Below are 71832 nucleotides of genomic sequence, written 5' to 3' on the forward strand. Positions count from 1 at the left end.
AAAGAGGTAATGAGAAAAAGGCGCCAAGACTTATCAAAGTCCAAGTTCTTCGCGCGCAACCGTTGGAGCTCAGTCGATTCCTTCCGACCAGCCGGATCCTGTCGACTCACGGCTCGGGATCAGCCGGAGTGATCGACCGGAGCCTCTCCGCATGTCATGGTCCGGATCGGGGTCCGTTTAAATTGAGTTTGTTTATGTTACGATGCAGACCGTTGATTCAATGTTTTCCCGTGTCCTCGACTTTGCTGATTAGAGGCAATTAACACTCGGCTGAACCGGTGGTTTATAGTCTCCGGCTTTCAGCCGTTCGGTGCGGGACGCGTGCAAAGTCACGGCGCGCCAATGTTATCTGGCCGGAGCAAGTCTAGTCTCTGCCGAAGCGAGTGCCGGTAATTCGGCCTTCCTCACCGGAGCAACCCAGTCCAGTTACCCCGCCGAAGCGAGCCTGCAAAGTTTCCTCACTGAGGTGGGTCCGTCAGTTAACCCGCCGGAGGGAATCCAGAATCGCTGTCTTCTGTTCCCGGGTCGAGTCGAGAGCTCGGCACAACCCGGAGGTACCAAACACCATGTCTTGTCCTTGCCTTCGTGGGGTAAGTCCGGCCGTCTTGCCGTTGCCCCGCGGGGAGTCATGTTCTGCCTTGCCTTGTCCATGCCTCCCTGGGGTAAGTCAGGCCGTCTTGACTTTGTCCCGCGGAGGGTCATGAGCCCCGGCCCTATGTCCTGTACCCAAGGAGGGGTCCCGGCTTTCTGTTCTGTGTATGCATCCATGGTTTCATGTACCTGCTCTCCCGAGACCGAGGGTCTGTGTTCCGTGTTCCTCCTCTCCCTAGCCCATGTCATGTCCTTGCCTGGTTCTGGGGTCCGAGCCCGAGGCAAGACCCAGGTACTGGGTCCTTGCCCAGTCTCTGGCTCGGAGTCCATACCCAAGCCTCTTCATGTCCCCTGTAGTTCTGGGAGCCGATTCTGAATCCAAGCCCAGACCCTTGGTCCCAGTCTGGTCGTAGTCCTGAGTCCGTGTCCAGTTCAGTACTCCTGCCCCTGCCTAGCTCTCCTGGTATCGTACAATTATCTAAACGTAAGTAACCTCTCAAGATGTGTATTGCATTTGGGTCTACCCTTGCTCCCAATGCCCCGACATTGTGACACCGCACGTCCGCCGCCCTCCCCGTCTCTCCTCCGACTCCCCGCCAAACACCCCGTCACCGGCCATATGAGACAGCATTTTCAGCCGAAACACAACGATACATGAACACCCATTGACTAATAGCACCGTGCTGTCTGTATTAATCCAAGCAAATGTTGAGCTAGAGACTTTATCAGCATTTAACATAATAAAGAAGCATTCCCTAGTATAACATAACAAAGAAGCCATTTTAAATTTAACATACGAAAAAGGAAGACGCCGTGAATGCTTATATTGTAAAGGGTTCAAAGGAGGTTCACTGAAATGATTCCAGGATTTAATAGCTTGGCAGATGAAGACGGTTTGAGGACTCTGGACCTGTACTCGCTGCAATTCAAAATGATGAGGGGTGACCTTATTGAAAGTTTCCGAATAGTGAAAGGTCATGTCAGATTTGGTGCGGAGAGAATGTTTCCTAATTTAGGCGAGTCTAAGATCAGAATACATAGCCTTGGAATGGAGAGTTCTCACTCAGAAAGGCGATGAGGAGGAATTTTCTTACCCGGAGCTTGGTAAACCTGCGGAATTCAAACACGCAGGCAGCCGTAGACGACCAGGCATTCCGTATATTTAAGGCATAGTTTGATTTTCTTTTTTCATTATTCCAGGCATGAATGTATACCGTGAGATGGTGGGAGATTGGAGCTGAGAGGACAATGGAACAGATAAAATGGCCAGCGGACTTGATTACCTGATTCTACTCCAATGTCGTATGGTTTTAATTGAAGTTCATCGGTTACTGGGTGACAGCAGCTCAGTGGATCTATAGTGGCCCAACATGTTCATGCAAACACAAAGAAGGTGCCATGTGCCCGACTGAACAGGACAGGCGTCCACGTTTCCGCACGTCCATTTCCCGGAGTACGGTTAACTGTCACTTTTCTTCTCCGATTCAGAGATATAATTGTTCAATGCCACATTCCTTCATGGAAAGTCTATCGTTAAAGGACTCCAGCCGAACACTCAGTGCTCTACCGTAAGAGTTCCGTCTCCAGCTCTACTGCTTGTGATGTCGTCTTTGGTTTGGGATCGTGACGTCTTGTTTGCTTGGAGTCTGAGTCTGAATTAAGTACAGACCTTCTCTGCATTTGGGTTCAACACCATCCATAGCTGTCTCGATACAGAGGAGTCACAGCTTTAGGAGTTTGGGGGGATGTGCTGTCTCAATGAAGATGAGGAAAATTCTACGGATGTTCGGTGGAGAACTTTCTGACTAGCCGCATCGCCGCCTGGAGTGGATGCTGTAACGCACAGAATAGTAACAGGATACAGAGGGTTCCAGCCTCAGCCACCACTCTGATGGGCACATCCCTCCCCACTATCGAGGACATTTTCAAGAGGCGATGCCTTGAGAAGGCGGCCTCCATCACTGAGGACCCTCCCCACTCGGGGAAACTCTCTGCTCGTTACTACCATCAGGGAGGAGTCGCATGAGTCTAAACACCCACACACAACGATTCAGGAACCAGCTTCTGCCCCTGCGCCATCCCATCTTTGAACGCTCGGACACTAACTCGACATATTTGCGGTGTTTATTAATATTTGCAATTGACATTAATTGTACATCTTTGTGGGATACTGATGCTGCAAAAGAACATATTCCAGGCTGTAAATGTTTCAGATAATAAATCAAATAGCGATGCCGGTGGAAAGTATCCGATACGGATGGACAGGACACCTGGCACGCTGGTCTTCACCAGTCAGGGCGCTGATTTGGGGAGTTCGGAAATCACTTTCCAGTGGTACAAAACGTGGGGGAGGCCGCTTTGATTTAGGAAAATGCTATTGAACTGGGTAGAGTGTACAGGGAGATCTACTGGGATATTTCCGGAATTTGGAGGACTGGAGAGATGAAGGGAAGGCTGGGACTTTATTCACGGGAACGTAGTTGTAAATTTACAGAGTTCCATAAACACGAGGGGCACAGACAGAGGGAATAGGCATAGTCTTGTAATCAGGGTTGGGTGATCGAGAACCAGACGGCACAGGATTGAGGTGAGAGTGGGTGGAAAGGAGAACGAGAGAGAGAGATAAGGGAGACGGAGGGTTTCGAGAGAACGGGGAGGGAAGGGAGAGAGAGCGGTAGGGGGGGGGAGAAAGTGAGAGAGAGTTGGCAGAGGAAGAGTAGAAAGAGCGAGCAGAGAAAGGGCGAGGCAAAAGGGGGCGGACCGAAAGGTAGAGGGAGTGGAGAAGTGCGGGACGGGGTTGGAATGGCTAGAAACAAGCGGATCGAAGGGGACTGACATCTGTTGGTGTGTGGTGGGGAGAATCGAGTAGGAGGAAGGGGCAGAGAGCGTGAGGAGGGAGTTTGAGAGGATGGAGGAGCGATAGTTGACGAAGAGAGAATTGGGAAGTAGAGGGGTAGATACTTGATTCAAATCGGCCCCACTAGCACAGACGGCACAGATTTAGGTGAGAGAGGGTGGAAAGGAAAACGAGAGACAGGGAGGAGAGAGAGATAGTCAGGGAGATGGAGAGTTCAGAGAGAACGGGAAGGGGGGAGTTGGTCAGTCTGTCACTTGATTCCTGTCGCCTCCATTGGCTGTTGACAGAGATCCTGAATATTTTCAGGAATATCCGGGAACAAAGGTGCCAACTTCTCGCAGATGAAACGCCGAGCACGATTGCAAGAATTCCTCCCTGGATACGAGCGGCAGTCTCCGCAGTCTGACGTCCCCGAGGACACCTTGTACAGGAGATCCCAGTCTACATTCCTATCCAAGAGGGTTAACAATTTTAACAGAGACAAAGCAGCTCCAGCAGAGAACCCGAACCGAGACCATCCACAAGCCAATCTCATGAAATCGCGCTCTCCTGTCAGCCTCTGTCAGTGACTCAACCAGCTCATCCACTCTCTCCCCACAGCTCCGTGCCAGCACCCAGAGAGATACCACGTTCCCAATGTCTCCCGACAATCAATTGTCAGTTCCCAACTAATGGCACTAACCCCATGTCTATGCACCGTCGCGTGTCTCCCCAAACTATTAGGACCGAACCGCTTTCTCACCACATTGCTCTGACGGTCCCCATTTGAATCGAACAGCCCCATCCTCTCCCTTCCGATCTGTTTCACTCCCCGAACAAACCCCACTGTCCCACCGTCTCCGCACAGACTTGTGGCTGTCCCGAAATGAATCACGCGTCCACACTCCTGCCTCATCCCTGTGTCGTTCGCAGATTAATCCTGTTTCCCATCACTGTTTCCAGAGCTTCGTCTCAGCCTCCGAACATATCGCTGTACACCCCGCTTTCACCATAGACTCTGGTCCGCCTCCAGACTTATACCACTGGCTCCCTCTCTCCCACATCCGTGCGTCAGTTCGCAAATTAATCCCATTAACCCACTGTGTGGTCACCGCCCTGTATCGGTCTCCAAACTACTCCAGTTGTCCTACTCTCGCCCCTCAGATCTATGTCATTCACCAAACAAATGCCGCTGTTGCTCCCTCTCCTCACAGCCCGGCGACTATCTCCAAAATAATCCCACTCCACCGCGCTCTCCTCACCGACATGCGTCAGTACCAAAATAAAATAATCCCTGTGTACTGATCTCTCCCCACTGCCCCCTGGCAGTTTCCGAAATATTCCCACTGCCCTGTCCTTCCCCGACAGACATGTGCCGGCCTCAAAATGTTCCCCTTGTACCACACTCTCCCGACAACCACGTACAGTTTCATCGTAAACTAATCCCATGTTCTCCCTTCAGGACTATGTCAATGCCCAACTCTCACACACAGATCAGTCCAAATCTCACCCGTCTTCGCATTTTCCAATCCAGTATGCACCGTTTCGGTGCACAAGTTTGTGGGATACAAAGCTCTGTGAAATTAAATTTATTTGATTAATGCCAAGAATCGAAAACTATGTACGGAGTTTCTCTTAGTTGATTACAACATGAATCTGTGATTGGACGGTGTGGAGGGAGCTTCACTGATTGCCATATCATGTGAATGTATCATGGGACGGTGTGTAGGAAGATTCACTCTGTGTCTGACCCCGAGAAGGTGTGCTAGGAGTGTATTGTGGGAATAACTCCGTGGCTAAACCTGGGGGACTGATGGGACGGTGTGGAGGGAGATAACTCTATGTCTGAACCCGAGAATGTGTCCTGGGAGTGTAGTATGGGTGTCACTCTGTGTCTCACCCCGGAAGTGTCTGATGATTCTTGCGAGATCTTCTTGTGATGTGACACATACCGCTTCATCTCTTGAATTGATTTCAAGCAGCCTTGCATCACGGTTTGAACATTCTCGCATCGCTGTGTAGAAAGATGTTTCAAACGTGGATACGTAATAACACCGGTCTTTATTTGTGATCCAGTCCTTGGAACAGGTATGCTCTGGAAATAGGAATAAGGAGTAGTGAATATCACTCCACACCGTCCCATCGCGCACATAGGGGTGAGAGATAGAGTGAATCTCCCTCCATTCCGTCCCATCTAACACCACAAGGGATCAGTCCCTTCTACCATCATCAATGATGCCCTCACCCGCATCTCCTGCATTCCCGGACTTCAGCCCTCACCCCATCTTCCCGTCACCACAACAGGGACAGAGACCCCCTTGTCTTCACCGTCCACCCCACCGGACTTCGGATCCAGCACCTTATCCTCCGCAACTTCAGCCAAATTCAACAGGACCCACTAGGAAACACATCTTTCACTCTCTCCTCCTCTCCGCTTTCCGAAGGGATCGTTACCTCGGCGACTCCCTAGTCTACACGTCCCTCCCCACGGAGCAGGTCCTGAACAGTGAGTACAGAGAGCTTGGTCGGAAGTTAAACAGCAGGACCTCGTGGATGGTAATCTCAGGATTGACACCTGTGCCACATGCCAGTGACGGTAAGAATAGGATGCTCTGGCGGATAAACACGTGGCTGAGAACTGGTGTAGTGGGTAGAGTTTCAGATATCAGGATCTTTGGGACCTTTTCTGCGGCAGGTGTGACCTGTACAAGAGACGGGTTACACCTGAACTACAGGGGGACCAATATTCTTGCTGGGAAATTTGTCTGTACTATTGTGGAGGCTTAAACTAAATCTGCAGGGGGATGGGGATGGTAACCAGAGTGCCAGAGCAGATAGTGGAGCGGGGGTGAAAATAATTGGTGTTAAAAGTTCATGAAAAGTCACAAACAGAAGGGTTATGTGTGGTTGTAATAATCATCTGATGTGTTCTCTATTTCAAAGCGAGAAGTATTGTGGGGAAGACTGACGAGCTGAGGGCGTGGATTGACACATGGAATTACGACATAATATCAATTTGTGAAACTTGGCTACAGGAGGGGCAGGACTGGCAGCTTAATGTTCTAGGGTTCCGATGTTTCAGACGTGATAGAGGCAGAGGAATGAAGGGAAGCGGGTGCGGCATTGCTGGTCAGGGAAAATCTCACAGCAGTGCTCCGGCAGGACAGATCAGAGGGCTTGTCTACCGAGGCCTTATGGGTGGAGCTGAAAGACACGAAAGGTATGACCATATTAATGGGGTTGTATTATAGACCATCCAATTGTCAGCGAGAATGGGAGGAGCAAATCTCCAAAGAGATAGCAGACAACTGCAAGAAACATGAAGTTGTGATAGCAGGGGATTTTAGTTTTCCACATATTGATTGTGACTTCCATACTGTTAAAGGTCTAGACGGGTTAGAGCTTGTAAAATGCGTTCAGAAAGGTTTTCTAAATCAATATTTAGAGCTACCAACCAGAGACGATATAATATTAGATTTCCTATTTGGAAACGAGTTAGTACAGGTGACGGAAGTGTATGTAGGGGAACATTTTGATTGCACTGTTCATAACACTATTAGTTTCAATTTGACCATGGATAAAGATAGATCTGGTCCTCGGGTTGACGTTCTAAACTGGAAAAAGGCCAAATTTGAAGAAATGAGAAAGCATCTAAAAAGCGTGGATGGGACAGGTTGTTCGCTGGCAAGGATATGATTGTTACGTGGGAGGCCTTGAAAGGTGACATTTTGAGAGTGCGGAGTTGAATTTCCCTGTAAGGATTAAAGGAAAAGTGAGTAAGAGTAAGGAAGCTAGGTTCTCGAGGAATATTGGAACACTGATAAAGAAGGAGAGAAGATGTGTTACCTGTATAGGAAACAGGGGGCAAATAAGGTGCTTGAGTAATATAAACAAGTGCAAAAAGTACTTAATAAAGAAATCGTGAGGGCTAAAAGAAGACGGGGTTGCTTTGACAGTCAAGGTGAAGGATAATCCGAAGTATTTCCACAGGTTTATTAAGAGCAAGAGGATGGTAAGGGATAACATTTGTCCTAATGAAGATCAGACTGGTCGGTTATGCATGAAACCAGAAGAAATGGGGGAGATTTTAAATATTTTTTTTTGTGTGTGTCGGTATGTAGTAAGGAAACTGACATGGAGTCAATAGAAATCGGGCAAACAACAAATGAGGCCATGGAACCGATACAAATTCAAGAGGAAGAGGTGCTTGCAATCTTGAGGTATATATCACCAGGACCTGACAGGGTATTCCCTCGGACCTTAAATGCGACTAGTGCTGAAATTGCAGGGGCCCTCTCAGATATATTTAAAATGTCGGTATCCACAGGTGAAGTGCCGGAGAATTGGAGGATAGCTCATGCTGTTCCCCAGTTTAATCAAGGCTCAGAAAGTAATCCCGGAAATTATAGGCTGTTAGTTTTGACATCATTAGGAGGTAAATTATTGGAAAGATGTATAAGAGATAGGATCTACAGGTATTTGGATAGACGGGGACTTATTAGGGAGAATCAACTTGGCTTTGTGTGTGGTAGGTCATGTTTAACAAATCCACTAGAGGTTTTCAAGGAGGTTACCTGGAAAGTAGATGCAGGAAACGCAGTGGATGTTGTCTCTATGGACTTCAGTAAGGCCTTTGACAAGGTCCCGCATGGGAGGTTAGTTAGGAAGATTCAGTCGCTAGGTATACATGCAGGGGTAGTAAATTGGATTACACATTGGCTCAATGGAAGAAGCCAAAGAGTGGTAGTAGAGAGTTGCTTCTCAGGACTGTCACTAGTGGTATGCCACAGGGATCAGTGCTGGGTCCATTTTTATTTGTCATCTGTTCAATGTCCTGGATGATAATGTAGTAAGTTGGATCAGCACATTTGCTGATCATATCAAGAGTGGAGGAGTAGTCGACAGTGAGGAAGGTTTTTAAAGCTTGCAGAGGGATTTGGACAAACTGGAAAAAATGGGCTGAAAAGTGGCAGATGAAGTTTAATACAAACAAGTGTGAGGTATTGCACTTTGGAAGGACAAACCAAGGTAGAACATTCAAGGTAAATGGTAGGGCACTGAGGAGTCAGTAGAACAGAGATCTGAGAATACAGATGCAAAATTCCCGAAAAGGGGAGTAACAGGCAGAAAGGATCGTAACGACAGCTTTTGGAACATCAAGTATATAAATCAAAGTATTGAGTAATGCATTGGAAAGCGATGGAGAGGTTGTATAAGACATTGGTGAGGCCGAATTTGGAGAATTATGTGCAGTTTTGGTCATCTAATTTAGGAAGTATATTAATATGGTCCCAAGACTGCAGAGAAGGTTTACGAGGATTTTTCCGGGACTTGAGAAACTTAGTTACAGATAAAGTTTGAATAGGATAAATCTTTATTTCCTGGAGGGTAGAAGCATGAGGGGGGATTTGATAGAGGTGTATATAATTATGGTCTATATATATCCATGTATCGAAATTATGATGGGTTATGATGGGTATCGGTAGAGTGAATGCAAGGGGAGATAAAAGAAAAAAAAACAGAGGACGTGGGTTAAGGGTGAAGGGGGGAAAGTTCAAAAGGGAATATTAGGGCTGGGGGGCTTCTTCACTCATAGAGAGGTGGGGGTGTGGAATGAGCATCCAGATAAAGTAGTAAATGCGGGCCTATATATAATATTTAAGCAAATCTTGCACAGGTACAATGATAAGAGGTGAGGTGTATTGAGCGATATGGTCAAGGCGCAGGTTAGTGGGACTAGACCAAAAAATGATTTGGCAGAGCCAAGAAGGGCCAGAAGGCCTGTTTCTGTGCCCTAACGTTTCTATGGTTTCTCCAAGCTGTGATACTTCCCAAAGCGGGTGTTACGAAGTACTACATGAAGGGTGTCCAAAATTTTCTTCGGGCCTTTCGAGTGTTTGATATTTTGTAACAGTAAAAGATGGAAATAAAAAAAAAGTTTTTTTGCCTAAAATACTGTAGAAATGTGTCGTCTTTAACTTTTTACCTTTTGTAAATAAGATCATCTTTTGGTCGCTTCGCTGTTCACAGTAACAGAAATGTTGAACAGGGATGCCCAAACTTTTGCAATGCACTGCAGAGTGAATCTCCCTCCGCACCACCTCGTCACACTCTCCCGGGGTCGGGCACAGAGTGAAGCTCCCTCTACACCATCACAGAAAACCCTCCCGTGGTCAGTCAGGAAATGACGCTCCCTCTGATCCGTCCACGGTCACATCACACGCTTTTGCGGATAGACACAGAGTGAAGCTCCATCAGCACCGTCCCATCACACATACGGGAACAGACACAGAATGAAACTACCTCAGCAACGTTCATCACACACAGGGGAACAGACACAGAATGAAACTCCCTCAGCACCGTTCATCACACACAGGGGAACAGACACAGAATGAATCTCCCTCAGCACCGTTCATCACACACAGGGGAACAGACACAGAATGAAACTCCCTCAGCACCGTTCATCACACACAGGGGAACAGACACAGAATGAAACTACCTCAGCAACGTTCATCACACACAGGGGAACAGACACAGAATGAATCTCCCTCAGCACCGTTCCATCACGGTCTCGCGGAGTCACACACCGCGTGATGCTCCTTTCACACCGTCCCGTCACCGAATACAGATTTTAAAAACCCTGCAAAATCCAGGGTCAGACACAGAGTGAAGCTCCCTCGACACCATCTCATCACACATTCCTGAGATCAGATACGGAATGAAACTACCTCGGCATCACAGACACCGGATTCAGTTAAAGAGTGCAACAGCCTGCACGCCATCCAATCACACACCTCCTAATGGGTCAGACACAAATTGGGGTTCAATCCACAATGTCCCGTCACACACTCTCGGGAACAGACGAAGAATAAATCTCTTGTCACACGGTCCCATGATACTCTCCCGGTGCGAGGCAAAGAATGATGCTCCTTCCACAGTGTCCCATCACACACGACCGTGTTCGCCTCAGACTGATGCTTACGATCCATCACCATATCACACACTCCTTTCGACAGACATAGAGTGAAGATCCCTGCGCAATCTAACATCAATTTTCCTGGGGACAATCACAGAATGAAGCTCCCTCCACACTACTCCATTACACCCGCCCGTGATCAGATAGGAAATGAAACATTCTTGGCACCTTCACACCGCATACTCCCGTGGGCAGAGGCACACTCCTTCTACCCCATCACATCGCACAACACATGGGTCAGAAAACGAGAGATGCTCCCTCGCACCGTTCTATCACACACCTCTGTTATCAGACGCCGAGCGGAACACCATCCAGCCACGCGTCACTATTCCCGGTATCAGACACGCACATGACCCGACCCCGCTTCCGAAACGCAATCACCGCTCCACCCCCGCCATTCCTCCCCATCACACGAACACTGTGTGACAAACAGAGTCCCATCATACACACACGGGGTGAGACACAGATTTACGGTCCCTGCATACGGGCAGATCACACATTTAAACGGTCAGACGCAGATTGAATCTCTATTTTCTTTGCTTCGGCGGTTGAACGGGGCAGGAGTGCGCAAGCGCATGTAAGTCGGCCCGTGAGGCAGCGGGAGTATTTAAAAGAGAGCAGTTTGTGGAAATCGGTCATTTTTCTCGGCGGTTGAGCGGGACACGACTGCTCAAGCGCGTGTATGTCGGCCCGTGAGGCAGCGGGAATCTGTTTTGGAGGACTGAGCGTAGGTGCACGACAGACAGGATCTCCCAGTAGCCACCCACTTCAACTCTGCTTCACACTCCCATTCAGATATGTCCATACATGGCCTCCTCTACTGCCATGATGAGGCTAAACTCAGGTTGGAGGAGAAACACCTCATATACCGTCTAGGTAGTCTCCAGCCCCTTGGTATGAACATAGAATTCTCCAACTTCCGGTAATTGCCTCTCACTCCCTTCCCCTATCCCTATGTCTCTCTGCCTATCACGTCTTCATGGCTCAGCCTCCTTCTACTACCCATTGTGTTTTCCCCTATTCTTTCATCACCTTTCCTGCCTATCACCTCCCTTCCTCGCCTCCGCAACCTGCTTATCTTTCCCCTTAATGGTTTTTAACCTGGAACTTACTAGCCTTCCCCATCTCACACTCACCCCACCTCCTCTATAGGGCCTCTTCCCCTTCCCTCTACAGTCCTGATGAAGGGATCCGCTCCGAAACGTCGACCGATCTGTTCCACGGATGCTGAGTTCCTCCAGCGTGTTGTGAATGTTCCTTTGAGCCCAGCATCTGCAGATTATTTTGTGTTTATAATTGTATAAGGGCTAAGAGTGTTCTGAAAACAAGCCTGAGGTCCTTGAGTGCCAATGCAAGGAGCATTCGTAACAAGGTGTACGAATTGAATGAACAGATAGTTATTAATTAATCTGACAGAGTTGGGATCACAGAGACATGGTTCCAGGGTGACCAAGGATAGGAGCCCAACATTCAGGAATATTCAATATTCAGGATAGATGGGAGGTACTACTGCAGTTGTACAAGGCCTTGGTGAGACCACATCTGGAGTATTGTGTGCAGTTTTGTTCCCCTAATCTGAGGAAAGACATCCTTGCCATAGAGGGAGTACAAAGAAGGTTCACTAGATTGATTCCTGGTATGGCAGGACTTTCATTTGATGAAAGACTGGATGAACTAGGCTTATACTCGTTGGAATTTAGAAGATTGAGGGGGGATCTGATTGAAACGTATAAAATCCTAAATGGATTGGACAGGCTAGATGCAGGAAGATTGCTCCCGATGTTGGGGAAGTCCAGAACAACGGGTCACAGTTTGAGGATAAACGGGAAAACTGTTAGGACCGGGATTAGGAAAAACATCTTCACACAAAGAGTTGTGAATCTGTGGAATTCTCTGCCACAGGAAACAGTTGAGGCCAGTTCATTGGCTGTATGTAAGAGGGAGTTAGATATGGCCCTTGTGGCTAAAGGGATCGGGGGTATGGAGGGAAGGCTGGTGCAGGGTTCTGAGTCGGATGATCACCCATGATCATACTGAATGGCGGTGCAGGCTCGAAGGGCTGAATGGCCTACTCCTGTACCTATTTTCTATGTTTCTATGTTTCTATGAAAGAAAAGGAGCTGGTTAGAGAGGAGATTAACGCAGTAGAAAGGAGGGACATTAGCCTGGAGTATGTGGAATCGATATGGGTAGAGCTGCATAACACTAAGGGGCAGAAAACGCTGGGTGGAGTTGTGAACAGTCCACCTGACAGTAGTAGTTAGGTGTGGAATGGCATTAAACAGGAAATTAGAAATGAGTGAAATAAAGGAACAACAGTTATAAAGGATGAGGGTGCTGAGGAAGAGGATTCTTTGGAATGTATGCGGGATGGTTTTCAGAACAAACATCTTGAGGAACCAACCAGAGAGCAGGCTATTCTGGACTGGGTATTGAACAATGAGGAAAGGTTATTTAGCAATCATGTCGTGCGAGGCCCCTTGGGTAAGAGTGACCAAATATGGTGGAATTCTTCACTAAGACGGAGAGTGACATAGTTAATTCAGGAACAAAGGTTCTGAACATAAAGAAGGGTAACTTTGAAGGTATGAGACGTGAATTAGCTGAGATAGACTGGCAAATGATACTTAAAGGGTTGACGGTGGATATGCAATGGCAAGCATTTCAAGATTGCATGTCTGAACTACAACAATTGTTCAACCTAGTTTGGCCAAAGATTAAGTCAAGGAAGGTAGTGCACCCGTGGTTGACAAGGGAAATCAGGGATAGTATCAATTCCAAAGAAGAAGCATACAAATTAGCCAGGAAAAGCGGCTCACCTGAGGACTGGAAAAAATTCAGAGTCCAGCAGAGGAGGACAAAGGGCTTAATTAGGACAGGGAAACACTATGTGAGAGAATGTCATCAGGGAACATAAAACTGACTGTAAAAGCTTTTTATCGATATGTAAACAGAAAAAGATTGGATAAGACAAATGTAGGTCCCTTATAGTCAGAAACAGGTGAATTGATCATGGGGAACAAGGACACGGCAGTCCAATTGAATACCTACTTTGGTTCTGTCTTCACTAAGAGGACATAAATAATTTTCCAGAAATAGCAGGGGACAGAGCGTTTCGTGAGATGGAGGAACTGAGGGAAATACATGTTAGTAGGGAATGGTGTTAGGTAAATTGAACGGATTAATGTCAGATAAATCCCCAGGGCCAGATGGTCTGCATCCCAGAGAGCTTAAGGAAGTAGCCCAAAGAAATAGTGGATGCATTAGTGATTATTTTTCAAAACTCTTTAGATTCTGAATTAGTTCCTGAGGATTGGAGGGTGGATAATGTAACCCCGCTTTAAAAAAAAAGAGTGAGAGAGAAACCGGGGAATTATAGCCCGGTTAGCCTAACATCGGTGGTGGGTGAAATGCTGAAGTCAGTTATCAAAGATGCCGTAAGGCTCCCTGCTGGGACCTCAGTTGCTTACAATATGTCAACAAAATCCACACAGGAGATTAGTGTGCAAATTTAAAGCACACGGTATTGGGGGTAAGGTATTGATGTGGATAGAGAATTGGTTGGCAGACAGGAAGCAAAGAATGGGAATAAACGGGACCTTTTCAGAATGGCAGGCAGTGACTAGTGGGGTACCGCAAGGCTCAGTGCTGGGACCCCAGTTTTTACAATATATATTAATGACTTAGACGAGGGAATTAAATGCAGCATCTCCAAGTTTGCTGATGACTCGAAGCTGGGCGGCAGTGTTAGCTGTGAAGAGGATGCTAAGAGGATGCAGGGTGACTTGCATAGGTTAGGTGAGTGGGCAAATTCATGGCAGATGCAATTTAATCTGGATAAATGCGAGGTTATCCACTTTGGTGGCAGAACAGGAAAACAGATTATTATCTGAATGGTGGCCGATTAGGAAAAGAGGAGGGGCCAGGAGACCTGGGTGTTATTGTACACTGGTCATTGAAAGTGGGCATGCAGGGACAGCCGGCGGAGAAAAATGCGAACGGTATGCTGTCATTCATAGGAAATGGATTCGAGTACAGGAGCAGGGAGGTTCTATTGCAGTTGTACAAGGCCTTGGTGAGACCATACCTGGAGTATTACTTGCAGTTTTCGTCACCTACTCCGAGGAAACACATTCTTGCCATAAAGTGAGTACAAAGAAGTTTCACAAGATTGATTCCTGGGATGGCAGGACTTTCATATGATGAAAGACTGGCTCGACTAGGCTTATACTCGCTGGAATTTAGAAGATTGAGGGGGGATCTTATTCAAACGTAAAAAATTCTAAAGGGATTGGACAGGCTAGATGCAGGAAGATTGTTCCCGATGTTGGGAAAGTCCAGAACGGCTGGTCACAGTTTAAGGATAAAGGGGAAGACTTTTAGGACCGAGATGAGGAAAAACTTTTTCACACAGAGAGTGGTGAATCTTTGGAATTCTCTGCCACAACATACAGCTGAGGGCAGTTCATTGACTATATTTAAGACGGAGTTAGATATGGTCCTTGAGGCTAAAGGTATCAGGGGGTATGGAGAGAAGGCAGTTACAGGCTTCTGAGTTGAATGATCAGCCATGATCATACTGAATGGCGGTGTAGGCTCGAAGGGCCGAATAACTACTCCTTAGCTATTTTCTCTGTTTCTATGTTTAAATCTCCACCGTCTCAGCACACACTCTCGGGGACAGACACAGAGTGACGCTCCCTCCACACCGCCCCTCACACACACCTTGGCTCAGAGAACAGAATTTAGATCCCTCCACAATGTCCTGTCACACACAGCCTTAGTCACACACAGTGGGAATCTCTCTCTCCATGGCACCGTCACATACTGTAGCGGTCAGACAGGGAAAGAAACTCTCTCAGCACACACGACACATTTCAGAGAGAGAATAATTCCCCCCCCACCCCCCACAGCTTCTCAACACACCACAGAGTAAATTGTCAGACACAGAGTGAAGCTCCCTCCGCACCGTCCCATCACACACAGAATGAATCTCCCTCCACACGGTCCCATCCCACAATCCCGAGTCTAACACAGTGTGAGTCTCCCTCCTTACGTCTCATCACATACTCCCTGCCGTGTCACAGAACGAAGCTCTCCCTGAACTGACTCAACACAGCCCCACTGTGTTCACACACAACGCGACTTTCAACCCACACCCGCCCATGGCACACTCATGGGGTCAGACTCTCTCCGCAATATCCAATCACACAATGCGGTATCACAGAGAATGAACGTCCCTCTGCACGGTCCCATCACACACTCCCGGAGTCAGACACCGACGCTCTTTCTCTACGATCCCGTTGAGACAGAGGCAGAGTGAAGCACTATCCACACCGTCCCATCACTCCTGAATTCAGACACAGAGTGAAGCTCCCTCTGCACCGTCCCATCACTCACTCCCGGAGTGAGATACAGACTGAAGCTGTCTCCCCAGGATCCCATCACACACTCCCGGATTGAGTCACAGAGGGAAGCCCCCTCTGCAACGTCCCATTACACACTCCCGGGGTCAGTCAGAGACGCTCTCTCTCTCTGCGATCCCATCACTCACTCCCGGATTGAGTCACAGAGTGAAGCCCCCTCTGCAACGTCCCATTACACACTCCGGGAGTCAGAAACAGACGAAAACACTCCCTCCACGTTCTCATCACACAACACACTCCCTGATTCAGTCACTGAGTGAAGCCCCCTCTGCAACATCCCGTCACGCTCTCCCGGATTCAGAGTGATAATCTCTCTCCAGGGAGCCATAACACCATGGATTCAGGCGTGGGGTGAAGCTCTCTGGGCACTGTCACATCACACTATCCCACTGTCAGACACAAAGTGAAACCTCCTCCACAACGTCCCACCGCACACTCGTGGGTTCGGTGCTAGAGTGCAACTCCTTCGCGTAGCCCCATCACACACTCACCGAGTCAGACACTTAGTGAATCTCCCGCTATACCATCTCTTCACACACTCTCTATGTTAAGCACAGAGTGACGCTTCCTCTCACCGTGCCTGCTCGGTCATGAGGAGCGGGTTAAAGAGGGGGATAATGCCTCACCTCTTCTGCTGGTCAACAATTCACAGATCTGAGCTTTGGTTTCGTTGACAGATCTGTACTTCGTTTGCATCTCAGTGAACTGGTGACGGAGATCAGCGTGCGTTCGGTTAAGATCGATCAGCTCTGAGTTGAGCGCAGATAGATTCTTGAGACAGGTTCTCTGAGAGAGATTCAGGTGGGAAGTTAACTCACGATGGTTTCGGTCAGAGGTGATCATAGACTGACGAATCTGTGATACTGAGAGAGATGGTGAAAGATATTTAGCGTTTACAGTGACACGGGAGTCAGCGTCACGCTACCGAACGGGTCACAGAGAGTGTTGTGTCAGTGTCACGGTGAAGGGTGTCACAGCGATGGATCTGCTGGTGGCACAGTGAGAGGCGTTGGCGCCACCTTGCGGTTCGTGTCTGTGTCACGCTGAGCTGTTTATAAATTTCCCGGTGAAGGTGTTATTGTTACAACGGGGTCCGCATCAGTATCGTACAGGGCATGTCCGTGTTGCTGTGTGGTACGTGCCTGTGTCACTGTGATAGGTGTTTTTGTGCGCCGGCGAGAGGTGTACCGAGTTACTGTGTCTCACTGCGAGAGAACTGTCAGAGTGAGAGACCTGGTGTTGTCACGCTGGGTAGAGTGCCTGTGTCATGGTGTTGGGTGTGCCGATCTCACAGAGAGGTGTGTGTCTGTGTCGACCTTGGAGACATATCATGGCCACGGTGTGTGTGACAGTGTCATGCTGAGGTGTTTGCAGATGTCACCGAGACTTCTATGTCGGCGACACTGTGAAATTAGGTGTTGGTATCACGGTGAGTGGTTTGTCTGTGTCAGAGTTGGGTGCATCGGTGTTATTTTGAGGGGTTATACCATATCGGTAAGGGGTGTTACAGTGGGTGCGAGCTTTGTCACGGTGCGGAGCTGGACGGGTCACGTTGAGGAACGTGTAGGTGTCACGGAGTACGGTGCCTCAGTGTCACGGTGAAGGACATGTCGGACTCACTGTGAGGTGTGTTTCGGTGTCGCCTTGGGGAGTGTATCAGTTACACTGGCAGGGTCATGTCGATGTTAAATTGAGTGGTCCATTTCTGCGTCACGGTGACGCGCGTGTCCCTGTCTCGGTTCAGAGTGCAACTGTGTCACGTTGAACGTCGTGTTCGTGCGACGGTGACAGGATTATTGGTGTTCTGCTATGTAGCGAGTCGGTGTTTGGATGACTCCTGATTGTGTTACTGTAAAGGCCGTGTCTTTGTCACGGTTAGGGATGTGTCCGTGGTGAAAAGTTTTTTTTGTCCATGTTACAGTAAGGGGCGTGTCTGTGTCACTGTAGCGTTTTACAATAACAATTTGTTCCACTCTCTTTATTTGCGGTCTGACTCCACCCGGAGGGCGTTCGACTCACCATGGATCGAGAGCCCGGCCACAATCACGACAAGGCTGGACGTAACTAGGCAGAGTAGGTAGATCTTACGGTGCGGTCTATTTCCGATGTTCTCTTTTGGTTCCTGTTCGTGCGCACCTGTAGAGAGAGCACAAGACCATAAGACATAGGAGCAGAAGTACGCCATTCGGCCGATCGAGTTTGCCTTCTCCTCTACCGTTTGAAGTTCGTTTCTCTGACAGAAAGCCCGTCACTAACGGTGTTCACCGGGGTCGAGGGTGGGACCAGTGATCTTTATCAATTATATCGACTATTTGTAGTAGATTATATAAGTCGCGGTTGGTAAGCCTGCTGACAACACTAACGTCGGTGCCGAGGTAAACAGTGAAGACATTTACCGCTTACACTGGGATCTCGATTAGCTGGGGAAGAGAGCAGAGCAGTAGCAAATGCGATTTATTTCTCATAAGAGCGAGCTATAGTAATTCAGAAAGGGAAACAAGGGTACAATGTTCAGAGTGTTCGGGAGAAACCCTGGCGTGTGTTGAATAACAGTGGGACCAAGGGCCCCACATCCAACGTTCCTAGAGCGTGAAGTGACCGGTGGAGGGATCGGTGAAGGTGTCTGACGCCCCGGCCTTCATCAATCAAGGCACTGAGTACAGGATTAAGGGGTCACGTTGCAGCTGGACAAGACGTCGGTGAGGCCGCCCTTGGAGTACGGTGTTTAGTTTTGGTCGCCCTGCTATAGGACAGATGTCAATGAGCTGGACAGATTGCAGAGGGAGATTTACGACGATATTGCCGGGGATCGAGGGATTCAGTTACGGAGATAAGTCGAGCAGGTCGGGACATTAATGCTTGGAGCGCACGGGTGACCTTACAGGGGTGTAAACAAACACGTGGGTACACAGACAAGGTGAATGCGTACTGTCATTTTCTTTAAACTTGGAGAACCGTGGACCGGAGCGCACATGTCTGAGATGATAGCAGAAAGAGATTTAAACTGGGGCACGAGTGACGACTTCCTTTTTTAACCCAGACGGCGTTCCGTATAAGGAACGAGCTGCCAGAGGAACTGATGGATGCCGATGCATTAGGACTTGAATTGTCGGGCGTATGGCACGTGACCACTTCAGACTGACGTCATTACTGTGAACTCTGACCTCCTTGTGCAGTCACTGGCATTTCGGCGGGTGCCGAGGTAATGGGAGGATCTTCATAATCATCGATGAGAATTTCGTCTTTCCGAAGGTTCAGCATTGAGTAGGTGGATGTGACACCGTCTGGGAAGAAAGAAAGATAATGTGAGAGACAAAGATATAGAAGGAGGAGGAATGGTTACTTCGAGTGCCAGGATTTAGATGCTTCAGAAAGGACAGGGAAAGAGGCAAAAGAGGTGGAACCTTTGATCAGAGATAGTGTCACAGCTACAGAAGAGCAGGAAGACAAGCAGGAATTGTTTATACCAAGGGGCTGGAGACTACCAAGACAGTATATGAGGTGTTACTACTCCAAACTTGTCCCTACACCCCATCTCTTGCAACCATTCAGGGCTCCAAATAGGCCTTCCAGGTGAAACAACACTTCACTTGTCAGTCTGTTGGGGTCGACTATTGCATCCGGTACTCCCGGTGCGACCTCATCTACATCGGTGAAACCCGACGCAGATTGGGGGACCACTTCGTCGAGCACCTCCACTCCGTCCGCCACAACAGACATGATCTCCCGGTAGCCACCCACTTCAACTCTGTTTCCCACTCCCATTCAGATATGTTCATTCATGGCCTCCTCTACCGTTATGATGAGACTAAACTCAGGTTGGAGGAGCAACACCTCATATACCGTCTAGGTAGTCCCCAGTTTCTTGGTATGAACATAGAATTCTCCAACTTCCGGTAATTCCCTCCCGCTCCCTTCCTCTATCCCTATTTCACTCTACCCCCTACCCCAGCTCCCTTATGGTTCCGCCTCCTTCTTCTACCACCCATTTATTCAGGGCTATGAAGTCACTGCTTCCGCTCCCCCACCTCTTTGTCTTTCAAATTACTGGTCTTTCAACTGAAGCTACAAGCATTCTTCAAATCCTTCCCCATCTTTCATTCTTCAGACCTGACGAAGGGTTCCGGTCCGAAACGTCGACTCATCGTTTCTGACTGATGCTGCCCGACCTGCTGAGTTCATCCAGCGTACACACAGGAGATTAGTGTGCAAAATTAAAGCACACGGTATTGGGGGTAAGGTATTGATGTGGATGGAAAATTGGTTAGCAGACAGGAAGCAAAGAGTTAGAATAAACGGGACCTTTTCAGAATGGCAGGCGGTGACTAGTGGGGTACCGCAAGGCTCAGTGCTGGGACCCCAGTTGTTTACAATATATATTAATGATTTGGATGAGGGAATTAAATGCAGCATCTCCAAGTTTGCGGATGACACGAAGCTGGGTGGCAGTGCTAGCTGTGAGGAGGATGGTAAGATTATGCAGAGTGACTTGGATATGTTGGGTGAGTGGGCAAATTCATGGCAGATGAAATTTAATGTGGATATATGTGAAGTTATCCACTTTGGTGGCAAAAGTAGGAAAACAGATTATTATCTGAATGGTGGCCGATTAGGAAAAGGGGAGGTGCAACGAGACCTGGATGTCATTATACACCAGTCATTGAAAGTGGGCATGCAGGTACAGCAGGCGGTGAAAAAGGCGAATGGTATGCTGGCATTTATAGCGAGAGGATTCGAGTACAGGAGCAGGGAGGTACTACTGCAGTTGTACAAGGCCTTGGTGAGACCACACCTGGAGTATTGTGTGCAGTTTTGGTCCCCTAATCTGAGGAAAGACATACTTGCCATAGAGGGAGTACAAAGAAGGTTCACCAGATTGATTCCTGGGATGGCAGGACTTTCATATGAAGAAAGACTGGATGAACTGGGCTTGTACTCGTTGGAATTTAGAAGATTGAGGGGCGATCTGATTGAAACGTATAAAATCCTAAAGGAATTGGACAGGCTAGATGCAGGAAGGTTGTTTCCGATGTCGGGGAAGTCCCGAACAAGGGGTCACAGTTTGAGGATAAAGGGGAAGCCTTTTAGGACCGTGATTAGGAAAAAACTTCTTCACACAGAGAGTGGTGAATCTGTGGAATTCTCTGCCACGGGAAACAGTTGAGGCCAGTTCATTGGCTATATTTAAGAGGGAGTTAGATATAGCCCTTGTGGCTACGGGGATCAGGGGGTATGGAGGGATGGCTGGGGTGGGGTTCTGAGTTGGATGATCAGCCATGATCATAATTAATGGAGGTGCAGGCTCGAAGGGCCGAATGGCCTACTCCTGCACCTATTTTCTATGTTTCTATGTTTCTATGTACTGAAAGTGTTGCTTCTATAACTCTATAGGGTGTTCTTTCTTTGTTTTTTTGTTTTTTTTATGTAGACGGCCCAATAGTAACAAGGACATCGAGGGGCAGATAGGGGGATAGATTATGGAGAGGTGTAATAATAGCAGTGTTATCGTAGTGGGAGATTTAATTTCTCAATTATCGATAGGCATGCCCTAAGATTGAATGGTTCAGATGGGAGAGAGTTCAGTAGGTGTGCTTAAAAAGATTTCTTGAAACAACATGTTGATAAGCCTTCAAGAGGTGAGGCTGTACTTAAACTGGTATTGGAAAATGAACCTGGTCAGATGCCAGGTCTCTCAGTAGGAAAGCATTTTGGAGGTAGTGATCACAATTCTATCTCCTTTACAATAGCATTAGAAGGGAATAGGAAAGCGTTTAATTGGAGGAGGGAGAAATATGAGGCTATCAGGCAGAAAATTGGAAGCTTAAATTGGGAACAGCGTTTCTCAGGGAAATCTACGGAAGAAATGTGGCAAATGTGAAGAGATACTTGATTGGGTTTTGCGTAGATAGGTTCCAATGAGACAGGGAAAGGATAGTAGCAGCAGGAACAGGGGTGCACAAAGGCTGTTATAACTCTATTCAAGAAGAAAAGAAGATGTTACCATAGATTAAAAAAAAACTAGGTAATGATAGAGATCGAGAAGATTATAAGGCTATCAGGAAGGAACTTAGGAAATGAATTTGGAGAGCTAGAAGGGACCATGAAAAGGCTTTGGTGGACAGAATTAAGGAAAACCCCAAGGCAGTCTTGAAGAAGTGAAGAGTAAGAGGTTTAGACGTGAGAGAATAGAACCAAGCAAGTGTGAAACTGGATAGGTGTGCATGGAACCAGAGGAGATAGCAAAGATACTTATTTCATACATTGCTTCAGTATTCACTACGGAAAAGGACCTTGGCGATCGTAGGGATAACCTACAGCAGACTTGAGCATTTAGATATTATAAAAGAGGATGGGAAACACTTTTTGGAAAACAACGAGTTAGTAAAGTCACTGGGACAGGAGGAGATGTACCCTAGGCTACTGCGGGAGGCGAGGGAGGAGACTGTTGAGTCTCTGGCAATCATCTGTATATCATCCATGGGGACGGGAGAGGTTCAGGAGGATTGGGGGTTTGCGGATGTTGCTTCCTTTTTCGTTAACCCAGGAAAACATAGACCAGTGGGCCTTACTTCGGTGTTTGGTTAATTGATGGAGCAGATCCTGAGAGGAAGGATTTATGAACATTTGGAGAGGCATAATGTGATTAGGAATAGTCTGCATGGCTTTGTCAAAGGCAAGTTGTGCCTTACGTGCCTGATTGAATTTTAGTGAGGTTGTCACTAATCACATTGCTGAAGGAGCATGAGTAGATGTAGTGTATATGGATTTCGGCATGGCATTTGACAAGGTGCCCAATGCAAGGCTTCTTTAGCAAGTAAGGAGACATAGGATCGAAGGGTGCATTGCTTTGTGGATCCAGAAATAGCTTTCTCACAAAAAGCAAAGTGTTGTTGTAGAGGGTCATATTCCGCATGGAGGTCGGTGACCAGTGGTGTGCCTTAGGGATCTGTTCTATGACCCCTGCAGTTTGTGATTTTTTTAATAAATGACCTGCATGAAGAAGTAGATTGATGGGTTAGTAAGTTGGTTGATAATACAAAGGTTGGCTGTCTTCTGGGTAGTGTGCAGGGCTGTCAGAGTTTACAACGGGACATCGATAGAATGAAAAATTGGGCTGAAAAGTGGCAGATTCAGTTCAACCCAGATAAGTGTGAGGTGGTTCATTTTGGTAAGTCAAAACTGAATGCAGATTATAATATTAATGGTAACACACTTGGCAGTGTGGAGGATCAGAGGGATCTTGGGGTCCGAGTCCACAGGAAACTCAAAGCTCCAACGCGGGTGGACTTTGTGGTTAAGAAAGCATATTGTCCTTTTTCAATGGTGGGATTGAGTTTAGGAGCCGAGAGGTAAGGTAGCAGCTATATAGGATCCTGGTCAGACCCCACTTGGAGTACTGTGCTCAGTTCTGGTCGCCTCACTACAGGAAGGATGTGGAAACCTTAGACATGTTGCAGAGGATATTTACAGGGATGTTGCCTGGTTTGGAGTGAAAGCCTTAATGGAATAGGTTGAGTTAACTCGGCCTTTTTTGCTTGAAGCGACGGAGGATGAGAGGTGACCTGATAGAGGTGTATAAGATGATGAGAGGCATTGATCGTGTTTATAGTCAGAGGGTTATTTATTTTTTTTCTAGAGCTAAAATAGCTAGCACGAGGGAGCACAGTTTTAAGGTGCTTGGAAGCAGGAACAAAGGAGATGTCAGGGGTAAGTTTTTTTACGCAGCGAGTGTTGAGTGCGTGGAATGGGCTGGTGGCGACGGTGGTGGAGGCGGATATAGAGGGTATTTTAAGAGACTCCTGGACAGGTACAAGGAGCTCATAAATAGAGGTCTATGGGTAACCCTAGTTAATTTCCAAGATAACGACATGTTCGTCACGGCTTTGTGGGTCGATGGGCCTGTATTGTGCATTAGGTTTCTATGTTTCTTTGTTTCTGTTATAAGAGGTAAGGTTACAAGAGGAAGAGCGCTAAGGTAATGTAATGGTTAGCACACCGCTCTGCAGTATCAGCGACCCGGATTCAATTCCGGCCGCTGGATGGAAGGATTCTGTACGTTCTCCCCGTGACCGCGAACGTGTCGTCCACGTGATCCAATTTCCTCCCACCGTCAGCAGACACACCAGCTGGTAGGTTAGTTGGCCAAATTAAATGGAGGAATGTCCGCACCGTTTTTCAAAAGGTAAGCAAATCTAATTTTTCTTTAAAGATGAATCTCAAGGTTGTTTCTGGTATCAATATACAGCGGGCCTTCTGGAGTTTGAAATGTGTAGGACTGATATGAATGAAAATGTAGATGGATGGGTTGATAGTTTTGCAGACGACAAAAAGAGCGGTGATGTTGTGGAGAGAGTAATACAGAGAACATAGAACATAGAATAGTACAGAACATTACAGGCCCTTCGGCCCACAATGACGTGCCGACCCTCAAACCCTGCCTCCCATATAACACCCACACCTGAAATTCCTCCATATATCTGTCTATTAGTCTCTTAAACTTCACTTGTGTATCTGCCTCCACCACTGACTCAGGCAGTGCATTCCACGCACCAGCCACTCTCAGAGTAAAAAAAACCTTCCTCTAATATCCCCCTTGAACTTCTCACCGCTTACGTTAAAGCCATGTCATTTATATTGAGCAGCGGTGCCCTGGGGAAGAGGCGCTGGCTATCCACTCTATCTATTCCTCTTATTATCTTGTACACCTCTATCATGTCTCTTCTCATCCTCCTTCTCTCCAAAGAGTAAAGCCCTAGCTCCCTTAATCTGTGATCATAATGCGTACTCTCTAAACCAGGCAGCATTCTGGTAAATCTCCACTGTACCCTTTCCAATGCTTCCACATCCTTCCTATAGTGAGGTGACCAGAACTGGACACAATACTCCAAGTGTGGTCTAACCAGAGTTTTATAGAGCTGCATCATTACATCGCGACTCTTAAACTCCATCCCCCGACTTAGGAAAGCTAACACCCCATAAGCTTTCTTAACTACCCTATCCACATGTGAGGCAACTTTCAGGGATCTGTGGACATGTACCCCCAAATCCCTCTGCTCCTCCACACTACCAAGTATCCTGCCATTTACTTTGTACTCTGCCTTGGAGTTTGTCCTTCAAAAGTGTACCACCTCACACTTCCGCCACCTCCAACGGGATCCCACCACTAAGCATATCTTTCCCTCCCCGCCTCTCTCTGCATTCCGCAGGGATCGCTCCCTACACAACTCCCTTGTCCATTCGTCCCCCCGCCCCCCATCCCTCTCCACTGATCTCCCTGCTGGCACTTATCCGTGTAAGCGGAACAAGTGCTACACATGCCCTTACACTTCCTCCCTTACCACCATTCAGGGCCCCAAACAGTCCTTCCAGGTGAGGCATCACTTCACCTGTGAGTCGACTGGGGTGATATACTGCGTCCGGTGCTCCCGATGTGGCCTTTTATATATTGGTGAGACCCGACGCAGACTGGGAGACCGCTTTGCTGAACATCTACGCTCTGTCCGCCAGAGAAAGCAGGATCTCCCAGTGGCCACACATTTTAATTCCACATGCCATTCCCATTCTGACATGTCTATCCAATGCCTCCTCTACTGTAAAGATGAAGCCACACTCAGGTTGGAGGAACAACACCTTATATTCCGTCTGGGTAGCCTACAACCTGATGGCATGAACATTGACTTCTCTAACTTCCGCTAGGCCCCACCTCCCCCTCGTACCCCATCTGTTACTCTTTTTAATGCACACATTCTTTCTCTCACTCTACTTTTTCTCCCTCTGTCCCTCTGAATATACCTCTTGCCCATCCTCTGTGTCACCCCCCCCCCCCGTCTTTCTTCCCGGACCTCCTGTCCCATGATCCTCTCGTATCCCCTTCTGCCTATCACCTGTCCAGCTCTCGGCTCCATCCCTCCCCCTCCTGTCTTCTCCTATCATTTTGCATCTCCCCCTCCCCCTCCAGCTTTCAAATCCCTTACTCACTCTTCCTTCAGTTAGTCCTGACGAAGGGTCTCGGCCTGAAACGTCGACTGCGCCTCTTCCTATAGATGCTGCCTGGCCTGCTGCGTTCACCAGCAACTTTGGTGTATGTTGCTTGAATTTCCAGCATCTGCAGAATTCCTGTTGTTTGTGTTGTCCACCTCACACTTCTCCGGGTTGAACTCCATCTGCCACTTCTCAGCCCACTTCTGCATCCTATCAATGTCTCTCTGCAATCTTTGAAAATCCTCTACACTATCTACAACACCGCCAACCTTTGTGTCGTCTGCAAACTTGCCAACCCAGCCTTCTACCTCCACATCCAGGTCGTTAATAAAAATCAAGAAAAGTAGAGGTCCCAGAACAGATCCTTGTGGGACACCACTGGTCACAATCCTCCAATCTGAATGTACTCCTTCCACCACCACCCTCTGCCTTCTGCACGCAAGCCAATTCTGAATCCACCTGTCCAAACTTCCCGGGATCCCATGCCTTCTGACTTTCTGAATAAGCCTACCATGTGGAGCCTTTCAAGTGACTTCCGGAAGTCAATATATATCACATCCACTGAACTACTCTCATCTATATGCCTGGTCACCCCATCAAAGAACTATATCAGGCTTGTTAAAAACGATCTGCCCTTCACAGAGCCATGCTGACTGTCTCTGATCAGACCATGCTTCTCTAAATGCCCAGAGATCCTAACTCTAAGAATCTTTTTCCAACAGCTTTCCCACCACAGACGTAAGGCTCACTAGTCTATAATTACCCTGGCTATCCCTACTGACTTTTTTGAACAAGGGGACAACATTTGCCTCCCTCCAATCCTCCGGTACCATTCACGTGGACAAGAGGACATAAAGATCCTAGCTCTGCCTCAGAGGGCAGTGGAGGCCAATTCTCTGGATTCTTTCAAGAAAGAGGTAGATCGATCTCTTAAAGTTAGCGGAGTCAAGGGATATGGGGAGAAGGCAGGAAAAGGTTACTGATTGTGGATGATCAGCCATTATCACAGTGAATAGCGGTGCTGACTCGAAGGGATGAATGGCCTAATCCTGTACCTATTGTCTGTTGTGCATTAGACCACCCATCGACATTTGTATTCAGATCATTTGTATATATGACAAAAAGGAGACGTCCCAGTGGAATGTCATAGATACAGATCACATCATAGTAGTAAAAGAGGTAAAAGAATAACAGAATGCAGAGTAAAGTGTCACAGTTACAGATAAAGTGCAGTGCAGGTGGATATGAATATTCAAGGGGACACGACGTAGTAGACGGTGATGTCTGGAGTGCATTATCGTCCTCGGGGACCGTTGCATAGTCTGATAAACGCGGGCAGAAACTGCCTTTGAGTCTGGCGAGGCTTGGTTTCGTATCTTCCCCCGATGTGGGAGGGTATGGGTGGGGAGTGGGTGTCGTAAGAACATCGTCCAGGGTGAGTCGGAGTTTTTATTACGGTGACTGCTTCAGCGATGCAGCGGGAAGGGTGGATGGAGACCTTGGAGGTGAGGCTGCCTGATCTGCACGATTCAAGCTGACTGAGAACAAAGTGCCATAAATGACAGATTGTCACTTGCTGGAAAGAGGACAATCAATGGAGCAGAGACACTTAAAACGTGTTAAATATCAGGAGCCGAGTAACAACCTTTTGTTACCCCGATGGCGGTCAGTCAGTGGCACAAGCTGCCAGAGGTAGTGGCCGAGGCAGATGCATTAGAAACTTGGACACTTGGGAGTATGACACGTGATCTCTTTAGTGTCGGTACTGTGAACTCTAACCTGTTCGTGCAGTGACTCGCAGTTCGCCGGGTCCCGAGGCAACGGGGGGATCCTCATCCTCATCGATGAGGGTTTCGTCTTTCCCAAAGTTCAGCTCTGAGTAGGTGGAGGTCAGCCGGTCTGGGGAAGAAAGAGGAGAGGATGAGAGAGAGATTTAGGAGGACAGACCAGTAAAGCATGGTGGAGGGGTGAGGACAGAGAAACGGAGCAGAGATGCGGGAAGATAGAGTGCGGAAAGAGACGGCTGAGTGGTAGGTATTGAAGGTGAGAGAGAGATGGAAGTGAGGGGGAAGAGTCGAGGAGCCAGAGCAGGAGAGTGAGGATGGAAAGGATGAATGGAGTGGGGAGAGATGAGTGAGCGGTTGGAGCGATGGGCGAGAAAATGGGATTGAATGGGGGAGAGAGAACGGTGACAGAAAGGAGAAAGACGGAGAGAGGGAGGGAGAAAAGGGAGCGAGAGATGCGTAGGCGAGTGGCAGGGGTGAGAACATCAGCGAAGGAGAAGGTAAGGGAGTGGGATTGAGAGGGGGATTTGGGACGCTCAGGGGTGCGAGACAATTGGAGCGAAAGAGAAAGGGGACAGTTTAAAGATAAAGGGTTAAGAGGCAGTGGAGAGCGTGAGGGAGAGAGTGACGGGGTGAATACAGAGAGGAAGAGGGTGTGGATGGGGAGTTGCTCGGAAGATTGGGTCACAGGGAGATGGGGTGTACGGGGAATTAGACAGAGATAGGAGGGAGCGAAAGTGGCGGGGAGAAGTGAGCGCAGTGATGGAAAGAGTGCGCGAGAAGAACGAGAGCGGTAGAGAGGGGCGATATGAAAGAGACTGTGGAAAAGGGGAGAGTGGTGAAAGAGAGTTAGATGGAGAGGAAATGGCAATGGAGACAGCGCGAAGCGTAGAAGGGTAGAAACAGTGATAAGGGTAGGGAAAGGGGAGAGAGTGAGGGTAAGAGAAAGAATTAGTGGGCCAGAGAAGAAGAAAAGAAGGTGAGAGCGGATTAGCGTGTGAGAGATAGGGGGAGAAAGAAGGAGGCAGGGGGAAGAGAGTAGAAACGACGAGAGAGTAGGGTTAGAACACGAAGAGAGTTGTTCACATTTTATAGAGTTCCCTTTCCTCACTGCCTCTTTCTACTCTCCTCCCTCCTCGCCACCCCTCCCAAGGTGTTTCCTACTCACCGGCCATACCGCAACACTCCCTGCTCTCACTCCACGCCCAACCCCCACCACACAGCGCCCCTCCTCAGTGCCCCCAATTTAACACCCTCTCACGGTTCTCCCACCACACCACAAATCCCGTGGCGTTCTCTGCACTGACCCCACCCAGAGCAATCTGCTCATCCCTTTCCACAACCCTCCCTCTATGCTCTGCCTCACCCCGCCCCTTCCCAGAGCGCTCCCTCCTCACCGACCCTCCCATAGAGCTCGTATCTCACCGCCTCCCGCACGCATTGCTTCTGACTTATTCTCAAACAGAGAATCATTAGTGTCAACTGCACCCGTGCCACGAGGTTTCTCCACAGGAATGGACACATCAGATGAACAAAGTCAAACCAACAAAATGAAACTGACCTTCATCTGTCCGGGGAACGGAGAGGCATTTGATATTCGGTTCTGCGTACGATACATCAGGTTCAGCTGGGGACAGAAAAGTGAGAGTCTGAAACAGGGTGAGGCTCCCTCCACACTGCCCCGTCAGAAACTCCCGGGGTCAGACACAGAGTCAAGCTCACTCCATCCCGTTCCATTACCCACTCCCTGGGTCGGCAACAAAGTGAATCTCCCTCCACACCATCCCATCACAAAGACACGGGATGAGACACAGAGTGAAGCTCCCTCCCCACCGTTCCATCACACACTCCCGGAGCCAGACACAAAGAGTCTCTCCATCCACCCCGTCCCATCACACACTCCAATTGTCAGACACTGAGTGTCGCTCCCTCCTCCCCGTCCCGTTACACACTCCAGGGGACAGAAAGAGATTGAAACTCTCTCCTTCCGTCACGGCCCCACTCACTTCTCGTTGGAAACCGTGAGTCTGGTTTGACGAGCTGAACATTCGCATAAGTCTGGCTGTCCTCCATGCTGTCTCCGATTCTCGGCGTCTCTGAGCTCAGCGAGGGGATGTGACCGATATCAGAGGCAGCCCCTGTTGACAGCGGAGTCAGACCGACAGAAACAAACACCGGATGAGCAGCTGATAAAGAGAGGAGCCGAGAGCAGGGGAGGAAGTGCTGGGGAAGAGGGAGATTCAGGGTGTGAGAAGGGGTGGTCTGGAGCGATGGGAGTGGCCGGGGGTAGAGTAGTGAGACTGGGCAGATACAGAGGGAGGGGAGAGTGAGGGGAAGGTTAGGGCTTGGCGGAAAGAGAGACGTTGGATACAGGGGTCAGAAAGGGAGAGCGGAATGAAAGAAGGGGAGGGCGAGAAGTGGGAGAGAACGGGGAGAGAATTTAGAGTAGAGAGTGAGAAAACAGAGGGCGAGCTAACGGGGGAAAGCAGGAGAACGAGAAACGAAAAGGGAGGGGCGGAGGAAGAGGGAGGAGAGATACAGGGAAGGGGCGATTGTGGGGGAAGGAATAAGGAAGTTGGAAGGATATAGGAAGAGAAGGAAGGAGAGAGAATACAATGGAAAAAGGGGAAGAGTGGGGGAAAACGAGTGAAGAGGGAGGGAGAGACGGACGGGTATGTTGTCTCTCACGCAGAGCCTTTATTGTCGGAGAGATTTACAACGAACACCAGCCCCCTCTCCCGCTAACCCCAACCTCCAGGTGATTCCTGGTTTGAGTGTCAGCGCTCCCATTGCTCTGCTTATCGCTGGGGCTTCAGACCGTCTGTGCTCTGGAAACCACGGCCCCGGGACAAACACGCTACACCCACCGAAGTAAGCGAGCCCCCTCCCTCCGAGAATACGTCAGAGCAATAGATTGCCATTTTAGATTGTGTAACACTTATGAAAGAAAGCGGACATTTAGATCTTGAAGGTCACAGGAAACCAGCGCAGGCTGATCGGTATCTGCAGTTTGAATCTCTTCACCCATTGGAGGATAAGCCGGGGGTTGTCAGTGTCAGTGTTTCAGAGAAGTATTGAAAGCTTGCTGCTGCACTGAGTGAGCTAAATACACAGCTAGAAATAAAAATAGCAAGGACCTCAGCCCAACAGACAGAGTTCAGGAGCTATCTCAAAAACCCTCCATCACTTCCTGTCTGTAATTTTCTCTCTCTGCGTCCCTCACTCTCCCCTCACTATCTCTCTATTTCTCTCCCAGGAATACCTCCAACCCGCTTCAATTTCGCTACTCTCTGCAACTCTCTCATTTTCCTCTTACCCCGCTCCCTCCTCTGCCGTTCTATCTCACTGCTCTCCTCACGAAGACTTCTTTTTATTCTCCCCACGCTTTCTACCCTACGAGAGAGAGTCAACGTACCTTGTTCCTATTTTCCAGCAGGCGATGCGGCGAAACAGCATTTTTACACTCTGATTCAAAGCGTCTGGAAATAAATTCAGAAGTGGAAGAGTTATGTGTCAGATACACAGAAGATATATCCACACCGGACTGAATATCCATCCACGCTCTCCCATCACACACTCCCTTGATCAAACACAGAGTGAATCTCCCTCCACAAAGCCCCATCACACACTCCCGTGATCAAACACAGAATGGAATTCGCTCCACACCGTCCTAGCACACACGCCCGGGGTCAGACACAGAGTGAAACTCCCTCCACACCGTCCCATCACACACTCCCTTGATCAAACACAGAGTGAAATTCCCTCCACGCCGTCCCAGCACACACTCCCGGGGTCAGACACAGAGTGAATCTCCATCCACACCCTCCTATCACAAGCTACCGGGGTCAGAGACAGAGAGAATCTCCTTCCACGCCGTCCCATCACACACTCCCGTGATCAGATGCAGAGTGAAACTCACTCCACACCGGCCCATCACAGACTCCGAGGGTCAGACACAACGTGATAAACCCTCCACACCGTCCCAGCACAGAGGCTCGTGAACAAACACAGAGTGAAGCTCCCTCCACACTGTCCCGTCACACACGCCCGGTGTCAGACACATGGTGAAGCCCCCTCCACACCGTTCCAGAACACACTCCCGTGATCAAACTCAGAGTGAAACTCCCTCCACACCGTCCCAGCACACACGCCCGGGGTCGGACATAGAGTAAATCTCCATCCACACTGTCCCATCACAAACTACCGAAGTCAGAAACAGAGTGAAACTCCCTCCACGCCGTCCCATCACACACTCCCGTGATCAGACGCAGAGTGAAACTCCCTCCACACCGTCCCATCACACACTCCGAGGGTCAGACACAAAGTGATAAACCATCCACACCATCTCAGCACAGACACTCTTGAACAAACACAGAGTGAAGCTCCCTCCACACCGTCCCGTCACACACGCCCAGTGTCAGACACATGGTGAAGCCCCCTCCACACCGTTGGTGTCAGATCTGCTGTCTTTCACCCGATATCGATCTCTCATTTCTCAGCTTCTCTGCGTCTCTGTGTGCACAGGATTATCGTGTGGTTTCACATCACTTCCTCCCAGTGCTGCAAACCCACCACCTCTTCACAGCCCTACGTCTCCTCCTGCTCCCTCCACAGTTCTACATTTGATCACAAACACAGATTATCTCTGAGACAGGCACACAATTAGAGACTACAGGGACGCTGAAGTGATGCTGAGTGCTGGGGAGGGAGAGAGGGAGTAAAGAGGGAGATAGGTTCTGTTTCTGAATCTGTTGGTGTATAATGGGACTGTCAGGAGGGAGCTTCACTCTGTAACACCCACAACACGCTGGGGGAACTCAGCAATTCGGGCAGCATCCGTGGAACGGTCAGTCAACCTTTCGGGCCGGAACCCTTCCAGCGAGTTCCTCCAGCGTGTTGTAAGTGTCGTTTTCACCGCAGCATTTGCAGATTATTTTGTGTTTAAACTTTACGGTGTGTCTGACTCCGGGTGTTTGTGATAAGACGGTGCGCGGGAGTTTTTCTCTGTTTCGGACCCTGTGGAATCTGTGATCGGACGGTGTAGTGAGAGTTTCACTCTGTGTCTGACCCCGGGAGTGTGTGATGGGACGCTGTGGAGAGAGATTCACTCTGCGTCTGACCCCGGGAGTGTGTGATGGGACGGTGTGGTGGGAGATTCACTCTGTGTCTGACATTGGAGTGTGTGATGGGACGGTGTGGAGAGAGATTCACTCTGTGTCTGACCACGGGAGTGTGTGATGGGACGGTGTGGAGGGAGATTCACTCTGTGTCTGACCACGGGAGTGTGTGATGGGACGGTGTGGAGGGAGATTCACTCTGTGTCTGACCCCGGGAGTGTGTGATTTCAGTGTGTCAGTGTTCAGGCGAGCTGGAGAGAGTAGCGAAATTGAAGCCGGTTGGAGGCATTAATGGGAAACAAATAGAGAGATAGTGAGGGGAGAGTCAGGGACGCAGAGAGAGAAAATAATTGACAGAAGCTGATGGAGAGATTTCGAGAGAGCTCCTGAACTCTGTCTGTTGGGCTGAGGTCCCTGCTATTTTTATTTCTTGCTGTGTATATAGCTCAGTCAGTGCAGTAGCAAGCTTTCAATACTTCTCTGAAACAGTGACACTGACAACCCCCGGCTTATCCTCCAATGGGTGAAGAGATTCAAACCGCAGATACCGATCAGCCTGCGCTGGTTTCCTGTGACCTTCAATATCTCAATGTATGATTTCTTTCATAAGTGTTACACAATCTAAAATGGCAATCTATTGCTCTGACGTATTCTCGGGGGCGGGGGGGTGCTCTTGCTAACTTAGGTGGGTGTAGCGTGTTTGTCCCGGGGCCGTGGTTTCTAGAGCACAGAGGATCTGAAGCCCCAGCGATAAGCAGAGCAATGGGAGCGCTAACACTCAAACCAGGAATCACCTGGTTGGGGTTCGTGGGAGAGGGGGCTGGTGTTCGTTGTAAATCTCTCCGACAATAAAGGCTCTGCGTGAGAGACAACATACCCGTCCGTCTCTACCTCCCTCTTCACTCGTTTTCCCCCACTCTTCCCCTTCTTCCGTTCTTTTCTCTCCCCTTTCTTCTCTTCCTATATGCTTCCAACTTCCACATCCCTTCTCCCTCAATCGTCCCTTCCCTGCATCTCCCCTCCCTCTTCCTCCGCCCGTATCTTTTCGTTTCTCTTTCTCCTGCTTTCCTCCTTTAGCTCGCCCTCTGTTTACTCACTCGCTACTCTAAATTCTCTCCCCATTCTCTCCCACGTCTCGCCCTCCCTTCTTTCATTTCGCTCCCCCTTTCTGACCCCTGTATCCCACGTCTCTCATTCCGCCAAGCCCTATCCTCCCCCCACTCTCCCCTCCCTCTGTATCTCCCTACTCTCACTACTCTTCCCCCGGCCACTCTCATCGCTCCAGACCACCCCTTCTCACACCCTGAATCTCCCTGTTCCCCAGCATTTCCTCCCCTGCTCTCGGCTCCTCTCTTTATCAGCTGCTCATCCGGTGTTTGTTTCTGTCGGTCTGACTCCGCTGTCAACACGGGCTTCCTCTGACAACGGTCACATCCCCTCGCTGAGCTCAGAGACGCCGAGAATCGGAGACAGCATGGAGGACAGCCAGACTTATGCGAATGTTCAGCTCGTCAAACCAGACTCACGGTTTCCAACGAGAAGTGAGTGGGGCCGTGACGGAAGGAGGGAGTTTCAATCTCTTTCTGTCCCCTGGAGTGTGTAACGGGACGGAGAGGAGGGAGCGACACTCAGTGTCTGACAATCGCAGTGTGTGATGGGACGGGGTGGATGGAACGACTCTTTGTGTCTGTCCCTAGCAGTGTGTAACGGGACGGGGAGGAGGGAGCGACTCTCTGTGTCTGACAATCTGAGTGTGTGATGGGACGGGGTGGATGGAGCGACTCTTTGTGTCTGGCTCCGGGAGTGTGTGATGGGACGGTGGGGAGGGAGCTTCACTCTGTGTCTCATCGCATGTCTTTGTGATGGGATGGTGTGGAGGGAGATTCACTTTGTTGCCGACCCAGGGAGTGGATAATGGAACGGGAAGGAGTGAGCTTGACTCTGTGTCTGACCCCGGGAGTTTCTGACGGGGCAGTGTGGAGGGAGCCTCAGCCTGTTTCAGACTCTCACTTTTCTGTCCCCAGCTGAACCTGATGTATCGGACGCGGAACCGAATATCAAATGCCTCTCCGTTCCCCGGACAGATGAAGGTCAGTTTCATTTTATGGTTTGACTTTTTTCAGCTGATGTGTCCATTCCTGTGGAGAAATCTCGTGGCACGGGTGCAGTTGACACTAATGATTCTCTGTTTGAGAATAAGTCAGAGGCAATGCGTGCGGGAGGCGGTGAGATACGAGCTCTATGGGAGGGTCGGTGAGGAGGGAGCGCTCTGGGAAGGGGCGGGGTGAGGCAGAGCATAGAGGGAGGGTTGTGGAAAGGAATGAGCAGATTGCTCTGGGTGGGGTCAGTGCAGAGAACGCCACGGGATTTGTGGTGTGGTGGGAGAACCATGAGAGGTTGTTAAATTGGGGGCACTGAGGAGGGGCGCAGTGTGGTGGGGGTTGGGCGTGTAGTGAGAGCAGGGAGTGTTGCGGTATGGCCGGTGAGTAGGAAACACCTTGGGAGGGGTGGCGAGGAGGGAGGAGAGTAGAAAGAGGCAGTGAGGAAAGGGAACTGTATAAAATGTGAACAACTCTCTCCGCGTTCTAACCCTACTCTGTCGTCGTTTCTACTCTCTTCCCCCTGCCTCCTTCTTTCTCCCCCTATCTCTCACACGCTAATCCGCTCTCATCTTCTTTTCTTCTTCTCTGGCCCACTAGTTCTATATCTTACCCTCACTCTCTCCCCTTTCCCTACCCTTATCACTGTTTCTATCCTTCTACGCTTCCCGCTCTCTCCGTTGCCATTTCCCCTCTATCTAACTCTCTTTCACCACTCTCCCCTTTTCCACATTCTCTTTCGTATCGCCCCTCTCTACCGCTCTCGCTCTTCTCGCGCACTCTTTCCATCACTGCGCTCACTTCTCCCCGCCACTTTCGCTCCCTCCTATCTCTGTCTAATTCCCCGTTCACCCCATCTCGCTGTGACCCAATCTTCCGAGCAACTCCCCATCCAAACCCTCTTCCTCTCTGTATTAACCCTGTCGCTCCCTCCCTCACGCTCTCCACTGCCTCTTAACCCTTTAACTTTAAACTGTCCCCTTTCTCTTTCGCTCCAATTGTCTCGCACGCCTGAGCCTCCCAAATCCCCCTCTCAATCCCCCTCCCTTACCTTCTCCTTCGCGGATGTTCTCACCCCTGTCACTCGCCTACGCATCTCTCGCTCCCTTTTCTCCCTCCCTCTTTCCGTCTTTCTCCTTTCTGTCACCGTTCTCTCTCCCCCATTCAATCCCATTTTCTCGCCCATCGCTCCAACCGCTCACTCATCTCTCCCCACTCCATTCATCCTTTCCATCCTCACTCTCCTGCTCTGGCTCCTCGGCTCTTCCCCCTCACTTCCATCTCTCTCTCACCTTCAATACCTACCACTCAGCCGTCTCTTTCCGCACTCTATCTTCCCGCATCTCTGCTCCGTTTCTCTGTCCTCACCCCTCCACCATGCTTTACTGGTCTGTCCTCCTAAATCTCTCTCTCATCCTCTCCTCTTTCTTCCCCAGACCGTCTGACCTCCACCTACTCAGAGCTGAACTTTGGGAAAGACGAAACCCTCATCGATGAGGATGAGGATCCCCCCGTTGCCTCGGGACCCGGCGAACTGCGAGTCACTGCACGAACAGGTTAGAGTTCACAGTACCGACACTAAAGAGATCACGTGTCATACTCCCAAGTGTCCAAGTTTCCAATGCATCTGCCTCGGCCACTACCTCTGGCAGCTTGTGCCACTGACTGACCGCCATCGGGGTAACAAAAGGTTGTTACTCGGCTCCTGACATTTAACACGTTTTAAGTGTCTCTGCTCCATTGATTGTCCTCTTTCCAGCAAGTGGCAATCTGTCATTTATGGCACTTTGTTCGCAGTCAGCTTGAATCGTGCAGATCAGGCAGCCTCACCTCAAAGGTGTCCATCCACACTTCCCGCTGCATCGCTGAAGCAGTCACCGGAATAAAAACTCCGACTCACCCTGGACGATGTTCTTACGACACCCACTCCCCACCCATACCCTCCCACATCGGGGGAAGATACGAAACCAAGCCTCGCCAGACTCAAAGGCAGTTTCTGCCCGCGTTTATCAGACTATGCAACGGTCCCCGAGGACGATAATGCACTCTAGACAACACCGTCTACTACGTCGTGTCCCCTTGAATATTAATATCCACCTGCACTGCACTTTATCTGTAACTGTGACACTTTACTCTGCATTCTGTTATTCTTTTACTCCTATGATGTGATCTGTATCTATGACATTCCACTGGGACGTCTCCTTTTTGTGATATATACAAATGATCTGAATACAAATGTCGATGGGTGGTCTAATGCACAATAGACAATAGGTACAGGATTAGACCATTCATCCCTTCGAGTCAGCACCGCTATTCACTGTGATAATGGCTGATGATCCAAAATCAGTAACCTTTTCCTGCCTTCTCCCCATATCCCTTGACTCCGCTAACTTTAAGAGATCGATCTAACTCTTCCTTGAAAGAATCCAGAGAATTGGCCTCCACTGCCCTCTGAGGCAGAGCTAGGATCTTTATGTCCTCGTGTCCACGTGAATGGTACCGGAGGATTGGCGGGAGGCAAATGTTGTCCCCTTGTTCAAAAAAGTCAGTAGGGATAGCCAGGGTAATTATAGACTAGTGAGCCTTACGTCTGTGGTGAGAAAGCTGTTGGAAAAAGATTCTTAGAGATAGGATCTCTGGGCATTTAGAGAAGCATGGTCTAATCAGAGACAGTCAGCATGGCTCTGTGAAGGGCAGATCGTTTTTAACAAGCCTGATATAGTTCTTTGATGGGGTGACCAGGCATATAGATGAGAGTAGTTCAGTGGATGTGATATATATTGACTTCCGGAAGTCACTTGAAAGGTTCCACGTGGTAGGCTTATTCAGAAAGTCAGAAGGCATGGGATCCCGGGAAGTTTGGACAGGTGGATTCAGAATTGGCTTGCCTGCAGAAGGCAGAGGGTGGTTGTGGAGGGAGTACATTCAGATTGGAGGATTGTGACCAGTGGTGTCCCACAAGGATCTGTTCTGGGACCTCTACTTTTCTTGATTTTTATTAACGACCTGGATGTGGAGGTAGAAGGCTGGGTTGGCAAGTTTGCAGACGACACAAAGGTTGGCGGTGTTGTAGATAGTGTAGAGGATTGTCAAAGATTGCAGAGAGACATTGATAGGATGCAGAAGTGGGCTGAGAAGTGGCAGATGGAGTTCAACCCGGAGAAGTGTGAGGTGGTACACTTTGAAGGACAAACTCCAAGGCAGAGTACAAAGTAAATGGCAGGATACCTGATAGTGTGGAGGAGCAGAGGGATTTGGGGGTACATGTCCACAGATTCCTGAAAGTTGTCTCACAGGTGGATAGGGTAGTTAAGAAAGCTTATGGAGTGTTAGCTTGCGTAAGTCGAGCGATAGAGTTTAAGAGTCGCGATGTAATGATGCAGCTCTATAAAACTCTGGTCAGGCCACACTTGGAGTACTGTCTCCAGTTCTGATCGCCTCACTATAGGTAAGATGTGGAAGCATTGGAAAGGGTACAGAGGAGATTTACCAGGATGCTGCCTGGTTTAGAGAGTATGCATTATGATCACAGATTAAGGTAGCTAGGGCTTTACTCTTTGGAGAGAAGGAGCTTCAGAAGAGACATGATAGAAGTGTACAAGATAATAAGAGGAATAGATAGAGTGGATAGCCAGCGCCTCTTCCCTAGGGCACTGCTGCTCAATATAAATGACATAGCTTTAAGGTAAGCGGTGAGAAGTTCAAGAGGGATATTAGAGGAAGATTTATTTTACTCAGAGGGTGGCTGGTGCGTGGAATGCACTGCCCGAGTCAGTGGTGGAGGCAGATACACTAGTGAAGTTTAAGAGACGACTAGACAGATATACGGAGGAATTTCAGGTGTGGGTGTTATATGGGAGGCAGGGTTTGTGGGTCGGCACATCATTGTGGGCCGAAGGGCCTGTAATGTTCTGTACTATTCTATGTTCTATGTTCTCTGTATTACTCTCTCCACAACATCACCGCTCTTTGTGTCGTCTGCAAAACTATCAACCCATCCATCTACATTTTCATTCACATCAGTTCTATACATTTCAAACTCCAGAAGGCCCGCTGTATATTGATACCACAAACAACCTTGAGATTCATCTTTAAATAAAAATTAGATTTACTTACCTTTTGAAAAACGGTGCGGCCATTCCTCCATTTAATTTGGCCAACTAACCTACCAGCTGGTGTGTCTGCTGACGGTGGGAGGAAATTGGATCACGTGGACGACACGTTCGCGGTCACGGGGAGAACGTACAGAATCCTTCCATCCAGCGGCCGGAATTGAATCCGGGTCGCTGATACTGCAGAGCGGTGTGCTAACCATTACATTACCTTAGCGCTCTTCCTCTTGTAACCTTACCTCTTATAACAGAAACACAGAAATATAGAAACCTAATACACAATACAGGCCCATCGACCCACAAAGCCGTGACGAACATGTCCTTATCGTGGAAATTAACTAGGGTTACCCATAGACCTCTATTTATGAGCTCCTTGTACCTGTCCAGGAGTCTCTTAAAATACCCTCTATATCCGCCTCCACCACCGTCGCCGCCAGCCCATTCCACGCACTCAACACTCGCTGCGTAAAAAAAATTACCCCTGACATCTCCTTTGTTCCTGCTTCCAAGCACCTTAAAACTGTGCTCCCTCGTGCTAGCTATTTTAGCTCTAGGAAAAAAAAATAAGCCTCTGACTATAAACAGGATCAATGCCTCTCATCATCTTATACACCTCTATCAGGTCACCTCTCATCCTCCGTCGCTCCAAGGAAAAAAGGCCGAGTTCACTCAACCTATTCCATTAAGGGTTTCACTCCAAACCAGGTAACATCCCTGTAAATATCCTCTGCAACATTTCTAAGGTTTCCACATCCTTCCTGTCGTGAGGCGACCAGAACTGAGCACAGTACTCCAAGTGGGGTCTGACCAGGATCCTATATAGTTGCTACATTACCTCTCGGCTCCTAAACTCAATCCCACCATTGAAAAAGGACAATATGCTTTCTTAACCACAAAGTCAACCCGCGTTGGAGCTTTGAGTTTCCTATGGACTCGGACCCCAAGATCCCTCTGATCCTCCACACTGCCAAGTGTTTTACCATTAATATTATATTCTGCATTCGGTTTTGACTTACCAAAATGAACCACCTCACACTTATCTGGGTTGAACTGAATCTGCCACTTTTCAGCCCAATTTTTCATTCTATCGATGTCCCGTTGTAAACTCTGACAGCCCTTCACACTACCCAGAACACAGCCAACCTTTTTATTATCAACCAACTTACTAACCCATCAATCTACTTCTTCATGCAGGTCATTTATTAAAAAAAATCACAAACTGCAGGGGTCATAGAACAGATCCCTGAGGCACACCACTGGTCACCGACCTCCATGCGGAATATGACACTTTGCTTTTTGTGAGAAAGCCTCTCCAAATGTTCATAAATCCTTCCTCTCAGGATCTTCTCCAACAATTAACCAAACACCGAAGTAAGGCTCACTGGTCTATGTTTTCCTGGGTTAACACAAAAGGAAGCAACATCCGCAAACCCCCAATCCTCCTGAACCTCTCCCGTCCCCATGGATGATATACAGATGATTGCCAGAGACTCAACAGTCTCCTCCCTCGCCTCCCGCAGTAGCCTAGGGTACATCTCCTTCTGTCCCAGTGACTTTACTAACTCGTTGATTTCCAAAAATTGTTTCCCATCCTCTTTTATAATATCTAAATGCTAAAGTCTGCTGTAGGTTATCCCTACGATCGCCAAGGTCCTTTTCCGCAGTGAATACTGAAGCAAAATATTAAATAAGTATTTTTGCTATCTCCTCTGGTTCCATGCACACCTATCCAGTTTCACACTTGCTTGATTCTATTCTCTTACGTCTAATTCTCTTACTCTTCACTTCTTCAAGACTGCCTTGGGGTTTTCCTTAATTCTGTCCACCAAAGCCTTTTCATGGTCCCTTCTAGCTCTCCTAATTCATTTCCTAATTTCCTTCCTGGTAGCCTTATAATCTTCTCGATATCTATCATTACCTAGTTTTTTTTGAATCTATCGTAACATCTTCTTTTCTTCTTGAATAGAGTTATAACAGCCTTTGTACACCCCTGTTCCTGCTGCTACTATCCTTTCCCTGTCTCATTGGAACCTATCTACGCAACACCCAATCAAGTATCTCCTCACATTTGCCACATTTCTTCCGTAGATTTCCCTGAGAAACCCTGTTCCCAATTTAAGCTTCCAAGTTTCTGCTTGATAGCCTCATATTTCTCCCTCCTCCAATTAAACGCTTTCCTATTCCCTTCTAATGCTATTGTAAAGGAGATAGAATTGTGATCACTATCTCCAAAATGCTTTCCTACTGAGAGACCTGGCATCTGACCAGGTTCATTTTCCAATACCAGATTAAGTACAGCCTCACCCCTTGTAGGCTTATCAACATATTGTTTCAAGAAATCTTTTTAAGCACACCTACTGAACTCTCTCCCATCGGAACAATTCAATCTTAGGGCATGCCTATCGATAATTGAGAAATTAAATCTCCCACTACGATAACACTGCTATTATTACACCTCTCCATAATCTATCCCCCTATCTGCTCCTCGATGTCCATGTTACTACTGGGCCGTCTATAAAAAAAACAAAAAACAAAAAAAGAACACCCTGTAGAGTTATAGAAGCAGCACTTTCAGTACATAGAAACATAGAAACATAGAAAATAGGTGCAAGAGTCGGCCATTCGGCCCTTCGAGCCTGGATCGCCATTTATTATGATCATAGCTGATCATCCAACTCAGAACCCCGCCCCAGCCTTCCCTTTATGCCCCCTGATCCCTTAGCCACAAGGGCCATATCTAATTCCCTCTTAAATATAGCCAATGAACTGGCCTCAACTGTTTCCTGTGGCAGAGAATTCCACAGATTCATCACTCTCTGTGTGAAGAAGTTTTTCCTAATCTCGTTCCTAAAAGGCTTCCCCTTTATCCTCAAACTGTGACCCCTTGTTCTGGACTTCCCGAACATCGGAAACAACCTTCCTGCATCTAGCCTGTCCAATCCCTTTAGGATCTTATACGTTTCAATCAGATCCCCGCTCAATCTTCAAAGTTCCAACGAGTACAAGCCCAGTTCATCGAGTCTTTCTTCATATGAAAGTCGTGCCATCCCAGGAATCAATCTGGTGAACCGTCTTTGTACTCCCTCTATGGCAAGGATGTCTTTTCTCAGATTAGGGGACCAAAACTGCACACAATACTCCAGGTGTGGTCTCACCAAGGCCTTGTACAACTGCAGTAGTACCTCCCTACTCCTGTACTCGAATCCTCTCGCTATAAATGCCAGCATACCATTCGCCTTTTTCACCGCCTGCTGTACCTGCATGCCCACTTTCAATGACTGGTGTATTATGACATCCAGGTCTCGCTGCATCTCCTCTTTTCCTAATCGGCCACCATTCAGATAATAATCTGTTTTCCTATTTTTGCCACCAAAGTGGATAACTTCACATTTATCCACATTACATTGCATCTGCCATGGATTTGCCCACTCACTCAACCTATCCAAGTCACTCTGCATCCTCTTAGCATCCTCCTCACAGCTAACACTGCCACCCAGCTTCGTGTCATCCGCAAATTTGGAGTATCCTGCATTTAATTCCCTCATCCAAGTCATTAATATATATTGTAAACAACTGGGGTCCCAGCACTGAGCCTTGCGGTACCCGACTAGTCACCGCCTGCCATTCTGAAAAGGTCCCGTTTATACCCACTCTTTGCTTCCTGTCTGCTAACCAATTCTCCATCCACATCAAAACCTTACCCCCAATACCGTGTGCTTTAAGTTTGCACACTAATCTCCTGCGTGTACGCTGGATGAACTCAGCAGGTCGGGCAGCATCAGTCAGAAGCGATGAGTCGACGTTTCGGACCGGAACCCTTCGACAGGTCTGAAGAATGAAATATTGGGAGGATTTGAAGAATGCTTGTAGCTTCAGTTGAAAGACCAGTAATTTGAAAGACAAAGGGGTAGGGGAGGGGAAGCAGTGACTTCATAGCCCTGAATAAATGGGTGGTAGAAGAAGGAGGCGGAACCATGAGGGAGCTGGGGGAGGGGGCAGAGTGAAATAGGGATAGAGGAAGGGAGCGGGTGGGAATTACCGGAAGTTTTAGAATTCTATGTTCATACCAAGGGGCTGGAGACTACCTAGACGGTATATGAGGTGTTGCTCCTCCAACCTGAGTTTAGTCTCATCATAGCGGTAGAGGAGGCCATGTATGGACATATCTGAATGGGAATGGGAAGCAGAGCTGAAGTGGGTGGCTACCGGGGGATCATGTCTGTTGTGGCGGACGGAGTGGAGGTGCTTGACGAAGTGGTCCCCCAATCTGCGTCGGGTTTCACCGATGTATATGAGGTCGCACCGGGAGTACCGGATGCAATAGTCGACCCCAACAGACTGACAAGTGAAGTGTTGTTTCACCTGGAAGGACTGTTTGGGGCCCTGAATGGTTGCAAGACATGAGGTGTAGGGACAGGTCTGGAGGAGCAACACCTCATATACCGTCTAGGTAGTCTCTAGCCCCTTGGTATAAACAATACCTGCTTGTCTTCCTGCTCTTCTGTAGCTGTGACACTGTCTCTGATCAACAGTTCCACCTCTTTTGCCTCTTTCCCTGTCCTTTCTGAAACATCTAAATCCTGGCACTCGAAGTAACCATTCCTCCTCCTTCTATATCTTTGTCTCTCACATTATCTTTCTTTCTTCCCAGACGGTGTCACATCCACCTACTCAATGCTGAACCTTCGGAAAGACGAAATTCTCATCGATGATTATGAAGATCCTCCCATTACCTCGGCACCCGCCGAAATGCCAGTGACTGCACAAGGAGGTCAGAGTTCACAGTAATGACGTCAGTCTGAAGTGGTTACGTGCCATACGCCCGACAATTCAAGTCCTAACGCATCGGCATCCATCACTTCCTCTGGCAGCTCGTTCCTTCTACGGAACGCCGTCTGGGTTAAAAAAGGAAGTCGTCACTCATGTCCCAGTTTAAATCTCTTTCTGCTATCATCTCAGACATGTGCGCTCCGGTCCACGTTTCTCCAAGTTTAAAGAAAATTACAGTGCGCATTCACCTTGTCTGTGTACCCACGTGTTTGTATACACCCCTGTCAGGTCACCCGTGCGCTCCAAGCATTAAAGTCCCGACCTGCTCGACTTATCTCCGTAACTGAATCCCTCGAGCCCCGGCAATATCGTCGTAAATCTCCCTCTGCAATCTGCCAGCTCATTGACATCTGTCCTATAGCAGGGCGACCAAAACTAAACATCGTACTCCAAGGGCGGCCTCACCGACGTCTTGTACAACTGCAACGTGACCCCCTTAATACTGTAGTCCGTGCCCTGATTGATGAAGGCCGGGACGTCAAACACCTTCACCGACCCCTCTACCGGTAACTTCACGCTCTAGGAACGTTGGACGTGGGGCCCTTGGTCCCACTGTTATTCAACACACGCCAGGGTTTCTCCCGAACACTCTGAACGTTGTACCCTTGTTTTCCTTTCTGAATTACTATAGCTCGCACTTATGAGAAATAAATCGCATTTGCTATTGCTCTGCTCTCTTCCCCAGCAAATCGAGATCCCAGTGTAAGCGGTAAATGTCTTCACTGTTTACCTCGGCACCGACGTTAGTGTTGTCAGCAGGCTTACCAACCGCGACTTATATAATCTACTACAAATGGTCGATATAATTGATAAAGATCACTGGTCCCACCCTCAACCCCGGTGAACACCGTTAGTGACGGGCTTTCTGTCAGAGAAATGAACTTCAAACGGTATGAGGAGAAGGCAAACTCGATCGGCCGAATGGCCTACTTCTGCTTCTATATCTTATGCTCTTGTGCTCTCTCCACAGGTGCGCACGAACAGGAGCCGAAAGAGAACATCGGAAATAGACCGTACCGTAAGATCTACCTACTCTGCCTAGTTACGTCTATCCTCGTCGTGATTGTGGCCGGGCTCTCGATCCATGGTGAGTCGAACAGGCTCCGGGTGGAGTCAGCCGCAAATAAAGAGAGTGCAACGAATTGTTATTGTAAAACGCTACAGTGACACAGACACGCCCCTTACTGTAACATGGACAAAAAAAAACTCTTCACCACGGACACATCCCTAACCGTGACAAAGTCACGTCCTTTACAGTAACACAATCAGGAGTCATCCAAACACCGACGCGCAATATAGCATAACACCAATAATCCTGTCACCGTCGCACGAACACGACGTTCAACGTGACACAGTTGCACTCCGAACCGAGACAGGGACACGCGCGTCACCGTGACGCAGAAATGGACCACTCAATTTAACATCGACATGACCCTGCCAGTGTAACTGATACACTCTCCAAGGCGACACCGAAACACACCTCACAGTGAGACCGACACTTCCTACACTGTGACACTGCGGCACCGCACACCGTGACACCTACACGTTCCTCAAAGTGACACGCCCAGCTCCGCATCGTGACAAAGACTCACACCAGCTGTAACACCCCTTACCGATACGGTATCGGCCCTCAAAATAACACCGACGCACTGCTCACTGAGGCACCTCACCGTGACACAGGCAAATCACTCACCGTGATACCGACGCCTAATTTCACAGTGTCGCCGACATAGTAGTCTCGGTGACACCCACACACCTCAGCGTGACACTGTCACACCCACCGTGGCCATGGCATGCCTCTAAGGTTGACACAGACACACCCCTCTCTGTGAGATTGGCACACCCAACACCACGACACAGATACTCCACCCAGCGTGACAACACCAGATGGCTCACTCTGACATTTCCCTCGCCTTGACACCGAGACACAGTAATACAGCACACCTCTCGCCGGGGCACACAAACACCTATCACAGTGAGACCGGCACGTACCTCACAGCAACACGGACATACCCCGCACGGTACTGACCCAGACCCCATTGTAACCGTAACACCTTCACCGCGAAATTTATAAACCGCTCAGCGCGGCACAGACACGCACCGCAAGGTGGCGCCAACGCCTCTCACTGGGCCACCAGCAGATCCATCACTGTGACCCCCTTCACCGTGACACTGACACAACACTCTCTGTGACCTGTTCGGTAGCGTGACGCTGACTCACGTGTCACTGTAAACGCTAAAGATCCTTCAACATCTCTCTCAGTGTCACAGATTCGTCAGTCTATGATCACCTCTGACCGAAACTACCATGAGTTAACTTCCCACCTGAATCTGTCCCAGAGAACCTGTCTCAAGAATCTATCTGCGCTCAACTCTGATCTGTCCATTCTCAAACGAATGCACACTGATCTCCATCACCAGTTCACTGAGACGGAAACGAAGTTCAGATCTGTCAACGAAACCAAGGCTCAAATCTGTGAATTGTTGACCAGCAGAAGAGGTGAGACATCATCCCCTCTTTAACCCGCTCCTCATCACAGGGCACACATAGAGAGAGGAAGGGTCACTCTGTGCTTGACATCGGTAGTATGCGAAGAGATGGTATGGAGGGAGATTTAATAAGTGTCTGACTCGGTGAGTGTGTGATGAGGCTGGGCGGAGGAAGTTTCACTGTATCACCGAACTCAGGAGAGCGTGAAGGGACGTTGTGTAGGTGGTTTCACTCTGTATCTGACTATGGAATTGTGAGACGTATTATTACAGCTTCACTCTATGCCAGACTCCGCGAATCTCTGATGTAACGGTATGGATCCAGCCTTACTCTGTGTCTCACAGGCGGATTGTGTGATGGGACAGGGTCCAGGGAGCTTCACTCCATGTCTGACCCCAGAAGTGTGTTATACTACCGTGTGTTATGGTTTTACTCCGAATCCGGGAGTCTGTGACGGGACGGTGCTGACAGGGCGTTCACTTTGCGTCTGAATCCGGCAGTGTGTGATGGGGTCGTGGAGAAAGAGCTTAAGTCTGTGTCCGACTCAAGGGATGAGTGATGGGACGGTGCAGATGGGGCTTCACTCTATGTGTGATTCCGGGACTGTCTGATTGATACCGGATTGTGTGATTGGATGTTGTGGAGGGAGTCTGATCCCGTGAGTGTGCAATGGAGCGTGTGGGCGGAACTTTACTTTGTTTGTAAACAAAAAGTTGTGATGGGACGCTTCAGAGAGAGCTTCAATCTGTGACTCGTCGCGGACTGTGTGATGGGACGGTGTGGAGGGAGAATCACACTGTGTTAGAGTCGGGAGAGTATGATGGGACCGTGTGGAGGCAGCTTCTCTCTGTGTCTGACACTTTGCTCTGTGCTGTGTTGAGACTGTAGAGGGAGAATCACTCTCTCTCTGACAGTTGTCGTGTGCGCTGAGGGCGTTTCCTTCGTTGTCTAACCGCTGGAGTGTGTGATAGGGCCGTGGAGAGAGAGATTCACACACTGTCTGACCAAGATTGTGTGTGATGAGACTCTGTAGATGGTTCTAAAATGTGTTCTCTTAACCAGATGAGTGTGACGGACGGTGTGGAGGGAGGTTCACTCTGTGTCTGACCACGGCCGCGAGTAATGAGACGGTGTGGAAGGAGTAACACCCAGAATCTGAACCCGGAAGAGTGTGACTGGAAGGTGTGCAAGAAACTTCTCTCTGCAATGTTGTTCCGCTCTTTGTCTGATACCAGGGTTGTGTGATCGGACGGTGCGGTGGGAGTTTTCTCATATTCTGACCCCTGTGTTGTGTGATTTGACGGGGTAGAGGGAGCATCATACTGTGTCTGGCCACGGGAGTTTGCGGTGGAATGGTGCCGAGAGTGTTTCATTTCCTATCTGATCACGGGCAGGTGTAATGGGGTAGTGTGGACGGAGGTTCAATCTGTGTGTGCCCGTAGGACGATGTGATGGGAGATTATGCAGGGTGCTTCACTCCATGTCTGACCCAAGGAGTGTGCGATAGTGTGCTGGAGAGGAAGCTTCAGTCTGAGGCGGACCAGGGTCGTGTGTGGTTAGACAGTGTGGATGGAGCATCACTCTGTGTCTGACACTTGCAGAGTACGAGGGGGCCGTGAGACAAGAGATTCACTCCACCTCTGTTCCGGAGAGTGTGTGACGAGACGCTGTGGATGGAACCTAAATTTCTGTCTGCCTCATCAGGAAATGTACAATTGAATGGCCTGAAGAGATAGTCACTCCATAACGGACTCCGGGTGCCTATGATGGGATGGTGCCGAAAAGTTTCATTGCGTGTCTCATCTTGGGAGTGTGTGACGGGACGGTGTGGATTGAAATTCTACGTGTGTCTGTCCCTCAGGAAATCTGTGATAGGATGGTGGGAAGGAGCTTTGTTACTGGCTCCTGGAGTTTAAGATGGGACGGTGTTGAGGGAGCCAGACCTTGTGACGGGTCCCGCGAGTGTGGAACGGGGTGCCGTGAAGAGAGATTAAACTTGAGTCTGAAAGCAGGAGAGTGTGATCGGACGGTGTGAGCGAGTGGGAATCTGAATTTGACTACGGGAGTGCTTCATAGAAAGGTTTGGGAGAGGTTTGTCTCTGACCCCGGGGACGGTGTGGAGGGGAATTCACTATGTTCTTGACACAAGGAATGTGTGATAGGACGGTGTGGAACGATCACTTTTCTGAGTCTGTCTCCCGGCGGATGTAATGGACGGGCGGAGGGAGATTCACTGTTCGGTGTTCCGAATTTCCAGAGCAAGCATTTCCCCAGGACTGGATTAGAAATGAAGACCGGTGTTATTTTATATCCACGATTGAAAGATCCTACGATGAGGCAAAGCAGCATTGTTGGAACTCTGACTCAAATCTTCTTGAAATAAACTCAACAGAGGAAGAGGTATGTATCATATCGACCGGAAGATATATCGACACCAGAGTGAAGCTCCCTCCTCACTGTCCCATCACACACACCCGGGATCAGACACAGAGTGAATCTCCCTCCATACCGTCCCATCAGACACTCCCGGGGTCAGACACAGAGTGAATCTCCCTCCATACCGTCCCATCAGACACTCCCGGGGTCAGACACAGAGTGAAACTCCCTCCACACCGTCCCATCACACACACCCGGGATCAGACACAGAGTGAAACTCCCTCCACACCGTCCCATCACACACACCCGGGGTCAGACACAGAGGGAATCTCCCTCCACACCGTCCATTCACATACTCCCGAGGTCAGACACAGAGTGAATCTCCCTCCACACCGTCCCATCACACACACACAGGGGTCAGACACAGAGTGAAGATCCCTCCACACCGACCATTCACACATTCCAGGGGTCAAACACAGAGTGAATCTCCCTCCATATCGGCTCATCACACACTGCCTGGGTCAGACGCAGAGTGATAATCCTACCGTTAGTCCATTCATACACTCCCGGGGTCAGACACAGAGTGAAGCTCCCTCCACACCGTCCCATCAGTCACTCCCGGAGTCAAATACAGAGTGAAGCTCCCTCCACACCGACCATTCACTCATTCCCGGGGTCAGACACAGTTTGAATCTCCCTCCGCACCGTCCCATCACACACTGCCGGGGTCAGACACAGAGTGAATCTCCCTCCACACCGTCCAGTCACAGTCTCGCGCGGTCAGACATAATGTGACGCTCTCTAAATTTTGCTCGAATTCAATCATTAATGATAGCAATTTAATTTCTCAGAATTTTGTTAACAAAGCTGTGCATGACCAACGCAGTTCATACTGGATTGGAAGATGCAAAGCACGGTGAGATTCGGGTTCATGCAACTGTTTAAGAAGAGGGTTGGTTGTGGGATTACTCTGGGGATTGATACAGGCGGCGAGAAAGGAGTGGGCAGTGGAATTAGTTTCGGGACTGACACGGGTTGCGACAGGGAGTGGGCAGGCTGACTAATCTGCCGACTGATATGCACTGTGAGGAGAGTGTGGGATTTGGTAGTGTATTGGGACAGGGAAAGGTCTCCAGGGAGAGAGTGGGCATTGATAGAGGTCTGTGCGAAGAGAGTGGGAAGTGCTTGTGTTTTGGTTTATGACACAGGTCTATAGGGAGATGGCTGGGAAGTGAAATTATTTCCGCAACGGGCCCGGGGCTGTGGGGAGAGGGTGGTAAGTGAGAGTATTTTGGGGATGGACACTGCAGGGAGGGAGTGCGGCACCGGGATTAATTTGGAAAACACAGATCCTTGCGAGGAGAGTGGGTGAGTTTCGGAACCGACACGGGCTGGTGGTTGAATGTGTGCAGTTGAATTTATTTCGGGACTGACGTGGACTGTGGGATGATAATGGGAGTGGGAGTCTTTTGGTGATTGTTACAGGTCTGTAGGGTGAACTTTGGGCAGTGGGATTATTTTGGGGCTGGTACGGGGCCGCGGGGAGAGAGTGGAGCTGTGGGACTCTTTTGGAAACTGATACAAGATGTGGGAGAGAGTGAGGCAGTGGGAGTACTTTGGGGACTGACACAGGTTGTTGGAGAGAGTGAGGCAGTGGGAGTACTTTGGGGACTGACACAGACCTGTGGGGAGAGAATTTGTCAGTGGGATTAGTTTGGACATTGATAGAGGTCTGTGGGAAGAGAGTGGGAAGTGCTTGTGTTTTGGTTTATGACACAGGTCTCTAAGACGAAGGCTGGAAAGTGAAATTATTTCCGGAACGGGCCCGGGGCTGTGTGGAGAGGGTGGGAAGTGAGAGTATTTTGGGGTGTAAATCTCGCCTGTGGGGAGACCGTGAAGCAGTGGGAGTATTTTGGTGACTGATATGGGGTCTTGGGGAGAGAGTGGCGCTATGGTTGTATTTTCGTCCTGTGGGGAGACGGTGTGGTACTGGAATTTTTCTGGTGTCTGACACCGGTCTGTGGGCAGACCGTGGTGCATGGTTTTAATACGGAGACTGACACATGGGTGCAGGGAGAGAGTGGAATGTGGAGAATTCTGGAAACTGACAGAGGGCTGTGCTGGGAAAATGGGGCAGTGGGAGATTTTGGGTTCTTCCATTGTTCAATGGTGAGGGACTGTGTCAGTGATTTTGGGGACTGACAGATGACTGTCTGCTGTTGGAGCGTTGTCACTTTTGGAATTGTTTACCCCTCCTTGACAGGGACGTGGCCTCTCATGTCGTGTACCAGATGAGAGTTGGAAAGTACGTATGCGATGAATGTAAATGGTACAGCCAGCTTTACCCTTGCAGTCATGATCATCATCGCTTCATCTGCGAGACGTCTGCAGCTTGGTGCCCGGACATTTCTAATAAGATCCAGGAACTTTGTCAGCAGCCAGTGGGGCCGACGTGAATCAAATGACAACACCCTCTTTCACTCTCCTTCTCCCCCGCTCCTCTTACCGATTTGCACTACCCCATTCGCGCTGCCCCTCACCCTTTCCCTATTCTCCTCTTTCTTTCTGTCGCACTCTGGCTCGCCATCTCTCCCTCTCTTTACCATTCCCCCTCAAATCTCTCTCTCTCACACACCTCTCCCCGCCCACTTCTTCTAACTCATCCGCATTTTCCTCAGCCCCGCGTTCTTGCCTCCCTTTCCCCCCAGCTCCTCCCCATCAGTTCCCTCTCTCTCTCGCTCGATCCTTTACTCCCTCTCTGTCGCACTCTCCCTGTAATCTGATCCCACTCCATCTTCATTTTCTCTTTTCAGCTACTCTCACCTAAATCATGATTCCTAATGTTCTCAATTCCCCAGCCCTGGAGAAATAGAGTGCCTTATCTGTGCCCCTCGTGGTTTGATACACCTCTCTAAGGTCACAGAATAAAGCTTAACAATTCCCGACCTCGCTCCATAGCTCAGTCCTTCGTGTCCCGGCAGCATCCTCGAAAATCTCCCACTGTAGATCTTTCCAGCTCAGCGGCATCTTTCGCAGAGCAGGGCGACCAGAACTGAACACCGTACTCCAAGTGCGGCCTAACCGACGTCTTGTACAACTGCAACGTGACCTCCGACTCCCGTACTCAGTGTCCTGACTGATGACGGCCAGCGTGTCAAATGTCCTGTCCACCTATATCCCGTGTTTTCGCCCTATTATCTGTGACTTATACCACATGAGATTTGTTCTTCTGAATGATCGGTAGGGCGCAAATATGTAAAATTAATGTGAAATGCCAAAATATAATAAATACCGGAAAAAACGTCGTGGGGGTGCTCATGCGTTCAAGAATATGATGGAGGAGGGGAAGAAGGTGTTCCTGAATCGTTGAGTTTTTAGACTCTTATGCCTCGATGGCACAGGATGGCAGAAATACCATCCTGATGGTAGAAATAAATAGAGAGCTTGTCCTCGGGTGAGTGGCCTCTGTGATGGATTCCGGCTTCTCAAGGCATTTGATCCTGAAGATGTCGTCGATGCTGGGTAGTGTTGTGCCCGTGATGGAGCTGGTTGAGATTACACCCTTCCGCCCCCTGTGGCGACCTTGTGCGTTGCAGCCTCCACACCAGACGGCCATGCAACAATTTACAATGCTCCCAGCCATCATTTGCTGGTCTTGAATGCAAGACCAAATCATCTCAAACTCCTGACGTTCTAATCCCTTCTGTAACATATCACACCATCCGGTCACATACACGCCATCTCCGAGAGACACACACAATTGAGGACTACTGGAACGACGAAGTGCTGGGGATTGGTGATTTGGGAGACTGGGGCAGGGAGGGAGCCTCGCACAGTTTCTGACTCCAATAGAGTGCGCTGCTATGGTGCGGGGCGGGGGGGGGTGCTTCGCATGTCTGACTCCAGAGGTGTGATGAGTCGGTTTAGAATGAGTTTCTGTCCGTGTCCGACCCCGGGACTGTGTGATGGGCGCGGTGTGAAGGGAGTTTCACTCTGTGTCAGCCGCCGGGAGTGTGTGATGGGACGGTGTGGAGGGAGATTCACTCCGTGTCTGACCCCGGCAGTCTATGATGGGACGGTGTGGACGGAGATTCACTCTGTGTCTGACTCCGGGACTGTGTGATGGGAGCAATGTGAAGGGCGATTCACTCTGTGTCTGACTCCGGGAGTGTGTGATGGGACGGTGTGGAGGGAGATTCACTCCGTGTCTGACCCCGGCAGTCTATGATGGGACGGTGTGGAGGGAGCGTCACTCAGTACATTATTCCAGCAGAGTGTGATGGGATTGCATGGAGAAAGCCTCGTTCTGTCCCGGACTTACAGTCATAGCTCAGAGGATTTCAGCGTTTATGCAGACACCCGTTACAGAAAGGGAGCAAGAAAATGGTAACTCACACGTTCTGCTCCAAAGGCTGCAATCTGAACACCCTTTCTGTGGCCTCCACTCTCCTCCCCTTCCTTCCGCTTCTCTCAGCCCACCATTCATTGTGTATGATTCGGAAGTGGGTGAGTGAGCCGCCGGAGGTCCTGGTCTAAATAGCTCCCAATGAAATCGATATATTAGTCGGTGGTTCTGCAAAGTGAGGTCACGGATTTAGTAATTAAATTAAAGCTATTAATTAAAGGACAGGACCACTACCCTTCCCAGCGAGGCCAGACATAGAAAGGCCATACAGTTTAACACGTGGTTCAAGGGTTGGTGTAAGTAGGAGGGCTTCAGAGTTGGAATCATGGAAAACTATAGAAAACCCTAGAAAGACTACGGCACAGAAACAGGCCTTTTGGCTCCTCTTGGCTGTACTGAAGCATTTTTCTTCCTAGTCCCACTGATCTTCACCTGGACCATATACCTCATAAACATCTCATCCATGTCCCAGTCCAAGTGGTTATTAAATATTAAAAGTGAGTCCGCACTTACCACTTTATCTGGCAGCTCATTCCACACTCCCACCACTCTCTGTGTGTAGAAAACTGCCCCCCCCCCGCCCCAGCGATAATGTTCCCATCAAATGTTTCTCCCTTCACACTTAACACCTGTACACCTGTCCTCTTTTTTTTTTATTTCTCCCCTAGCGTCAGTGGAAAAACGCCTCCTTGCATTCATTCTGTCTATACCCATCATAATCTTATACAGCTCAATCAAATCTCCCTTCATTCTTCAATACTCCAGGGAATAAATTTCTAACCTATTCAACCTTTTTCTCAAGTCAACAGAATATCAGAATATCCTTCCTGTAAATAGATGACCGAAGTTTGAGGATAAAGGGGTAGCTTTTTAGGACCGATGTTCGGAAAAAAACTTCTTCACACAGAGATTGGTGAATCTGTGGAATTCTCTGCCACAGGAAACAGTTGAGGCCAGTTCATTGGCTATATTTAAGAGGGAGTTAGATATGGCCCTTGTGGCTAAAGGGATCAGGGGGTATGGAGGGAAGGCAGGTACAGGGTACTGAGTTGGATGATCAGCCATGATCATACTGAATGGCGGTGCAGGCTCGAAGGGCCGAATGGCCTACTCCTGCACCTATTTTCTATGTTTCTATGTTAAAACTGCACACAATACCCCAAAGTTGGCCTCACCAATGTCTTATACAACCTCAACATAACTTTCCAACTTTTATACTCTATACTTTGATTTATAAAGACCAATGTACCAAAAGCTCTCTTTACGACCATATCTACCTGTGACGCCACTTTTAGGGAATTTTGTATCTGTATTCCCAGATCCATCTATTTAAAGCTATTTTTTTTTACCTCTAATTGATTAGATTAAACTTTTGTTTAGTAAATGCTCACCAATATATTTGTCTTTGATCGGTCGGATTAATGCTATTAAGATGATTATCTTGCCTAAATTTCTGCATGCATTTCAATTGGTTCCAACTTCTATCCCAAAATATATATTTTTTTTGTGATAATGTTGACTCAGAAATGTCTTCATATATACGGCAGAACAAAAATCCTAGACTAGATAAAAGGTACTAACAAAAATCTGAAAAAGTGCCGGGGGGCTGGTGGTTAGCCCTCCCGAATTTTAGATTTTATTATTGGGCAATTAATATTCGATAATTAAAATTTTGGTTACGAGACTTGGATGCAATTTCAAGTCCACATTGGGTAAATCTTGGATGTAATTCATCACAAGGGTTTTCTTTGGGTTCGGTTTTAGGGACTTCGCTTCCTTTCACTTTATCTAAATTGTATAATCAAATTAATAATCCAGTAGTTAAGCATTATTTACGTATATGGTTTCAATTTCGAAGATATTTTGGGTTTAATCAATTTATTTTAGCAAGTCCTATTATATCTAATTTCCTTTTTCAACCTTCCCCTATGCATCAAGCTTACTTTGATTGCAAAACCAAAGGTATAGTACGTTGCCGTGATTTATTTTTGGATAATTGTTTTATGTCCTTTGAACAACTATCTAATAAATATAATTACCCAAGATCTAACTTTTTTAGATATGTACAGATTAGAAACTTTTTAATTACTGTTTCTCCTAATTTTTCACACTCTTATCCAATGGATATTTTGGAAAAATTTGATTTAAACCTCTCTCAGAAAGGAGTTGTAGCAACTATTTATAACATAATTATAGAAACATAGAAACATAGAAAATAGGTGCAGGAGTAGGCCATTTGGCCCTTCGAGCCTGCACCGCCATTTATTATGATCATGGCTGATCATCCAACTCAGAACCCCGCCCCAGCCTTCCCTCCATACCCCCTGACCCCTGTAGCCACAAGGGCCATATCTAACTCCCTCTTAAACATAGCCGATGAACTGGCCTCAACAGTTTCCTGTGGCAGAGAATTCCACAGATTCACCACTCTCTGTGTGAAGAAGTTTTTCCTAATCTCGGTCCTAAAAGGCTTCCCCTCTATCCTCAAACTGTGACCATTATGAATTCAATTATGAATTTATGCCCTGATGTATCTATTAAAATTAAAACTGATTGGGAAAGAGAACTGAAGATTATTATACCGATTGAAAAATGGGAAAAAATAGAATTCTTCAAGTAGTTAATTCATCCTCTATATGTGCTAGGCATGGGTTCATACAGCCTAAAGTAATGCACAAGGCCCATATGTCCAAAGATAAATTATTTCGTTATTACTCTTATATAAGTCCTATTTGTGATCGATGTCATTCCGAGATAGCTTCTTTAACTTACATGTTTTGGTCATGTCCTTTGTTGAAACAAATATTGGGAAGACATTTTTGATATTATTTCAAAGATTTTGAATATAGACTTATAACCTCACTCAATTACTGCTATTTTTGGGCTGCCAATGATGGAATCAAATCATTTAACCTCTTCAGCTCGTCGGATGATTGCATTTCTTACTTTAATGTCTGGAATATCCATTTTGCTGAATTGGAAAGAGATTAACTCCCCTACTATATTTCACTGGTTCTCACAAACTCTATTGTGTTTAAATGCGGAAACAAATAACATAGAAGTGTGGTTTATGATCCTTTCATTAAATTCGAAAAGACTTGGAGGCCATTTATTCAGTATTTTCATATGATGTAATTTGACCATTTCCAAACTTATTTCACTTCTCTGTAACATTGGTTAGGAGGAATGGAGTCGCCGACATTTCTCCCGTACAGTCCAAGTCTTTTTTTTAGTTTAGTTAAGAAATTCTGTTTAGGTTTTTTTTGGGGGGGGAGGGTTTTTCTTTTTTCCTTTTCATGATTTTTGTCTGGTTACTTCTCTTTATTTTGTATTACTCATTGATATCCTTTATGATTGGGAGTTTCGTCAATCATTTCTTTAGTTTTACATCTACTCATGTTTATTATAACAACGTATTCCCAATAAACTTGTATTACTACTATGCCATGTTTATATGTTGTGAAACTAATAAGAAGATTGCAAAAGAAAGAATGATTTCGAGGAGACTTGAATTAAAGTTTAAACATCATTGCGTCGCTCCAGCGTATGATGTTTCTAACGTGGATAGGAAATAACACCGATCTTCATTTCTGACCCAATCCTTGGAACACCTTTGCTCTGGAAATCAATAATAAGGAACACTAAAAATCCCTCACCGTACCAATTCGCCCCCATGAGTTCGGGAGCAGAATGCAGGCCTTCCAGGGCCCCATGCTGTACCATCAGACACTCCCGTGATCAGAGGCAGAGGAAGACTCACTCCACAACCACTCAACACACTCTGTGAGATCAGACACATCGTGAGGCTCCCTGCACACCAATCACAAATTCCCTGGATGAGACATAGGGTGAAGGTCCCTCCCCGGCACCCCAAAACACTTTCCCGGGGTCGGACACAGACCGAGTTCACTCCACACCAATCTAAACTCCATATGTGAGATCAACGTTGAAACTCCCGCCACAACATCACTGCACATACACCCGGGATCAGAGAAAATATTGAAGCTCCCTACACACAGTTTGAATACGCACTCCTGGTGTCAGACACAGAGTGAGGCTCCCCCCCTCCCCCCTCACAGTCCAATGACGCACTCCCAGGGTCTATCTCCAAACCATGACATCACACTACCTCAAGGTCAGACACAGAGCGAAGCCCCGTCCAAACTGTCCCATGCACAGACACGGGGCGGGGGGCGGTGACGGGCAAAGTGCGAATTTCTCTATGCACTAAACTTCTGGACTCAGGTACGGAAGGAAGTTCCATGCACACTGACTCGTTGTCAGGCGCAGATTGACGTTCCCGCCCCACAACACCACCGCTGCACCATCCAAGCACAACCTCCCGGGGTCAGATACAATGCGAATACCCCTCCTCATTGCCACGTCAAACAGACTCAGTGTCTGACAGAGAGCAAAGCTCGTTTCACAGCGTCCTATCACAAACACACAATTCCGCACTCAGAAATAGAGTGAAACTAGCTCAGCACTAAACCATCACACAGTTCCTCAATCAGGTACGGTTTGAAGCTCCCTACACACCGTCCCATGACACACAGCCACGGTCAGACACAGAGTGAGGCTCCCTCAACACTGTCTCATTACATTCCCCCGGGGTGAGGCACTGAGTCATATTCCCCCCAACCGTCCCATCATGCATTCCCAGGACTAGGCACAGAGTGAAGCCCCATCCCCACACTCCTATTAAGCAGTCTCTTTGTCAGGCGCAAATTGAAATCCCCCCCGACCCCCGCTTCAAGTACGAATCCTCCGCTTCCTTGTCACGTCAGAGACTCGAGGACGCACAGATGCAAAGTTCGTTCTGCTGCGTCCGATCACAAACACCCGGTGGAAATGCAGAGAGAAACTCCCTCTGTACTATCTCTTCGCACAGTCGGGATCCAGATTGTGAAGCGAGCTTTGTTCCACTGAAACTGTCATTCCCAGTTTCAGATACTAGGGGTCGCTGCACATATTCCCCGGGTCCACACACAGAGTGAATCTCCCTAATCACCGTCCCATTACACACCCCAAAGTCTGGCTGAAGTGAAACTCTCTCCACATCGGCCGATAACACACTCACGGAGTTAGGCACAGAATGAAGCTCCCTCCACACCATCCCATTACACACACCCGAAATTAGGCACGGAAGGAAGCTTCCTCCGCATCCAACTATGAAAGACTTCCGGAGTCAGGTCCAGAGTGATGCTCCCTCCACACAGTCCCTTCACACAGACTCTGGGTCCGGCGCATACTGAAGCCTTCCCCCCACTTACACCACACCCGAACCATCGCCGCGCCATCCAAGGCACGTTTAGGGCATTTCCATCCTGGGGGTGAAAGATACAAGCTATCTGGTCTATTTGCGTCTCTTATTGTTATAAATCTCAATACGAATCTAAATCCGAATCGAAAGTCATGCTTATCCTTTTCTACAGTACTGTGTTTCTAATGGCATTACCATCACGAGATGCAAAGTGGCCCCCTGCATAAACTTCTGCTCCCTGTCTTGTCCCGTTCAGCAGGAGGGGATCAAGTACTTCACTCTCTCGTTGGGATTTTATACCTACTCATTAAGGAAACCTTCCTGAAAACATTTGACAAACTACCGCGCTGCTCCTTTCACAGTGTGAGGCTCACAGTCAATACCAACAAAGTTAAAATCACCCAATATCACAATCTGATGTTTCATGCAACAAATTCTGAACTCTCTGCGGACTTGCTCCTCTGGATCCCTAGGACTGTTAGGTGGTTGATAATGTAGCCCCATGAATGAGTTCATCCCTTTCTTATTCCTCAGCTCCATACTTACAGCCTCACCTGGACGAGTTCTTCAGTCTACCCAAACTGAGCACTGCCGTGATGTTTTCCCTGATTAATAAAGCAGCCCCTCAGCCTGAAGTATATATGCATTAGCTCGACTATAAACAGCAGCAAACAGAAAGACTGAGCTAACAGACCTGCTGTTCCCGCAACCAAGCGTTACTAATGGCTAAAATATCATGCCTCTAGGCGTTGATCCCTGCTCTGAGATCACCTGCCTTTCGTACAATACCTCCTGCACTGAGGCGAACGTAGCTCAGAACATGAGTCCCGGCAGGCTCAAACTTTTGCTTCCTGACATTGACTGAGGTCTGAACAACATCTGTCCCAACAATGATTCCACTCTCTGTTAAGGCATTCTCGTTTTCTTCCCCTTGCAAGTCTAGTTTAAACACCACACTGACTCCTTTTTAATGACAAACCTTCCCACTGGGATATTAGTTCCACTACAGTTCAGGTATAAACTGAGCGAGAGGTGCAGAACGTGGGGCGGTGTTGCGCGGCTTCCAGGCTGGAGTCTGTACTGCCCCCTAGTGTTTGCTCGGTAGAAGACAGGCTCTGTTGTGGTAGATTGTACATTTCGGTAGCATTCAAAGTGTCCAAGCCGTCATGTGTCTGTGTGTGTGTGTGTGTGTGTGTGTGTGTGTGTGTGTGTGTGTGTGAAATGTTTAACTGAAATGCTACATGTTTAACTGAAATATTTAACTGAAATGCTACATGTGTTTGCTGTCTTTCTCTCTTATACATTTTTGCCCCTGTGTGATTGATGGTATTGTGTTCCGCAGCTTTGTCCTGGCTGTATTCATGGGTATCCATGTATGACGGAATTACAATTAAACTTACATTAAACTGAAATGAAATAAAATGCAACCTTCTCATCTGTAGAGGTCGCACTTTCCCGGGAAAAGAGCACAGCTGACCACGTATCTGAAGCCGTCGTTCCGAACCCAACTGCTTGGCCACGTGTTAAAGTGGATCTTCTTTGTATTTCAGGACACACCTGCACATACATGACTTTCCAAATTCGGCTCCCCCTTTCTTTCGATATTACTGGTTCCCATAACGACCACGTACCATCGTGGAATCTCGTTCTCGTCGACAGCTCCTCTTTTCTGCTCCTCCAACAAAGAAAAGCCTTTTGCTACAGCTCGTCACATCTCCCCCTTCCCACCCGCTATTCCCTTCTAAGCCTCAGAACCAGAATCAGTGCCAGAGACGTCACCGATGAGACTTCGCTCTGATTGGTCATTTGCCCCTCTCTCCAGCAACCAGAAATATCCAAAGTGGTCTACCTGTTATTGAGCGGGTTGTCCACAAGGGGTCTCTGCACCGGCTCTGGCTCTTGAAACCCTTTCACCTTCCTGTCAGTCACCCAGTTTCCTGTATTCCACACCTTGGGTTTAAATACCTCTCTATATGCCCCTTCTATCACCCCCTGATCTTCCCCAATGATCACGAGTTCATCCAGTTCCAGTTCCAACTCTGTAAGGCAGAGTGTTGAAAGGTGCAGCTGGATGACCTTCTTACAAGTGAAGTTCTGGAGGTCGCCCTGCCTTCCCATATCCCGCAAGAGCAGTATTCAACGCTCCTGCCGTTATATGGTAGGAAACAATAAATAAATTAAATCAAATCAAGCAGCAATTTTGTGCCATCTCTCCTTCTTGAAGCATCAGAGAGATCGAATCATAAACTTCCACTCAAATACGATTACCCACCACTCTTGTTCGAGAGGGGTGAAGCCCACTAAACTCCGCCCCATCACACATTCACACACACACACACACGCACATTCAAGCATTGAGTGAAAAGTCCTCCAACGTCTCATCACAAACTCCCGAAGTCAGACACATAGTGATGCTCCCTCCAAACAGAATTAACACACAATCCCTAGGTCAAAAAAGACGGAACCTCACTCCACACCGTTCCGACTTATATTTCCGGGATCAGAAACAGAGTAAAGCCTCATCCACACCGTCCCATCACAAACGCCAGGGTCAGACACAGAGTGAATCTCCCTCCACATCGTCCCATCACACACTCCCGGAGTGAGACACAGAGTGAATCTCCCTCCACACCGTCCCATCGCACACTTCCGGGGTCAGATACAGAGTGAAACTCCCTCCACACCGTCCATCGCACACTACCGGGGTCAGATACAGAGTGAAACTCTCTCCACACTGTCCCATCACACATACTAGGATTCAGACTCAAATTAAAGCTTCCTGCCCCGCAACTCCCCAACGGTCTCTTCACACAATCTCAGATTCAGAAGCTCCTTCGCTTTGACGTAGCCCCAGCTTCCGCCATTCGAGTGTTATGTTTGTCTCGGAGATTGTGCGTGTATTTGTGTTCAGATGGTGTGCAGGGAAGAGAAGAGAATTGGAATCGGGGCCTGATGATATTGGTGGGAGCAGGGACGTCCTGCTGAGATAGCTGTCAATGGGAGGGTGTGGTGTGGAATCACAATACCGGCCTGTACATAGAGGACAGTGTGGAGGCTCAGAACAAGAGATCGATAACCGGTGGACAGGGACGGGGTGTATCACCTCTCCCCGTTCGTCGCCAGAATTCCATATGAACAGAGAGAGGAAGGGGTGCAGAGGAGAGAGAGGGTTGATGAAACCCTAGTGGACTGTAGTGGATCGAGCGTGTCAGAGAGACGGGGTGAGGAGATGGGAAAGGAGGAGATAACAGAGACGGCATGGAGGGTAGTGGGCGGAGGGTTGATGCAGACGGAGTGTGTTGCAGAGGATGGCGGTGGAGTGAACGGTGACGGCTGCAGGGGAAGTCGTTGGCTGACGGTGACGGGGATGGTTGTCTGGGAAGGAGGGTTGACGACGAAGTGGGTGGTAGGGGAGGATGGAAGAGAAGGACGGGTGCAGGGACTGCTGGTGTGAACAGAGACTGCCGGGGTGTAGAAGAGTGAGGGGATCATGGAGACGGGCAGGGATGAAGGGAAGGGATTGGGTGATTGGACCGCAAAGTGGTGCAGGGGATGAAGGATTTTAGGGGAGTCATGGGGGGACGTAAAGCAGTTAGGTTGTAGAGTTGGGAGGACATGATGGAGACATGGATGGTTCAGTAATTACACGAATTGGGAAGTCACGTTCGAGTCGAACAGGACTTTAGTGAGAGACACATTGTTCGCCTCTGCTCGCCTTCTCTCTGTGACTTCCGTCTGGAAGGACGATGTAAGAATCACCCTTCAGGTGGGTGAAATCTCGCAAGGCATCAGGTCCGATGATGTACCTGGTGGAAACTGAAAAGACTTTGGTGACCATCAGGCGGGATTGTCCAAGGAGTCCATGGTGAGGTAAGGAATTTCGCGGCTAGCGTTCATGTCCAGATCACGGATTTAATTTGAAGGCACCAGTGATGCCCTACTTGGAGTTTTGTGATCAGTTTTCGCCCCCTTAAAAATCCAGGCAGATGTGTTTACATTAGTGAGTGTTGAAAGAAGGCTCACGACAAGGATGTCAGCATCTCAGGGAGTCTATCCTGGGCCCAACACATTCATGCAAACACGGAGGTGTCTTGTCCCCGACTGAAGTGCGGCAGGCATCCAAGTTTCGGCACGGCCATTCCCCAGAGTGTGTTTAGCTGCTGCTTTCCCTTTGAACGTCAGACCTCCAATTATTGCCTGTAACATACCTTCACTGAATGCCTGTAGTTAAAGGCCTCGTACTGAGCACTCTGTGCTCAACCGTAGGAGATCCATTTCTTTTCGTACATCTTGTGAGTTTACCTTTGATTTCGTTGGTGTCATCTTGAATATTACGAGTCTGAGTCTCGGTAATTAACTTCTGAACCATCCCAAACATCCATATCTCTCTCATTACAGAAGGGGTTGCAACTATAGAAGTTTCAGAAGATTCGGTCTTTCATTGAAGGCCAGAAAATGATCGCTGGGAGCATTCTGCATTTTGGGCATCGAGGAAGAGAGGAAGAGGCGAGCCATCCGCAGTACCACCGATGTGGCAGAGAGGGCCTCAAGATGACTGTGGCTCAAAAGAGGGGAGCCATGGAGTCATAAGTAGCTAGTCATCTGGACACCAGCTGGGGTCAGATCAGCCATCTGGACACAAGCTGGGTCACCTGGAGGAGGTTGTATGATGTTGAAGGACCCGAAACACCCGATGATTCCAGGAACATCACTAAAGATGTGTCCAGAAGCATCAATAGATGGATGTACACAGCTGCCTTGTCGCATTGCCGCCTGGTGTGGAAGTTGCAACGCACAAGATCGCCGGAGGTGGCAGTGGTGTGTAAACTCAACCATCTCCATCACGGGCACAATACTCCCCAGCATCGAGGACATCTTCAAGATGTGATGCTTCTACAAGGCAGCATTCATCACAGAGGCCGCTCACCCGGGACAAGTTCCCTGTTCATTTCTACCATCGGGGAAGAGGCACAGGAGTCTGAAATCTCAACGATTCGGGAACACCTTCTTCCCCTCCTCCGTCATATTTTTGAACGGATGAGTACCACCAAGACATTTTTGGGGTATTTATTATCTTTTGGCATTTCACATTAATTTTACATATTTTCACCCTACCGATCATTCAAAAAGAACAAATCTCAGGTGGTCTAAGTCACAGATAATAAAACAGACCATGAATCTCGTCGAAAACATGCGATAGAGGTGTACAGGACATTTGACACGCTGGCCGTCATCGGTCAGGACACTGAGTACGGGAGTCGGAGGTCACGTTGCAGTTGTACAAGACGTCGCTCAGGCCGCACTTGGAGTACGGTGTTCAGCTCTGGTCGCCCTGCTCTGGGAAAGATGCCGCTGAGCTGGGAAAACTGCAGAGGGAGATTTCTGAGGATGCTGCCGGGACACGAGGGACTGAGTTATGCAGCGAGGTCAGGAAATTTTAGGCTTTATTCTGTGACCTTACAGAAGTGAATAAAACCACGAGGGGCACAAATAAGGCAGTATATCTCCCCAGGGCTGGAGAATCGAGAACATTAGGACACATGATGTAGGTGAGAGTAGCTGAAAAGATAAAATGGAGATGGAGGTGGATTAAATTAATGAACGAGTGGGATGGGGAGTGAGGAGTAGAGAGGGAGTAGAGAATCGGGGGAGAGAGTGTGAAGAGAAGAGTTGGGGAAGAGGGAGGAAAGAAATCGAGAGGAAAGAAAAAGGGGCTTTAATAGGTGAGGTGGGAGGGGAGAAGGATGAGAGAGGGTGTGGGTTTGGTGGAACGAGGGTAAAGAGAAGGCGGAATGGCGAGTAAGAGAGCGATAGAAGGAGCGAGGAGAATAGGGCAGGGATTGGAGAAGAGAGGACGGGTCGGTGAGAGTCGGAGAGAGAGATGGGGGAGAAAGAGGGTGTTGTCATCTGATTCAAGTCGGCCCCACGGGCTGTTGACAGAGATCCTGGATCTTTTCACGAATATCTGGGCACAAAGATGCCGATTTCTCACAGATGAAACGGCGCTGAGCGTTTTTGCAACCGGCACGTTCACATTCAATGCATTCGAAATTTCTAGCTTGCTTCTTGTACACGACATAAGAGGCCACTTGCCTGTGAAAGAGGAGTAAACAAGTTCAAAAGGGATAACGGTCCCGCAGCAGACAGCCCTGTGTCAGTCCCCTAACTCACTGACACACTCCCTCACCACTGACCTGTGGCAGACCCCAAAATCTCCCACCTCCCCACTTTCACAGCACAGCCCTGTATCAGCCTCCAGAACACTCCCACCGGCCCTCTCTGCCCCTGCAGCCCTGAGTCAGTCCCCTAAATTAATCCCTTGCACGCCTCTCTCCGCACAGACGAAGTGAGACCCCAAAATAACCCCAGTATCTACCTGCTCCCCACAGGCCCCAACATACACACATAACGCCACTCTTTTCCTAAGGCTCCATGTTAGTTCCCAAAATACTCCTATTACTTCACTGTCTTCACACAGACCTGCATTATATCCCAAAATACTGTCACTTCCCACTCTCAGCCCACAGATCAATGTCAGTCCAAAGTATACCACTGCCTTATTCTCTCCGAACGGCCCCGTGTCTGTCCCCCAAATACTCGCACTTCGCCCTCTCTTCCCGTGCCAGTACTGGTAATAATCACAGCCTTCTTCTTGGAGACCTCTGTCAGAAACCAAAACACTCCCATTTCCCACTCTCTTCCCGCAGACCTCTGTCAATATCCAAACTAATCTCACTGACAAATTCTCTATCCACAGATCTGTACCAGTCCCCAAAGTACTCCCACTGCCTCACTCTCTCCTGAAACCTGTGTCAGTTCCCAAAATAGCCCCACAGCTCCACTTGCTCCCTGAGCCCCGTGTCTGTCCCCAAAATACTTACAGGCGCTGCAGGGTTGTTTTGAGGTGACAGACTGACAGGCACCCTGTGAGCCACATGGATAGCACATTGATGGGCTCACAGAGTGCGTCACTGATCAACTTCTGTGTGAACTGCAATGTTCCGACAAGAGCTGTCTTTTACTATTCAAATAACAAGCCATGGGTAACAAGGGACATTAAGGACATCCTGAACGCGAACAAGAGGGCGTTTAGAGATGGAAATAGACAGGAGCTGAGGGCAATACAGAGGGACCTGAAAGCCAGGATCAGGGAGGCTAAAGACAGGTACAGGAGGAAGCTTGAGTGGAAACTCCAGCAGAACAACATGAGAGAGGTCTGGACGGGGATGAGGACCATCACTAGGTTCCGGCAAATTAGCAGTAGAGGAGCTGAAGGCAGTGTGGACAGGGCCAACGAACTTAACCAGATTTTTAACAGATTTGACATTGTGGCCCCTGCCCATCCCCCACATGAGTTATCTGTTGTCGGCCCCCAACCAACACATACTTCACTCTCCCCTCCTACCCTTCCTCACAGTCACCCACCCAGCTCTCATTACTATACCCCTCCCCCACACGAAACCACCACGGTGGGCTTCACAGCTGAACAGGTGAGAAGACAGCGGAAACGTTTCAACCCAAGCAGGGCTGTAGGACCGGATGGTGTCAGTACCAGGGTGCTCAAAGCCTGTGTCCATCAGGTATGTGGAGTACTTCGCCATGTCTTCAACCTGAGCCTGTGTCTCCGGAGGGTTCCTGTGCTGTGGAAGACGTCCTGCCTCGTCCCTGTACAGAAGACGCCGCTCCCCAGCGGCCTCAATGACTACAAACCGGTGGCATTGACCTCCCACATGTTGAAGACCCTGGAGAGACTTATTCTGGAGCTGCTCCGGCCTATGGTCAGGCCACAATTAGATCCCTTCCAGTTTGCCTACCAGCTCAGACTAGGAGTTGAAAATGCCATCGTCTACCTGCTGAACCGTGTCTACGCCCACCTGGACAAGCCAGCGAGCACTGTGAGGGTCATGTTTTTTGACTTCTCCAGTGCGTTCAACATCATCCGCCCGGCTCTGCTGGGGGAGAAGCTGACAGCGATGCAGGTGGATGCTTCCCTGGTGTCATAGATTATTGATTACCTGACTGGCAGACCACGGTATGTGTGCCTGCAACAGTGTGTGTCCGACACAGTGATCAGCAGCACTGAGGCTTCACAAGGGACTGTCTTGTCTCCCTTTCTCTTCACCATTTCAACCTCGGACTTCAACTACTGCGGGGTCTTGTCATCTTCAGAAGTTTACTGATGACTCTGCCATAGTTGGATGCATCAGCAAGGGAGATGAGGCTGAGTACAGGGCTACGGTAGGAAACTTTGTCACATGGTGTGAGCAGACTTATCTGCAGCTTAATGTGAAAAGGATTAAGGAGCTGGTGGTAGACCCGAGGACAGCTAAGGTACTGGTGACTCCTGTTTCCATCCATGAGGTCAGTGTGGACATGGTGGAGGATTGAAAATACCTTGGGATACGAATTGACAGTAAACTGCACTGATCTAAGAACACTCAGGCTCTCTAGAAGGAAGGTCAGAGCCGTCTCTATTTCCTGAGGAGACCGAGGTCCTTTAACATCTGCCGGACGATGCTGAGGATGTTCTACGAGTCTGTCGTGGATAGTGCTGTCATGTTTGCTTTTGTGTGCAGGGGCAGCAGGGTGAGGGTAGCAGACACCAACAGAATCAACAAACTCATTCGTAAGGCCAGTAATGTTGTGGGGATGGAACTGGACTCTCTGACGGTGGTGTCTGAACTGAGGATGCTGTCCAAGTTGCATGCCATCTTAGACAATGTCTCCCATCAATAATGTACTGATTGGGCACATGAGTACATTCAGCCAGAGACTCATTCCACCGACATGCAACACAAAGTATCATAGGAAGTCATTCCTGCCTGTGGCCATCAAACTTTACAACTCCTCCCTTGGTGGGTCAGACACCCTGAGCCAATAGGCTGGTCCTGAACTTATTTCCTGGCATAATGTACATATAACTATTTAACTATCTATGGTTTTATTACTATTTATTATTTATGGTGCAACTGTAACGGAAACCAATTTCCCCCGGGATCAATAAAGTATGACTATGACTATGACTATTACTCTCCCAAAACCTGTGTCAGTTCACAAAATAGCCCCGCAGATCCACTCGCTCCCACGGACCCGTGTCGGTCTACAAAATGATCCCACTGCCCAAACTTCTCCCTGCAGCCCTGTGCCAATCACCAAAACACTCCCATTTCCCACTCTCCTCCCACAGTCCACAAGTGAGTTCAACTACACACACTCTGCTAACAGCCCGTGTCGGTTCTCAAAATAATCCAATTGCCCACTCTTCCTCCACAGATCTGTGTGTCCCAAATTAATCCCACTGCCTCACTCCCTCCCCACAGTGTCCGTCTCCAAAATACTCCCACTGGTTCAATTCCTTTCCACAGTCGTGTGTCAGTCCCTAAACAAATCCAAACGCCCCACTCTCTCGTCGCAGACCTTCCACTGTCCCCAAAATGCAACCAAATCTCACACTCTGCCCAGAGAAATCGTCAGTCCGCAAACTAATCACCCTGCTCGCTCCCTCTCGCAACCCGTGTCAGTTCCCAATCTAATCCCGCTGCCCACTCGCTTCTAGCAGCCTGTACCAATCCCCAAACTAATCCCACGACCAACTCTGTCCTCAACAACTTCCATGACCCTAAATCTCACCCGAATTTGCATTTTCCAATCCAGTATGAACTGCGTTGGTCCATGGCAGCTTTCTTGACAAGCTTCTGTGAAATTAAATTGCTATCATTAATGATTGAATTCCAGCACAACTTAAGGTTCGTCACGTTATATCTGACCCCGGGAGTGTGTGATGTGACGGTGCGAAGGAAGCATCAAACTGTCTCACCCCGGGAATGTGTGAAGGAACTGCGTAGAGGGAGATCCACTCTGTCTGACCCGAGAGTGTGCGATGGGACGGTGTGGTGGGAGCTTCCTACTTTGTCTGACCCCTGTGTCTGACCCCGGGAGGGTGTGGTGGGACGGTATGGAAGGAGCTTCACTCTGTGTCTGACCCAGGGAGGGTGCGATGGGGCGGTATGGAGGGAGCTTCACTCTGTGTCTGACCATGCGTGTATGTGATGTGACGGTTCGAGGGAGATTCACTGTGTATCTGACACCGGGATTGTGTGATGGGACGGTGTGGAGGGAGCTTCACTCTGTGTCTGACCCCGGGTGTGTGTGATGGGACGGTGGGAAGGGAGATTCACTCTGTGTCTGACCCCGGGAGTGTGTGATGGGACGGTGTGGAGGGAGATTCACTCTGTGTCTGACCCCGGGAGTGTGTGGTGGGACGGTGTGAAGGGAGATTCACTCTGTGTCTGACCCCGGGAGTGTGTGATGGGACGGTGTGGAGGGAGATTGACTCTGGTGTTGATATACCTTCACTCGATCTGACACATACCTCTTCTTCTGCTGAATTTATTTCCAGCAGATTAGAATCAGAGTTCGCACAACGCCGCTTCGCCTCAGCGTAGGATCTTTCAATCGTGGATATAAAATAACACCCGACTTCATTTCTGAACCAGTCCTGGGAAAATGCTTGCTCTGAAAATTCGGAACAAGAAACAGTGAGTCTCCCTCCGTGCGTCCATTGCATCCGTCGGGAGACAGACATAGAATAGGGATCCAAGCAACACACACACAATGCTGGTGAAAGCTGTAGGCCGGACAGCATCGAAAGTGGTAGAGGTACTGTCGACGTTTCGGGCCGAGACCCTTCGTCAGCAACAACTGAACGGAGAGATAGTAAGAGATTTGAAAATGGGGCGGGGGGAGATCAGAAATGATAAGAGAAGACAGGAGGGGAGGTTTGGAGCTAAGAGCTGCAAAGTTGATTGGCAAAAGGGATACGAGGCTAGAGAAGGGAGAGAATCATGTGACGGGAGGCCTTGGGAGAACGAAAGGGGGAGGGGAGCCAAAGAGTTATAGTGAGAGGGATTAGAATAGATTATTACATTATGAGGACACGCAGTCCTCTTCCATTGTCATTTAGTAAAGCATGCATTAAGAAATGATACAATGTTCCTCCAGAATGATATCACAGAAACACAAGACAAACCATGACTGAAAAACTGACAAAAAAACACAAAATTATAACATATTTTTTCAAAAGTGCAAAGCAGTACCGTAATTTTATAAAGAACCGACCAAGGGGACGGTAAAAAAAAAGTCTCAAAGTCCCGATAGCCCCATCATCTCACGCAGACGGTAGAAGGAGAAAAACTCTCCCTGCCATGAGCTTCCAACGCTACAAACTTGTCGACGCAGCAACCTGGAAGCACCCGACCACAGCCGACTCTTGAGTCCGTCCGAAGCCTTCGATACTCTGACCAGCCCTCCGACACCGAACACCGAGCACCATCTCTGCCGAGCGTTTCGACCCCGGCTCCGGATTCAGGCAATAGGCAAAACCGAGGATCAGGGGCCTTCCCCCTCCGGAGACTGTAAATTGCACAGTAGCAGCGGCAGCGAAGCGGACATGTCAGAAGTTTATCCAGATGTCCCTCTGTGTTTCTCACGGCTGCCTCCATCAAATCAGGATTGTGCACGGCACCTACTTACAAATATGACGTCATTTCGGAGCGGCCGCGCCTTGTGTCGCGTCGCCATCTTCTCCTCCCCTCCAGGGAGAAAAAAGAGTGAGGAAAAAAGGGGAAAATCATCATAATACTAAAAAAAAAGGATGGTGGGGGATTAACGGAAGTTAGAGAAGTCCAGGTTCATGCCATCATGACGCTACCTCCATACAGTCCCATCACACTCCCAGGGGTTTAACACATTGTGACTCTCGCATTGCACTGTCCCATCAGACACTCCCGGTACAAGACAGAGTGAAGTTCCCTCCTTACTCTCCCAAGACACATTCATGGGGTCAGACACAGAGAGAGTCTCCCTGCATAGCACCCCATCGCAAACACACTGTGTCAGACACAGAGTAAACCTCCCTCCACACCGTCCCATCACACACTTCCGGGGCCAGGCAAAGAGTGAAGCTCCCTCCACACCGTCCTATCACACACTCCCGGGGTCAGACACAGAGTGAATCTCCCTCCACACCATCCCATCACACACTCCCGGGGTCAGACACAGAGTGAATCTCCCTCCACACCGTCCCATCACACACTCCCGGGGTCAGACACAGAGTGAATCTCCCTCCACACCGTCCCATCACACACTCCCGGGGTCAGACACAGAGTGAATCTCCCTCCACACCATCCCATCACACACTCCCGGGGTCAGACACAGAGTGAATCTCCCTCCACACCGTCCCATCACACACTCCCGGGGTCAGACACAGAGTGAATCTCCCTCCACACCGTCCTATCACACACTCCCGGGGTCAGACACAGAGTGAATCTCCCTCCGCACCGTCCCATCACACACTCCCGGGGTCAGACACAGGGTGAATCTCCCTCCGCACCGTCCCATCACACACTCCCTGGGTAAGAGATCAGAATTTAGATCCATCCACAAAGTCCAATCTCACAGAGCCTTGGTTGGACATACTGTGATCTCTCTCTCCAACACCCCATCGCACACTCCAGTGGTGAGACACGGAAAGAAACTCCCTTAGCACACTCGACAAATGTCAGAGGGAGAAAAAATCCCACCCCCACGTCTTCTCAACACACCACAGAGCAAACTGTCAGACACAGAGGGAAGCAGCCTCCTCACCGTCCCATCACACCCCCCCGAATCACCCTCCTTACATTTCGTCACACACTCCCGCGGTCAGACACAAACTGAATGTCCCTCCAGACGGTCCCCTCACACACCTCAGAGACTAACAAAGTGCGTCTCTCCCTCTTTATGTCCAATCACACACTCCCTGGCGAGTCACAGAGTGTAGCTTTCTCTGAATCGTCCCACCACACCCCGCTGTGTTCACACACAAAAGGATGTTCCTCCTTCATCCTCCCATGGCCATCTCATGGGGTCAGACGGCCTCCAATCAGACAATTCACTGTCACATAGAATGAACGTCGCTCTGCTCGGTTTCATCATTCACGCCCAGAGTCAGACAGAGTGAAGCTCTCTCCACACCGTCCCATCATAGACTCCCGGGGTCAGACACGGAGTGAAGCTCCATCCACACCGTCCCATCACAGACTCCCGGAGTCAGACACAGAGTGAAGCTCCCTCCACACTGTCCGATCACACACTCCCGGGGTCAGACAGAGAGTGAAGCTCCATGCACACCGTCCCATCACACACTCCCGGGGTCAGACACAGAGTGAACCTCCCTCCACACCGTCTCATCATACACTCCCGGTTTCAGACACAGACTGAAGCTCCCTCTGCACCGTCCCATCACTCGCTCCCGGAGTCAGACACAGACTGAAGCTCCCTCCACACTGTCCGATCACACACTCCCGGGGTCAGACACAGAGTGAAGCTCCATCCACACCGTCTCATCACACACTCCTGGGGTCAGACACAGAGTGAATCTCCCTCCCCGCCGTCCCATCACACACTCCCGGGGTCAGACACAGAGTGAATCTCCCTCCCCGCCGTCCCATCACACACTCCCGGGGTCAGACACAGAGTGAAGCTCCATCCACACCGTCTCATCAC

The 71832-nt window shown here is 48.9% G+C and overlaps 3 protein-coding genes across 3 annotated transcripts in view; 1 reads left to right on the top strand and 2 right to left on the bottom strand.

Annotated features, from left to right (window-relative positions):
• Positions 1 to 1882: 1882 nt before the first annotated feature.
• On the bottom strand, positions 1883 to 31559 carry LOC134341682 (oxidized low-density lipoprotein receptor 1-like). Its single transcript, XM_063039608.1, has 11 exons — positions 31514 to 31559; positions 31010 to 31073; positions 29601 to 29732; positions 29156 to 29221; positions 27590 to 27709; positions 18994 to 19113; positions 17849 to 17965; positions 16456 to 16692; positions 5380 to 5522; positions 4938 to 5002; positions 1883 to 3897 (listed from the first exon to the last, which is right to left on the bottom strand). Exons 3-11 carry the CDS (start codon positions 29665 to 29667, stop codon positions 3699 to 3701), a joined length of 1134 nt encoding a protein of 377 aa, XP_062895678.1. The 5' UTR covers positions 29668 to 29732; positions 31010 to 31073; positions 31514 to 31559; the 3' UTR covers positions 1883 to 3698.
• A 2504-nt stretch (positions 31560 to 34063) lies between these two features.
• On the top strand, positions 34064 to 52023 carry LOC134341561 (uncharacterized). The gene is made up of 9 exons (XM_063039427.1): positions 34064 to 34252; positions 34736 to 34801; positions 36247 to 36366; positions 43574 to 43693; positions 44723 to 44839; positions 46016 to 46252; positions 48501 to 48643; positions 49471 to 49535; positions 50883 to 52023. Exons 1-9 carry the CDS (start codon positions 34186 to 34188, stop codon positions 51073 to 51075), a joined length of 1128 nt encoding a protein of 375 aa, XP_062895497.1. The 5' UTR covers positions 34064 to 34185; the 3' UTR covers positions 51076 to 52023.
• A 12176-nt stretch (positions 52024 to 64199) lies between these two features.
• LOC134341562 (uncharacterized) overlaps positions 64200 to 71832 on the bottom strand; it is a 26441-nt gene continuing 18808 nt past the window's right edge. The window contains exons 8-10 of the mRNA XM_063039428.1: positions 68660 to 68802; positions 65169 to 65278; positions 64200 to 64380 (exon numbers count right to left, since the gene is read on the bottom strand). Coding sequence (XP_062895498.1) covers positions 64200 to 64380; positions 65169 to 65278; positions 68660 to 68802 — 434 coding nt within the window. The remainder of the gene's footprint in view (positions 64381 to 65168; positions 65279 to 68659; positions 68803 to 71832) is intronic.

The sequence above is a fragment of the Mobula hypostoma genome, unplaced genomic scaffold, assembly GCF_963921235.1.
Source record: "Mobula hypostoma unplaced genomic scaffold, sMobHyp1.1 scaffold_36, whole genome shotgun sequence".
Classification (NCBI taxonomy): Eukaryota; Metazoa; Chordata; class Chondrichthyes; order Myliobatiformes; family Myliobatidae; genus Mobula; species Mobula hypostoma.

Excerpts from the sequence above, each read along its gene's own strand:
- LOC134341682 (XM_063039608.1), bottom strand. The coding sequence starts at position 29,667 with ATGGAGGACAGCCAGACTTATGCGAATGTTCAGCTCGTCAAACCAGAC. Across the intron at positions 29,222-29,600 it reads CTCACGGTTTCCAACGAGAA|CTGAACCTGATGTATCGTAC; the intron begins GTGAGTGGGGCC and ends TTCTGTCCCCAG. Across the intron at positions 17,966-18,993 it reads GCCAGTGACTGCACAAGGAG|GTGCGCACGAACAGGAACCA; the intron begins GTCAGAGTTCAC and ends CTCTCTCTACAG.
- LOC134341561 (XM_063039427.1), top strand. The coding sequence starts at position 34,186 with ATGGAGGACAGCCAGACTTATGCGAATGTTCAGCTCGTCAAACCAGAC. Across the intron at positions 34,802-36,246 it reads CGTTCCCCGGACAGATGAAG|ACCGTCTGACCTCCACCTAC; the intron begins GTCAGTTTCATT and ends TTTCTTCCCCAG. Across the intron at positions 49,536-50,882 it reads ATTGGAAGATGCAAAGCACG|GGACGTGGCCTCTCATGTCG; the intron begins GTGAGATTCGGG and ends CCTCCTTGACAG.